At 38.0% G+C, this 72,089-nt stretch overlaps 1 protein-coding gene across 1 annotated transcript; it reads left to right on the forward strand.

Moving 5' to 3' along the window:
- The first annotated feature begins 14,445 nt into the window (after positions 1-14,445).
- Positions 14,446-43,577, forward strand: RAD21 (RAD21 cohesin complex component). The gene is made up of 14 exons (XM_080800948.1): positions 14,446-14,666; positions 21,997-22,171; positions 27,008-27,137; positions 29,176-29,275; positions 31,080-31,186; positions 32,049-32,255; positions 32,704-32,829; positions 33,167-33,289; positions 34,978-35,201; positions 36,200-36,359; positions 36,782-36,930; positions 39,294-39,443; positions 41,159-41,242; positions 41,887-43,577. The coding sequence occupies exons 2-14, from the start codon at positions 22,028-22,030 to the stop codon at positions 42,076-42,078; spliced, it is 1,896 nt and encodes a 631-aa protein (XP_080657074.1). The 5' UTR covers positions 14,446-14,666; positions 21,997-22,027; the 3' UTR covers positions 42,079-43,577.
- Positions 43,578-72,089: the final 28,512 nt, after the last annotated feature.

Genomic DNA, 72,089 nt, shown 5'->3' on the forward strand with positions numbered 1-72,089 from the left:
GGACACCTAGAAGTATTCATGCTCCAGCAAGTTTTGCCAGGACCACTACCAAGTCTCACTAGCACCTCAGAGGGGAGTTTCCCAATGAGTTTCCCCAATGTCCCAGAATACTGATTACCAGCTAGTTTCATTGGTGCCCCAGCTGGCTGTTTCCAGTCAGCCGTGACTGGTCACACTGCAGTAGACTTCTCTGCCATTAAGTAGGCCACAGCCACACCCTCTCCACCATGGTCTGGGTATCAGTGTTGGCCTCCTTTCTTTTCATTCCATGGCTACTGGCCCTCAGCTGTAGAGGTAGCAACTGTTCCCTGTATCTACTGTTCTTGTATTCTGAGTTCTCTTTATTGCTTAGTCGTTAATCCTCTGTTATTAGTTAACTATTAACTATTAAATCCCTTAGTAGTTAATTCCATGCTATAAATTCATTATTAGTTTATTATTAAATAGTAAGTAATTCTTTATATTAAAATGTACCACTCAAATTACTAAGTGATTTCTATCTCCTGGGTAGACCCTGATCGACAGGTCATCTCTAGGGCATTTGTAAGAATTCTGCATGTGGTATCTTTATTTTACACAAATGTCAAGAGTCTATTGACTTCCAAATATCGGTTGTAATGTCAGGACAAATTTCCAAGCCTGGTAATCTAGTACATTAAATTTAATCAATATATATATTATTTCACCAAGGTCCAGCAACAGGAAAGACTCAAAAACATTGAATTTCAGTTGTGGTGTTCTTCCTTAAACCCATTAACATTCATTTTAATTGTAGTCCAAGACAATATTTCCAGTATCAGTCTGAGAATTAAATTGCTTATCTAAATACTTCAATATTTGGGGAAGTGTTCAGGTATTAGAAATAGATTCTACTATGGCTTACCACTGAAGAATTTGAAATATTTTTTATTTCTGCTAATAATGAGCCTATAGGCAAACTACAGTTTTTAATCTATACTTTCAGCCCACGCTATTGAATATCAGAACATTTGAGATCCTTAGGCTCTGCACTTTGTAAGAATGACCAATTGTAGAGAAACTTTGCAAATCACGTATCTGATAAGGATCTATTATTCAGAATATGTTAAGAATTCATACAGCTCAACAAAAAGACAACCCAATTAAAAATGGACAAAGTATTAGAATAGACATCCTTCAAAGAAGATATATAAATGGCCAACAAGCACATGAAAAAAATGGCTAATGCCATTAGTTAGGAAACTACAAATTAAAATCATAATGAGATATCACTTCATATCCACTCAGATAAATTTTTTTAAATGAAACATAAAATAACTAGTGTTGGTAAAGATATAGAGATACTGGAACTCTGGTACATCGCTGGTAAGAATCTAAAATAGTACAGACTCTGGGAAAGAGATTCCCTATGCCTCAGTAATTATCATGTAACTTAGCAATTCTACTCCTCAGCATATATCCAAAAGAATTGAAAACAAGTATTCAAACAAATATTTGTACACAAATGTTCATAGCAACATTATTCACAAGAGACAGAAGGTGGTATCAATCCAAATGTTCATCAGCTTATGAATGGATAAACAAAATCTGGTATATCTGGAACATTGTTCAGTCATAGAAAGGAATGAAGTAAGTACACAACGACAATGTGGATGAATCTAGAAAACATTATGCTAAGTTAGAGAATAAGGCAAGAGGGGCGCCTGGGTGGCTCAGTGGGTTAAGCCTCTGCCTTCGGCTCAGGTCATGATCTCAGGGTCCTGGGATCAAGCCCCACATTGGGCTTTCTGCTTAGTGGGGAGCCTGCTTCCCCCTCTCTCTCTTCCTGCCAACATGTGATCTCTCTCTCTGCCAAATAAATAAATAAAATCTTTTAAAAAGAGAGAGAGAGAGAATAAGGCAAGAAATATGTCATATACTGTGTAATTCCTTTTATATGAAATATCCAGAATAAGAAAATCCTTGGATTAGTGTTTTCTAGGGGCTGGAGGGAAGAGAAAATAGGAAATGACTGCTGAATGGATGTGGGGTTCTCTTCTGGGGTGATGAAAATATTCTAGATAGTAGTGATGGTTGTACAACATTGTGAATGCACTAACGCCACTGAATTATACACCACAAAATGGCCAAAATGGTGAATTTTATATGTATTTTACCACAATAAAAAGATAAATTGTGGAAGGGAAGGAATTGGAGGTGGAAAACATAACCAATTCTTTCAAGATGTTTTGTTCTAAAGGGAAACTGAGTACAGTAGCTGGAAGGGGATATGAAGGGAAGAATTAAGTTTCTAAAATATGGGAAATCTTGCCATCACATAACATTTTATCAAAAAGATACTTGTTGAATGGATGATTAGATGTATGGTTACCAGACAGATACAGAGGCTGGCAGAGCTCACCTCAGGATGAAAAAATGAAGATCACCATTGACCTGCTAGATCCTTAACAGATGAAATCATGACCCACCTTTGCCTCTGGTATCCGTGGCCTCACTATGATTAAAAAAAAAGAAAAATGAATGATGACAGTAGGGAAGCAACATAAGACATGAAAGACCATCAGACTAACTAATGCATGCTTAAAATACCAGGTAGATTTCACCTCAGTTCTCCTTCCCATAGTGAGAGAATAGATAAAGGGTCTGTGCTAACAGCAAGGTGTGTGAATGAGAAATCCTATTTCCAATTGATTGTTGATGAATGAAAGAGATGAATAACTTGTCAGATTGGGTGGTTTTATATATATATATATATATATGTATATATATATATATATATATAAATGAATGTACTTTAATAAATTCCAAATGGCTGACAGTAAATGCTGTTTGAAAAATATTCTGTAAATCTTTGGAAATTTGCTTATTTAAGGTTAAAATTATTCATGTCTCAATCTCATATTTTTACTTTTTTAAAATTTTCAATATTTTAAGCATATGCAAAGGTAAAGAGATAAAGTGATCCTTTATATACACTTCACCCATATTCAACAACTATCAACTCACAGCCAATCCTGTTTTATTTATAATCCTATCCACTCCTCTTCCTACTTTTGGGGGATTATTCTGAATTACCTGCCAAACATCCTGTCATTTAACATGTAAATATTTTATTATGGATCTCTAAAGGATAATGGTGCTCTTTAAAAATATAGCCACAAGTGGAATAACAAGATGGCAGCAGAGTAGAAGGACCCTAGGCTCATCTTGTCCCATGAACACAACTAAATAACGATCAAATCATCCTAAATACCCCAGAAATTGGCCTGAAGACTGACAGAACAAACTCCACAAATAAAGGGAGAAAAGAGGCCACATCAAAGAAGGTAGGAAGTACAGAGATGTGGTTTATGGGAGAAACAGATGGGGAGTGCTGTGGAGGAGAGAGAGCCATGGTTACAGAAGAGGGCAAGAGAGAGGAGTACACAGGAGAATGCACAAGGAGGACGTTTTCTCAGTCATTGGCTTGGAAAGTGAGAGGGGCTGAATTTCATGAGTTCTTAAAACCAACAGGGCTTAAAGCTGGGAGTATTAAAGGTCAGTGAGCTTGGCTGGTATAGAGCCCGGAGGACACTGTCTTGTTCCTAGAGAGAAGGCAGGCAATCAATCCAGGGGCAGACGGCATGGACACCACAATCTGAAGAATGCCTGGGGCATACAGTGGGGAGATTATTCACTAGTCTAGGAGCACTTTCCTGAGAGGCATAATTCATGGAGATGCCTCTCTGGAAACAAAGGACCTGACTGGTGCCGTTTCCCTCATCCCTCTCTCAGCATAAACACAGAGCTACCTGCAGGAAGCAGTGCAGCTCTGACACTGGCTGCCTAACTTGCTTACACCAAGCCCCACCTCTCTGCACTGTGGAGGGACTGCCCTTTTCAGTCAAGCTTGCTTCAGTCTCAGCGTGGTGGTCTCCTACCCCAGAAGACCAGTACAAAGCCCTGCCCACATCGTATCTCCTGACCAGAGTTCTAGAGGGCCTCAGTACTGGTAGAGTTGGTGTCAAGTGTCATTTCACAAGCCCACCAGAGCACACCTAGTTAGAAATCACCACATTTAAGGCCAGGGACCAAACACTGCCCACAGCAGGCAAAGAGAACTTCTGCAAATGATTGTCTTAAAGGATAGAGCAGCCAAAATAGGGAGCACATACAGCACACACTGGAGACTCCCTGAAGTACCAGACCCTGGGCACTATATGACCTTGTCTTTTTCATAAGGCCATTACTTTCAGAAGCGGGAGACATAACTAGGTCTTCTAACACAGAGAAGAGGGCAGAGATTTAGACAAAATTCCAAGATGGAGGAATTCATCCCAAATGAGAGAACAACATAAGGCCATAGCCAGAGATCTAAGCAAAACAGGTAAAAGTTAACATGACTAATGGAGAATTTAAAGCAACAATCATAAGGCTATTCATTGGCTTGAGAAAAGAAGATATCAGTGAGACCCTTACAAGAGATAAAAGTTAAAAAAGAATCAATCATAGATGAGGAATGGAATAAGTGAGATTGGAAACAGGCTTCATGCAATGAATAGCAGGCTGGAAAAAGCAGAGGAATAAATTAGTGACCTAGAAGATAAAATAATGAAACTGAACAAAAGAGAGAAGAATTATGCAACACAAGAATAGATTTAGGGAACTCAGTGACTCCATCAAACATAATACTCATATTATTGGAGTCACAGAAGAAGAGAGAGAAGAGGGGGCAGAAAATTTATTTCAAGAAATAATAGCAGAAAACTTCCCTAATCCGGGGAAGGACACAGACATCCAGATCCAGGAGGCACAGAGAACTCACATCAAAATCAACAAAAGCGACCAACCCCAAGACATACTGTAATTAAATTTATAAGATATAGTGATAAAAAGTCTTAAAAGCAGCAAGACAAAAGAAATCCTTAACTTACAAAAGGAAATCCATACAGCTAGCTGGAGATTTCTCAACAGATACTTGGCAAGCTAGAAGGGAGTGGCATGATATATTGAGAGTGGTGAGTAGTGAAAATCTATAGCTAAGTAGTGAATAGTAGTGAAAATCTACAGCTAAGTATACTCTATCCAGCAAGGCTCTCATTCAGAACAGTAGAGATAAAGAGTTTCCCTGGCAAACAAAAACTAAAGGAGCTTGTGACCACTAAACCAGCCCTGCAAGAAATATTAAAAGGGACCTTTGAATGCAAAGGACACCAAAAACGACAAAGATAAGAAATGATCAGAGAAAATCTCCAGAAACAACAACAAAACAAGTAATAAAATGGCAATAAATAATTTCTATCAATAATTACTTTAAATGTAAATGGACTAAATGCTCCAATCAAAAGACTTTGAGTGTCAAAATGGATTTTAAAAAAAAGATGCATCTATGTGCTGCCTAAAAGAGACTCGTTTTAGACCACAAGACACCTGCAGATTGAAAGTGACAGGATGGAGAAACATTTATCACACAAATGGATGTCAAAAGAAACTCAAGGTAGCTATACTTATATTGGACAAACTAGACTTTTTTTGTTCTTGTATTGTTTTTATCCCGCTTTGGTATCAGTGTAATACTGTCCTGATGGAATGATTTGGAATGTGTCCCCTCTATTCCCTTATTTGTAAGATTTTTATAAAGCTTGTCATTTTTTTAAATGTTTGGTAGAATTCACCAGTGAAACCATGTGATTTGGGCTTTTCTGCACTGGGACTTTTTTTTTTTTTAATTTAAATTCAATTCACCAACTTTCAGTAATCAGTAGTTTCAGATGTAGTATTCAGTACTTTATCAGTTTTGTATAACACCCTGTGCCCAGTGCCCAGTGCTGAGAGATTTTTGATTCCCAATTCAACTTAAATTCTTATTACTGGTCTAAGAAGATTTCCTACTTCTTGGATTCAAGATGCATGATTCAGTCTTGGTAACTTGTGCATTTTTAGGAATTATCTGGGTTTTTCCTCTGAGTTATCTGACATGTCCATATATAATTGTTTATAGTAATATGTTATCACACTATGTATTCCTGTGGTTATCTGTTGTATTGTTTTCTCTTTCATTTCTCATTTTGGTTTTCGAGTCTTCCCTCTTTTTTCCTTAGTTAATGTAGTTAAATCATTGCCAATTTTATCTTTTTGGAAAAAACTGTCATTACTTTCAATGTTATGTTATTGTTTATTCTGGTCTCTATTTTATTTATTTCTGATTTTCCATCGTTATTTCCTTCCTCTACTAAATTTCAACTAAGTTTCTTATTTTTCTAATTCCTTGTAATGTTGTTTATTTGAACTTTTTTTTTCTTAATATGAGCATTTACAGCATAAATTTCACTGTAACATTTGCTTCTCCTGCGTCCCATAGGTTTGGGAATATTTGTGGGGTTTTTTTTTGAGACATATTTTGATTTGCCATTTGACTTCTGATTTGGTCCATTGTTTTTGCAGTAGTGTGTTATTTAATATTTATAAATTAAATATTTAATATTTACACTGTAGATTTTCCAGCTGGGTTTTATTGTTGATCTTTAGTTTTTACCATTGTGGTTGGAAAACATACTTGTTATATTTCAGTCTTCTTAAATTTGTAATATTTGCTATGTCTCTTTTTATGTGATTTAAGCAGGGGATTCTTCTGTGTGTATTTGAAGAAAACGTGCATTCTATTTTTCTTGGATAAGATGTTTTATATGTATCTTTGAGAAACATGTATTCCGAAGTATGCTTCAAGTAAAAAATGTTGGGAAAAAAAAAACTTTAACTGAGGGTACTCACTTAAAATAAATAAAGCATATCAGAGGGAGAGTGGGTGGGGGGATGGCTCATCATGATGAGCACTGAATAAAGATGTATAGAATTGTTGAATCATCATCTTGTACATCTGAAGCTAATATAACACTGCATGTTAACTATACTAGAATTAAAAGATTTAAAAACTTAATAAAAACTTTTTTCAGTTTTTTGAAAGATTTTATTTATTTATTTGACAGACAGAGATCACAAGTAGGCAGAGAGTCAGGCAGAGAGAGAGAGGAGGAAGCAGGCTCCCTGTGGAGCAGAGATCCCGATGTGGGGCTTGATCCCAAGACCCGGGGATCATGGCCTGAGCCGAAGGCAGAGTCTTTAACCCACTGAGCCACCCAGGTACCCCAAAACTTTTTTTAGTTTTTTAAAAAGTAAACGACAGGGGGCGTCTGGGTGGCTCAGTCAATAAGCGTCTGCCTTCGGCTCAGGTCATGATTCCAGGGTCCTGGGATTGAGCCAGGCATCAGCATTGGCATTGGGCTCCCTGCTCAGTGGGAAGCCTGCTTCTCCCTCTCCCACTCCCCCAGCTTGTGTTCACTCTCTTGCTGTCTCTGTCAATAAATAAAATCTTTAAAAAAGAAAAAGTAAACAGACAGAAAAATACATACCATGTGAATAGTAAAAATAAGAAGAGTGTGGTGAAATTAATAGCAGATAAAACAGAATTCAAGACAAAGATCATTATTAATGATAAAGACATTTTTATAATGATAAAAGGAATCTGTTTATTAGGAAGTGATAACAGTCATAAATGTATGTAAGCCTAATAACAGAGTTTTAAAATATATTAATTAAAAATTGATAGAAATAAAGGGATAGTCAATTCCATAATTATAATTTGAGATTTTAATGTCTTCCTTAGAAACTGCTAGAACTAGATAAGAACAATTAATAAAGATGTAAAGTATCAGAATATTAAAAAAATAAAAATATAACCATATACTATTTCACACGTAAAATAAGTAATTTTTTACTATCATCCTTTTTAAAAAGGATTTCATTTTAGAAAGAGAGTGAGCATGCCTGCATGAGCAGAGGGAGGAGCAGAGTGAGACGGAACAGGACAAGCAGACTCCGTGCTGAGTTTGGAACCTGAGGTGGGCCTCAATCTCATGACACTGAGATCATGACCTGAGCCAAAATCAAAAGCCAGATGCTTAACTGACTGAGCCACCCAGGCATCCCTACTATCATCATTTTGAACCTGACCTTCCATGAGCTAGTAGACAAAGAATTTGCCCTGTTTTAAAACTTTTATTCTGCAACTTAAGATCCTGTCAACAGTTGAAGTAAAACATTAACATAAATTGAATCCAACAGATTCCATAGAAAAAATAAAGTGCATAAGAAAAGAGATTTATACCAGATGTACCTTTGCTAACAAAGGATGATGGATTCTGAACCATCCTGAGAAGCAGCTATAGTTACCTATATTCAATATAATGCTAAGAAGGAAAAGATTCTAGTGAGAAAACTCTATCCCAGGAATAACCCACGACTGTTGCACCTTGATAATTGTACAACATTTACAGAGACTCTCTTATATGGACTTGACATGGCCAAAGAGAAATGCTGTTTGGTTTAGGAGACAGCATCTTGGAGAGAAATGTAATAAAAAGCTTTCTGGGCTCAACATATTCATCATCTCATAACAATTTCAGAGAACATGAAATGCTGCCTTCAAAGGAAACCTGTGAAGTATTGCCAGTGAACCTAAAATCTAGAATAGGGAACTGCCAAGTCTTGGGATTAAACATGTCAATTTATTTCTTTACCATGAAGCTAGTGACTGTGAAGGCTAAAGAAAAATGCTGGAGAAACTGGCCATGACTATTGATTTGCAGGTCCTGGTTTTCTCCTCTATGATTTAAAAGTGGTTTTAAAAGAAAAAATGGAATGTATGACAAAGACTTGAAAGAACACGTTTAGTGGGAGACTCATCTGCATCATCAAAATGAGTGCTTTTCAAGGGTGCTTGAAAGTGATGTTTATAGGTGACAAAATTCTTTCAATGAAATTATAAAATATAAATATAAATAAAATATATTATAAAATATATTAAAAAATATAAAATACTCTATGAAAGACCACTAAATGATATAACATAGAAGACTGAGGTACTTGAAGTTAGAGACTAGACATTCATTTTTATATCCCTTGTATCTTATAAAGCACTTGAACCAGGTAAGTGTTTGTATCAGTGGAGGACTGGATACAGCTGCAAATAATAGAAGAAACAAAAATATCAAAAAAGGCATGACTTTATTTCTCTTATTTTGGAAGAAAGAAGTCTGGAGGTGGGCACTTGAGAGGTCACATGAGAGCTCTACAAAGTTATCATGGATCCAAACATATCCATCTCACTGCTCTAATACCCTTAGCATAACCCTTGTGTTCATGGTTCTGACTTGCTGCTGGAGCACCAGCCATCACATCCACATTCCACATTCCTTCATTCAGCAAGATGAAGGAAAAAGAAGTCTGGGCTGCTCCTTCTTAAATCTTTTATGAACACTCACATATCACTGAATAGAACATATTTACTTCACCACATCTATATGCAAGAGAGGTTGGGAAATGTAATGTTTTACCTGGAGCCATATGCCAAACCAAAGGAAAAGAGGAAAATGTTGGGAAGCGAATCTCAGATTTTGTCATAGAACTCAATATAGATCTTTATTCTATGTGAATAGTGAAAGAGAAAATTATCAGATCCAACTACAATGATATTAGAATAGTAACTGTTATTTATTGGTTTTAAATAATGTGCCAACCACTATGCTAGATGCTTTAGATCATCTTGGGTAGTGAACACCACAACCAAGAGGGTATAGATATAATTAGCCTGATTTTACAGATGAGAAAACTGAGTGTCAGAGAAGTTGAGCAACTTGTTGAAGGTCACACAGCTACTAAATGGAAGAGCCATGATATAAACTCAGGTCTACTTAGTTCCAAAGTCTGTTGTGTAAAAAATCTTTGTTGCTTGATGTGGTCCATGTACTAGCAGCCTCAAAATACCTGGAAACTTGTCCCCCCCACCAAAAAAAAAGAATTTTGGACCCCACCCCAAACTGCCAAATACAAATTAGCAGTTTCACAAGTTCCCAAGTTATAAGCCTATTAAAGTTAGCCAAGCATCATTCTCTGCCATTCTACCATGAATATATCAGACCTCATTGATAATAAAGTTTGCCTTTAGTCTTAGGGAAATAATTTTGATCCATTATTTTTCATTGTGAGTTTATTTAATAGTGTTAATTCCTCACACAGGATTAGCAGATAGGGAAATAATTTCCAAATTACATGCAAGTTAACAATAGTTCAGGTATGATTCCTTTCCCCGGCTCATTAACTTTTTGTCCCATCAAGTTAAAGCAAAGCACATTAACACAGCTGAGGCCACGGAGGACAGGGGACTGTACATGATGCCCATTCACTTCAGGTCAGCTCTTGGCTCGGTTTAGCCACAAGCTGTGTCTCTGAAGTGCTTACTGCTAGAGTTTCATTTATCTCTGCCCCTGTCTCATAACTCGGCAGCTTTTACCTTCCTTTCCACCTCTTCCAACAAGCCACCATCACCTTCTTTTTAGGAAAAGTACTATATTTACTGCATTACTTCTTTATTAATGGTAATTTAACTTGTCTTTTTTAAGTAGGCAAGGACTTTTCATTAAGATGTTACCTTGTTAGTCATATAGGATTTAAGAGATCTACCCAACCTTATTTGCTTCCAAATTGTCCTACTATTTTTAGTAAGCAGTTTCGCAGAATGAAAGGAACAAAGTGAATCATGTTACAACAATAAAAATGTCTGCATTCTGCAATGGCTGGAAGGGTTCAGAGGAAACACTATCCATCTGCTTTTGAATAAACACCCAGTCTCGAAGGTACCGTAGGAGGCACAGAAGAGATGATGGGCTTGAAAACAGAAGGAATGAATCCAAACGGACACACACAAAAACTTCCAGCTTAAGAGTTAAAACTGCTCTCAGTATTGAAATGCAGTTAGCACGAGGACATTTTCTGAGAGAAGTCTAAGTAATTAGCGTAGCCCCTGACCCTGCTTCTGCGTCTGGAGCACTCCTTGGTCTCAACCTTAACTTTTGACAAACTCCCAGTCGCCCCTGCCCCACACACCTGCAGATCCCAGGGCCTGCTCTGGCCCTTTGCGATTCTTTGCTGAAACCTACTTGCCTGTGCAGACCTTTCGTACACCCGGACAGAGATACTTGCGGCCCCTCTAGAGAGCACAATACTGACTCAAATCCCTGTGCCCCACGCTGAGCATGTGGCTATGAATAGGATCTACCATTTCTGTGACTTACAAAACCCTCTCTCACACCCCATTACCAATCCTTTTCTTAATATCTGAGCATATTAAGAATTGATATTTCAATGTTTTGTCCTTAATCTGTCTGCTTCTTATATAACTTTTTTGTCTGATTATAATATTTTCAACTAGGATTGTTGTCCTTAAAATGCATTTCCTTTTTGACCAAAACAGTACAGTCTCTTTTACAGATAAAAAGGATATTGACAAGAAAAGCCAGAATCTACAATTGTTTTTTCAGTTACTTTCTATCCATTTCTCTGCCTAGCCCCAAATCTGAAAGAAATTATTCAGTCTTTCTGGATTTTCTTTAATGAGGTTTAAGAGTCTCATGCAAGAAATATTTTATACTCTGATTTTTCTTTGTTTAAGGAGATTTTTTAAAATTCTGGGGCAAAATGTTCACTACTTGCCCATTACTGTCATTGAAATACTCCTGAAAATCTATCCATTTTCCTTATTTCTCTCCTAATGCAATGCCTCCTACTTAATATATATACAAATAATATATAATTAATTCTGTTTTTGAAATTTGGCAATTCAGAGGAATAAGTCTACAGAATTGTGTTTAATTCTTAAATAATTCTGCTATCAGTTGGTTGTCTTTTTCTGTAACATTTTTTATTTCACATTAAGTCTCAGTTACGGGTGTGTATGTCATTGTGAAGTAAGACAGAAAGAGCACAGTTGCTTTCATAAACATAGGATGATGGCAGCATCCAGTTCTTCAGTGATTGTCCCAAATCAGACAAGTAATCAACTAAGTAATCAGAAAAGAAAAGCCATGGGGCACCCGGGTGGCTCAGTGGGTTAAATAAAGCCTCTGCCTTCGGCACGGGTCATGATCCCAGGGTCCTGGGATGGAGCCCCACATCGGGTTCTCTGCTCAGCGGGGAGCCTCCTTCCTCCTCTCTCTCTGCCTGCTTCTCTGTCTACTTGTGATCTCTGTCTGTCAAGTGAATAAATAAAATCTTAAAAAGAAAAGAAAAGAAAAGCCGACTGTGTTCAACTAAAGGAAAATTAAAGCTATAATTTAAATCAGCCCCGTCATGGTCTCAGTCAAACAAGTTCACAATTATTAAAATTAACTTATGCAGATTCATCAAATAAGTCTTTCCAGGTAAGTCCTTTCCAGATAAAGGAGATGCTGACTGCAGCTAACTTCTGTAACAAGAAAAGTTAACTTGACATTTTAATACACAGAAATGAATGAATATGTTGATAGGATGGGACTTTGAGACAAAACAGAACATATACCTTGTTCAAAAGAATTAAATCTAGCAGATTTAGGGGACTAGGGATGTATATGAAGAAATTATATAAAATCCACGAAAGGGAAGAAGGTGGGCTTGGGTGGAGATCTAATGGATAAGAATATAAAATAGTTCCAGAGAGAAGAAGTGATAGTACCTTGAGAATTCAGTACTGGAGGGAGAGAGGGAGGGGGAGGAGAAGCAGTGGGGAAGAGAGAAAGAGGGAGAAAGAGAGAAAAGGAGGGGAGAGTGGAGAGGGAGATATATTTTCAAATAAGGATTACAAAGTGGGCCTAGAGCAAGTATAGTTAAGAGGGACATTTAGAGTATCCAAGTATTTTCAATGTTCTTAAAAGTTGGGTATCTGATAAAGATTTACCCTACCTTGCTGGCTATTTCGTTGTTCAGAAAATAGAAGGAACAAGAATAATAGCCACAATTTACTGAGTAATTACTCAGTTTCCAGCATTATGTCATGTACTTTGTATATATGATCTCATTTCATTCTTTCAAAAATCATGAAAATTATTATCCCCATACAGGCAGTAAATGGCAGGGCCATCTTGTAAAGCCCTGAAATTTGGGGTAAGGAGGGGATCTATTTTATAGTAATAGCATTACCCTAAATAATACAGAGGATCAGGGAAGACTCTCTTGAGGAAGTAACTGTGGAATTAAGATGTGGATGATTAAGAATTAGACCGAGGGGAAGGGATGGAAATGCAAGACTGTTTTAAGCACAGCAAACGGCCCGTGCAAAAATCTTGAGGCAGAAGTGCTCAGAGTGCATTTGATTATTTAGCAAGTGGAGTGTCTGAGCACAGTGAGAAAGGGGGGAGCAAGCAGCAGAGGAACCTAGAGCAGGAGGCAGGGGCTTCATTAAGTATTCTGGGTAATAACCTGAAAGCTATGAAAGAGTTTTTAGAAGGGGAGGGGAGTGATTAGACATGTGTTTTGGAAAGGTTCTTTAGGCTGCAAAGGTTCTTTGCAGGGAAGGGAATAATTGAAGGAAGACAAGAATGGGAGTGGAGAGACAAGTTAAGGAGGCCACGGAGAGAATGGACACTTGATGGTGGATAGACAACAAACTGAACAACAAAAAAAGCTAATCTTCATATAACCTTCCTCCATCTGTTCTGTCTCAGTGTATGGCTTCCCAGTCCAGTCCATTTAACCCTTGCAAGTAAGTCCCAAACCAGAGGAATCATCTTTGCAACTCCCTCTACTACAACCTCATAAGGAATCTGTTGACCAAGTCCTGCTGGTTTTATTTCCTTTAAAAAAAAAAAACCCACAAACGACCAGAAATTACACCTAGACATTTACTCCAGTCCTCTCCAATATGCCTGAATGGTCTTTCTAAAATGAAGAAGCCTCCATTAGTGTCCAGACACATGACACTCTGCCATGAGACTTTTGCACATGATGACACGATGTTCTCTCTTCTTGGGAACTCAACCTCCACATCCCAGCTCCTCATCAATTGCTCAAGGAAGACCTTCTCTTCCACTCCCCAATTCCCCACTTTTGGGTCTCCTTGTACATTTGGCTTTTTTGTGGCAAAAGTATTTCTAAAAATTCCTCCCTAGCTATACCGGAAGCTTCATGAAGTCACGTACTATCTCCTTCAGTTTCATCATTACGCCCTAGACCCTATCTATCACAACACATGGTTCGGAGAACACCATCTATAAATATAGATTGACTCAATGAACCACCCACATTTTGTGGATCTTAAGGGTTTTATGTTATCTTCGTCACTATGGAACCATTAAAATTAATTTGTGTGTCCTGGCAAACAAATCTGCACAACAGATACTCCCTCTAAAACAAGCGTTGGAATAAAGGTAAACCCAGATAGTCACTCCACTGGCAAGCACTGCGCATGCGCTATCTGCCAGGTCCGCAACACTTGAAGACCCTCTGGCAAGAGAATCACTTTTACGCTTGCTCAGTTTGGGGCCGCACAACCAGAGGGCGGTGGAGGGGTGGGGGGGTTCCGAAGAAAAGGAAATGGTCACTGCGCCTGCGTCGCTCCTTCTAGGGCTCAGGCTGGCTGCGCAGGCGCATAGATACCATTTTGACCGTAAACATCCTGCCGATTTGAACCGAGGATTTGGGCGGCAGGAAGAGCCGCGGCGTAACGGCAGCCATCTTGTTTGTTTGAGTGAATCGGAAAGGAGGCGGTGGCTGTTGCCGCGGCGGGAGCTGCTCCAAAGCTACACCTCACAGGGGCTTCCCCCCCTTTCCCCGCCCCCTCCCCCGACCCTTTTCCCCTCCCCAGGCCACCCAGCCCGCCCAGCTCCCCGGCGGAGAGCAAGGTAAGATACTGGACCAGCCCCTCTTATTCTAGGGCTCCCTCCGCCTACCCCTTCCCTGCCGCCTGGCTGTCTAGGAGCTGGACTGGAGGGGCCGGGGGGGAAAACGAGGGAGAAGAGCACTCGCCGCGCCCCAGGACGTTGGCCGTGCTGCCACCCTCCGAGCTCCGGAACGGCAGCGCCTCCCGCCCAGGCCTCTTCCCCTGGGCCCGCCCTCGACCAGGACCCGCGCAGCCTGGGCCCGCATTATCGCTTGTTTGGTAACAAATGGTTCTGGTCCGTTCCAAGGCGGAAAAAGCCGTTACTCCGCCAGTCCCCCGGGAGCCGCATCTCCTGGAAGAGGTAGAGGAAACCCTGGGCCGCGGAGGGAGAGGCGGAGGTTTGAACGAGCCCGCTCTGGGGACTGGGCCGCCTACTCCGGTAAAAATGGCTGTCTAGGAAGACGCGGGGCGGGAGGCGGCGGCAGGTCGGTGCCCGCGTTGGCAGCTCCGAGGGGGCAGCAGCCGTGCGCCGAGCTTGGGTGCGGGGGTCGGAGATGTGCGGGCAGAGCCTTCGCGGGCGCTGTGGGGCCTCAACACCGCCGCGGGCCCCTCTCCAGGGACTGCTGCTGCTCCCCTCCCCCTTTTTAAAGGAAAATGTTGTTGGGAATATTACATATTGGACAGACCAATAGAAAGCCCGACCAAGGGAAGTTGCTTTTGATTCCGAGGGAATTAGCCTAATTGGTTCCCCCCCCCCGACTTTTTTAATGATTAGGATATTGAGTGTTTTGATGCTGATACAGGGATGCTTTGGGAAGGTGTGTGTTTCTGAGAAATACTTGACGTCTTTTTGCTCGCCGGGAAAGATTGATCTGCTGTGATAGAGTGGGGTGACACTGTCTAGTGCTGCCAGACCTAGCAGCCTCCTCCAAATTTGAAGGAAGAAAACGCTGGAGGTCTAGTCTGCCCATCCAATGATTTGTTAGGCTGTCTTAAGCGTTCAAAAACGCGCTTGTGTTTTTTTAAGGTTTTCCGGTAAAGGCTTGTGTTTATCGGCTCTCTTTGCAAGCGAAGATTAATATTTGCTCTCATAATGCTGTTTAGAATCATCACTGAATTCCAGAAAAAAAATTCTTATTTTCATAAAATGAATGCAAATGCCAGTGACTTGTGTGAGTCGGCAGAATTTTGGAGACGGGGACTGGAGAAGCTTTCCTAAATTGTAGTCATTAAATTTCCTTTTTTAATGTTGGAAGCAACTCATAATTATTTTTAAAAAGACACTGATGACATATACCATATCCAGTGATTAAATTATTAACAGTTCGTAAATGGTTGAGGTGACAGCAGTGCATAACTAATGGACATAGTGTGTTTTATACAAAGTTAGAATTACATTGGTGAAGTGTAACCTAATTTAATTTTTTTGTTGTTTATAAGGACAGTACATTAGTACACTCAGGAATTAAGTTTTCCTCTTTGAGTGGCATATGTTTAAAGTATTTTTAAAGTTGATTCTTTCCTGATGAATTTCTATTTACTGGAACACATATTCTGAGAAATTTTATCTTTTACAGTTTTGCACAGAAGGGAAATTTCTAATTTTTGAGAAATAAAGGTTTTGTGTTATTTGTTTAAATGTGATGTCAGGTTGTTAGGCATTATTGTGCTGATCTGTATATGATCTGCTGTGTGATTTTTTTTCAAAGTTACTGTTTACTTAAACCTAGTGGGATTGTGTTTGCTGTTCCGTTTCGTTCTCATAACCCTACTTGGTAAATATCCTCAATTTATAGACGTGTAAGCTAAGACTCAAATGTTAAGTAACTTTTAACCCTTACTGAAGAACTAAGGAGGGAGCCGAATTTGAATCTAGGACCTTCTGATTGTAAAACTCTTGTTCAAAGAATGTTAGTACCAGTGTTAGTGTGCAGGGTTGGAAATAACTTCTGTTCCTGAGACACTCCCCAATCCCTCAGAGATAATTACATTCTTACATGAGTTAGGTATAGTTCTCCAAAGTTAGTAAATCCCTGAATTTCAGTCTTCCAGGTGTTTATAGTTTGTGAAAATGAACCACACAGACTAAGCAGCTTAACTTTCCAGTTAATGGCAAAGCAGGATTGTGTCTTGACATCCAGTATTGGTATTTACTTTGAGTACGTAATATTTGTGTATGTTCCCAGTTAACAGTACAAAAAGGTAGGTCTCACTTTCCCAGCAGGCTCACCTTCCAAAGGTAACCAGTGTCATCAGTTTCATTTGTATGCCACAGATATTTTATGCAAGAGCATTAAATGTATATTAGAGCCCACCTTTTAAAAAAAAAATACACATATGTATGTCATAGTTTAAGGCCACACAAAATTCTGTTATATGGCTGTATTTTGTTAAAAGTCACTAATTAGCAGCTTGGTAAGTTATTTCTAATATTTTGCTGTTAAAATTCATGCTGGCAGGGCAACACAGTGTTGCAGTTAGAGATGTGGGCTCTGAAATTCAAGTTCCCACTTGCATTATATGCTAGTGACCTTTGGCACATTGTCCTCTCCTTTTCTCTCTTTTCCACTCTGTAAAATGGGCCAGTACTTAACTCATACAACGGTCATGGAGAAGATGGACACACAAAATTCTTAGATCTTAGTGAGATTTTTAAGATTTTTTTGTTATAAATATTTTACATCTCCAAGTATATCTTTGGCATTGTTACTGGAAGTGCATTTTCTGGTTTAAAAGTATCAGTGTTTGAGGTTTTCATAAGATGTTGGCAAATTGCCCTTCAAAGAGGTCATACCAATTTATACAACCATTGTCCTGCCCTGTTTTCTAACAGTGAAATACCATAATTCATATTGTAAAAACATGAAATTACTTTTTAGGATATATTGAGAAAAGTTTGCTGCTTTAGGGAAAAAAATGAGAAATCATGAAATTGCTAAACTATGCTCTGGGACCAAATTCAGGCTTTATGCTAAGATCTTTTGTAAAGGATTAACAGAGATATACAGAAATTCAAAATCTACAGAGATTAATCAACTTCTTTTTCTAAGATTGGTTAAAGGATAGTGATACTAAGGAAAAAGATTGTTTAGAGGCAATGATTACACTTTCTCCATATTTAGATATAAGCCAGTACTTGATCCACCACTGTTCTTCAGGCTTCCTTTAGTTATTAGGGTGATTTCCTCTTGCTAATTGTTTCCCAGAATAATTTTAGCACCACTCTGCTTTAGTTACCCCCATCCCATGCCAAGAAAGCATCTATTTAGGAATCTCTGCCTCTGCATAGCTGGGATATTTTAGGCATGGTACTCTGACTAGGAGCTTAAGTCCTGGCCATGAGCTACTGACACCTGTTGAAAAAAGCCAGTATTAATTTCTAAAATCTCTAGAATTTTTTACATGTGTCAATTATGAGATCACTTGGTGTATCTCATTTCCTTATTCATTAAGTACGTATTTAGTAGTTGACATGCAGTGGGCAATATTCTAAGAGCTAAATATTAAGGAGGTTTTTTTTTTTTCAAATACAGCTATCTTCTGCAGTGAAACTTGGGACATCTTGTGTATGACAGTGACCGTGTTTCTAAGAACAGACTGCCATATTGAATTTCTGCAAAATCCTGTAGACTTTATAGTGCTGTAGATGGAGCTTAATTTTCAAAATAACAAATGTTTAGGCTTAAAGTAAAAACACTGCTTTGCAACATAGATTCTTTGGTTATGGGAAGCATACTTTGAACTATAAAATACTGCTGAGCAGGATATAAGATATAATTGAGGTGTTATTTAGTTCTTCTACCTTAGAGTGTTTGATATGAATTTTTCCTAGTTTCATATTCCTTAGTTCTTTTCTTCATTTCACATTTGAGAGAAAGTGTTCACAACATTGAGCAATTGATGAAGTCTGGTTTTTTTCCCCTTTGGAGACAGTTTTTCTTGTGTAAATTAGAGATCCCCTGGGAGCATCTGGTTCAGCAAATGAGAATTTCAGGACACTTTGCCATTAAGTGAGAGGAGGCAAACCTGACTGAATTACTTTTGCACCACCATCCTCCACCCTTTCAGACATTTTTGACAGACAAGAAGTCTCTTGCCTATGATATGTTTAACTAGTAAATATTTTCTATACATCACTGGAAAGAATGGGCACAGTTCTTAATTCACAGTAAAGTAAGCAAAGTCTCATTTTAAAATTTATAGTCTCTCTATAAAAATATGAAAATTAGTGTTTATTTACTTTGGATTTTTTTAAAGCTAATTCAAAAAGGAATTTTTATTCTAACTAGCAGTGTATAAGGGTTGAAACTTCTGTATATCCTCACTGGACTTTGGTATTGCCATTACTTTTTATTTTAGGTCTTATAATAGATGTGCAGTGATTTCTCATGGGTCTGAATTTGCATTTTCTTAATGACTGGTGATGGTGAGTGTCTTTTCTTGTTCTTATTTGCCATTGTTATGTCCTTTGTGAAATTTCTTTTGCCTGTTTCCTAATGAGACTTTTTTACTTGAGTTTTTAGAATTCTTTGTTCTGGATCCAAGTCCCTGTCAGATAAGTCATTTTCAATTTTTTTCCCCCATTTTGTACCTTATCTTTACATTTTCAGCTCTTTCCTAGAACAAAATTTCCTTATTTGGGTTTTTTTTCCCTTTATGGGACATGTTTTTAGTGCTCATCTGAAAAAACTTACTGGGGTGCCTGGCTGACTCAGTCAGTTAAGCCTCTGCCTTCTGCTCAGGTTGTGATCCGGGGGGGGCCTACCCAGCAAGGAGTCTGCTTCTCCCTTTCCCCCTGGCTTGTGTGTTTGAGCACATGTGCTAGCTCTGGCACGCTCACTCTTATTCTCTCTCAAAAAAAAAAAGTGTGTGTGTGTTTATGTATATATATACACACCAAGCTTTAGGTGTACCAAAGGTTTTTCCATCTTTTTTTTTCTGAAAATTAACATTTTGAGTTACTTTTTATATAATGTGTGAGGTTTGGATCAGGATTCTTTTTTTTCCCACCTGTGGATGATGTCCAGTCACCCAAGCATTATTTGTTGAAAAAACTATCCTTTCCAGTTTGTCAAGCTTCTTCATCTTTGTGAAAAATCAGTTGGACTTACTTAAGTGGATTTCTGGATTCCCTATCCTATTGCATTGATCTGTGTCTTTTTCTGTCTGCCATACAGTGTTGGCTATTGTAGCTATGTAAATCTTTAAATTGGTTAGACAAATTCATCCCAATTCTTAAAAAAAAAAAAAAAAACACCTATTCTCATTCCTTTGCTTTTCCATATGAATATTAGAAACATCTTGTGAATAGCTATAAGAAAACTCACTAGGATTTTGATAGGTGTCAAAGTTTCTTTTAAAACTAAAACATACACTTATCATGCTACCCAGCAGTCATACGTCAGGACATTTGTCCCAGAGAAATGAAAACTCTTTTCACTAAAATTCTGTATACACAGATATTTATAGCAGCTTTATTTGAAATAGCCTCAAGCTGGAAGTAACCAAATATCTTTCAATAAATGATTGACAAAGCAAATAGTGGTATATCCATCTCATGGAATGCTACTCTGTGATAAAAAGGAACATACTACTGATACTTGCAATAATTTGGGTGGATCTCAAAGAGTGTTATGGTTGAATCCAAAAGGTCACATACTGTATGATTCCATTTATATAACATTTTCAAAATGACAAAATTAGAGATAAGAACAGAGTGTTGGTTGGTGGGGCTTAGGAATGGTAGAGAGGAAGGAATGGGTGTGACAATTTAAAAGGATGGGAGAGGAAGAGTTTTGTGTTGATGAATTAGTTTTGCATTTTATTTGCTTACGATGTTGGTTACACAAATCTGCACATGTGATAAAATGGCGTAGAATTATATATACGCATTGTACCAGTGTCACTGGCCTGGTTTTGATACTGTATGTATATAAGATGTCACCATGGCGGGGGAGGGGGGGGCGGAAAGTAGTTAAAGGATAAGTGGGACCTCTCTGTACTATTTCTGGGACTCCTGCTCTATAATTATTTCAAGGTCAAAAATGTTTTTAAAATGTTTAAGTACTTCTCATGTGGTATGGATGTGCTTGAGTTTATTTATGTAAAAACATGACATACATCTTCTAGTTCTGGGCGTTTTAGAAAAAAATTCATCTGGCAAAATGAATTTTTTTAATCTTCTGTGAAAGAGGGAAAATAAATAATATAAGGGAACTGTTGGGGCGCCTGGGTGGCTCAGTGGGTTAAAACCTCTGCCTTCGACTCGGGTCATGATCTCTGGGTCCTGGGATCAAGCCCCACATTGGGCTCTCTGCTCCGCGGGGAGCCTGCTTCCTTCTCTCTCTCTGCCTGCCTCTCTGCCTACTTGTGATCTCTGTCAAGTAAATAAATAAAATCTTAAAAAAAAAAAAAAATATATATATATATATATATATTTGGGAACTATCAACACAGAATATAGGAAACATGCACAGTTAATGTACTCTCCAAGCTGGAGTTTTTAAGGTGCTTTTTTTTTTCCCTTTATGTATTTATAACATAGCTTGCTGAAAGAAAAATAAAATGTGAATAACACTTATATTTCTACTAAGGCTATTTCAGTCATAAGATAAATATTATACTGTGTCATTGTCCTGAATATAGTATTTAAATTATTACTGGACAAGTGCTTTTCAAGTTCCTGAGTTGGGAAAACTATATATAAAATAGCTTTTAAGCGTCAGTTTTTCTAACTAGTCACCTGTAAAATGGAGCCGACCGCCTTTTTATCTTTATTTGATACAATATGAAATGTGTATTATCACAGTGCTTGTCAAGAGATAGTAGTTATTGTATAAAGCATCTAGGTGAGTATCAGTTGTTAATAGGGTTCTTAAAAAAATGGAAATTTACACATTAATTAGTATCTGTTCCTGAGTGTTTTTCTTCTTGGACATAGTTTTCTTGCCATGAACAACGTATTATATAGCTTTTGGCCACAGTCAGACTCCACAGTTGGTAATCAAGATAGGAATGGAATGAACACTTGATGGAACTTCAGAATGAACAAGAGTTGTTTGGTGACAATTTTTACTAAACAACTAAACAAAATCCTGGCACTTTTCTTTGGAGTATGGAAATGATTTGGCTCCTGTGTCCCTTTTCCCTTCAGCTCTTAATATTTTGAGGTTTTTTCCTTCCCCTCTCAAAACTAAGCAGTAGGTTCTTTTAAGTGTGTATTGTACTTTACTTAAACCTTTCATAGTTCTTATATTTAAAAGAATTGGAATCTTTTATTTTCAGATTTCTTACATGTCTTGATAAATCTTTGTTTTCATATGGTATTTATAGTAACTCTTTTTCCCTTTCAGGTTTTCTCCTGTTTCATAATCAGCCGGAACAATGTTCTACGCACATTTTGTCCTCAGTAAGAGAGGGCCTCTGGCCAAAATTTGGCTAGCGGCCCATTGGGATAAGAAGCTAACCAAAGCCCATGTGTTTGAGTGTAATTTAGAGAGCAGTGTGGAGAGTATCATCTCACCAAAGGTATGTTTGATATTGATACTTTTTATTCAGTTTGTTTATTGTTTACTGATATGTAAAATAGAATTTTGTAAAATTAGGTTAACATCTGTGTATATTGGAGGCAAAGAAAAATTTGTAGATTATCCATAGTTCCAGTGTGATATGCTGTTCCCTTTAAAAATTCTGTAGGTGCACTGATACTTTCATTTGCCAGTTTTCCTGGTAGATCAGTATGAGGTCAGGCAGTACCCAGATGTTTTATATTTGTCTTTCTAGATGTTTTTGTACTAAAATATGTATGTAAGTATTTCTAATTTGGGAATTTAAAAAATACTCAAAGAAAGGATCCATTAATGGGAAAGGTTGTAGGGATCAAGATCTAACTATCTTATCCACCTGGTAAATAGTGTCCATAATGCTTGTTCATCCTCAGCTCCATAGGCCTACTTGCTCAAAAATACCCAGATTTTTGCTGTTTCTTGAAGATAATCCAACTTTTTCCCTGTCTCAGAACTTTTATACTTGCTGTGCTCTTCTTCTGAATATTTAATTACTGTCTCCCACTAGAATGGAGGCCTCATGAAAGTCCTTACCTTATCTGCCTTGTTTACTGCTCTGTACCTAGAGGAGCTTTTACTGACATCGGCTGAAACAGTTCTGAAGCAGTGGTTTTTCACCCTTGAATTTCACAAATAGTGTAACTAACTAAACCAGGGCTTTTGTATTGCCAAGAAAGGACTTTAGAACACACACTTACATCTATTAACATCATTAGCACTTCATTGAAAAGCAGATACATTGACTTCAAAAATGTGTAAGGACTAATCTCAAAGGAAAAGTCCTTAAATACGATTTTATAGAAATATCTGTTTTAATGGTCCTTTCTTGGACTTTTTATTAACACACAAACACACCCATTGTCCTATTGAGAAAATGTTCCAGATCACAGCTGTCTGGACCAGCACTGTGAGCTACTCTTAGATTTGGCAGTTTGGATGCTGCCGGTTGCCATAGTGTGTTAAATAAGAGTAATTCTTGATTGCTGAAAGAGCAAGAGGATCTCAAAGGAATAAAGCTGGGATCTAGACGAGACTTGTTCAGAAAAGTCGTGTGGAAAAGGATATGTTTTAAATGAAAAAGTGAAAGTTTGTATTTTTAATTAGAGCTGAATTATAAAATTTCCATCTGTCTGGAATTTTGGCTGGTTTTAGAGTTAGAGTTGGTGGAATTTGTTACTAAAGACATTTCTATCATGTTAAAATTTCTAAGACAATATTAAAATAAAAACTTTACAAACCAGAAAATAGGTGATCTCTAGTCCTACAACTTAGAGAAACCTTTAGTGTTTTGGTATGCCTTCTAAAACATGTCCATGTTTTTTACACATAATTTTTCTCCTTATTCTATGTGTACACAACTCCATTATACGTTTTATAACAAGTCTCTGTTCAGGAAAACCTCTGCTCATAGCTTTATCATCATTTTTGATATTGCATTATACAGTGTCCTATTCTCTTATCCACAGAATTTAAGTACAAAAAACGGGAACAGACTTGACAAAAATTGAAGTGAGGTCACTTGTATATTCATATATTCAGTATAGAACTAATGGATATGATTATTAGAAACTGCTCTAAATAGATGCTACTGGGAGTATCTTAATATATATTATATGTGCTGCGTTATCTTTATGACCAAGAGGCTCTGAATTCCAAAACACCTAAGATGTAAGATAAAGGATTATGGACCTGTAATTCATTGTTCTGATTGTACATGATTTATTCTACCAGTCTCTTCTTTGGATAATGTAATTTTTTTTCATAATTTCTTGAATTTTAATTCCTCTGACCCTGTACAGTGTATTAAAATATACAAAAGATTTCTTTAGGTAGTAGGACTACAGGTTTATTTTCGTCTTCTTAAAAAATAACCATTGAATAAATACTGCTTGCAAATATTTTGTTCACATCTGTGTCTTTGACTTAATTTTTATGTGAGATTAGAATACATCAAAACCAGTATTGCATAGAGAAGCTTCATGTTCAGTGATCTTTTCTTCATATGTGTAAGTTTTCCCTTAATGTTGATGTTTAGGAAAATAATCAATGGGCCAGGTGATACACTTAAAAGACTTCTGATAGACATTCGTAGTTCGCTGCATAGGGAGATAGTACCAGTTTGCACTGCTCATCAAATTGTTTGAGAATATGAAGTTTTCTACCTTTTATAGGTATGCTTACTGAGGTAAGTGAATGGAAAAAGGAGAGGTTGAGCTGTTTTCTTGAATTAATATCTTTAACATCTATAAACTTTAACATCTTTATCATCTTTAACATCTATAAACATATCGAGGGTGATTTGGCTTAAAAGGATAACAAATTTTTTGTAGTGTGTGCAGAGTATTTTGTACCCTGTTAGGGAGGCTACAAAAGAGTATAAGACAATTTGATAATAAGGTATGTCTGAATAACCACAAAGCACGGCACGCGGTTCAGGAATAATGTAAAAGACTGGACTGTGTGTGAGAGAAAGAATAACTTATTTTTTTAAAACCATTTCTAAGTGGGTTATTTGATTGATCTTGTTTTCTTTTGGTAGACTATAAAGATACCTCCACAGAGTGAACTGACTTGAAAATTTCTAATGTTTGCTCTTGGTGTGCAGTTATTGTTGTGGGTGATTGTCGGTTTCCAGCAAGTGTCAGATATATAGCTCAGTTGCAGCTGCTTGCCTTCTGCCCCTTCACCCCCCACCCCTCTGTGGGAACAGCCACTGGTTACCTCTGTAGAGCTTTCTCTGCATATATAGCCTGTGTTCCTTATTACACCTACACTCTTAACATGAGCTAGCTCAACAGATATGGCATACTTCATTTTACCTACTCAACTCTGAACCAAACTAATATACAGGGAAAGTTTTTGCCCAAACTCCACCTTTCCTCATAGTTGCTAATCCTTTACAAGATAATTGAACGCAAAGGGTTTTGAACCCTCATCCTTTTTTTTTTTTTTTTAAAGATTTTATTTATTTGTTTGACAGAGATCACAAGTAGGCAGAAAGGCAGACAGAGAGAGGAGGAAGCAGGCTCCCTACTGAGCAGAGAGCCCGATGCAGGGCTCGATCCCAGGACCTTGGGATGGTGACCTGAGCCTAAGGCAGAGGCTTTAACCCACTGAGCCACCCAGGCGCCCCCCCCTCATCCTTTCTTAAGTGAAGGTGCAGTCAGTATTTTAAATTTCCTAAGACCACATCATAAAAGTAGATTCTCTTTTTCCATGAGGTGCAATATTTTAAGGGTATTTTCATATCAAGGATTTTTCATATGATAAGTCCTAGATTTGATCACAAGTTTATAATTTTAGATACCTAAGAATTTATAGCAGTAAATTTCATAATTTGTGCTTTAAGTCATGTAAATTTTTCCATAAATGTAGAACCTGAGAGTCATTACAAATAGAATCCTAGGCTGCTGTAGACAGTAGACATATAACTTAAAAATACAGTTTCATTTTTTAAGTAATATATTAATCATAACTTAAGCAAATGATTAACAACTTTATTTGCTACTTCAGAAATTGAGGACTTTATGGTATGATTTGGAAAATGATCTGGGGAAGTTTGGGTTCATGTTGTCTTGCTCTCAAAAAATTTTCTGTATTATATTTTGGATATATAATTTTGAATCATTCTGAACTTTGAATTCATTCTGTTAGATTGGGTATTTACTTTTCTTTCTTTTCCCAACTACTGTATCTCATTGCACACAGTGGATCTCACATAAGTGCTGAATGAGATCCACCTTAAAAAGAAAGAAAAAACAGGCTGAAGAGTTTATTTTCTTGTGAAAAAAGATGGGTTACCATTACCCCTTGTTAGTTTGCCTTCCAGTCAACTAATAAAACTCGGTGAAAAATGGCTTAAACAATAAGGAAATTAACAGTCTTACTTAACTAGAAGTGTAGAAATAGGGAGATTTAGGATTATTCGAGCAGTTCAATGATGTCATTCATCTAAGGACTCACCAGTTTTTTGTTTTTTTTTTTCCTTTTTAAAGATTCATTTATTTATTTTGCTCAGGAGGTGGGGGCAGAGGAAGAGGGAGAGAGTCCCAAGCAGACTCCACACTGAGCACAGAGCCCCATGCAGGACTCAATCTCACGACCCTGAGATCATGACTTGAGCTGAAACCAAGAGTTGGGTACCCAGCTGACTGAGCCACCCAGGCACCCCAGGACTCACTAATCATGTTGGTTTCTTGTCCTTGTACTTAGGGCCTCATGACTACAAGTGGCTCCAAACCCCACCTGCTCACAACACAGAAAGGGAGAAGAAAGAGGCAGGCATTCTTTTATTGGGAAAATCTTTCCCAGAAACTGACCTACTTCGCTATTCTTTCTTGTTGTTTGAACTGGGCTTTGTGCCCGCTCAAGAAGCATTAGCAAAGAGGAATGAGTCAGTTCTTCAGGGCTGGGGACATTCACTTCCCAACAAAATCAGAGTTCAGTTAGCCAGCAAGGAGCAACAATTATGGATATGGAGTAGCAACCAGAAGTGTTCCATGTTCATTAATGTGCTTATGACAGCAGTCTATGGAGTACCTTACAACCTATTTCATAGCTATGTTAACTGATGAATTACTACCAGTCTGTTCTTTGTGGATATTGAAGATTTACTGGTAAAGGCATAAATAAAATATAAGTGATTATAAGGAAATGTCAAATAAATGATTAAAAGTGTAAAGAGAGAAAGTAAAAGCTGCCTATAAATTGCTCAGAGTACAAGCTTTTGGAGTATGATACCTATAAAACCAAGAAACTAACTTTATAAATTAGATTAATATTAATGTTTTACTCACAGGTGAAGATGGCACTCCGAACATCAGGACATCTCTTACTGGGAGTAGTTCGAATCTATCACAGAAAAGCCAAATACCTCCTTGCAGACTGTAATGAAGCATTCATTAAGATAAAAATGGCTTTTCGGCCAGGTATTGTTGACTTTTTTTTTTTTTTTTTAAACCTTGGAGTTTTATGTAATGTGAAAACCTGCAAAGCATATGTTCTAGATCCATTCATTTTAATTGTAGGACAAGGAACCCTTCAAAAATAGGGCAAGGCTTGGAGAGTCAGTGGGTCAAGGGAAGAAGCCCACATTTTTCATGCATTTGGAATTATAACACTCTACTCTTTTTTAACCCCTTTTCATTAGTTTTTGTAGAACAGAGTTGAAATATTGAAAACTAATTGTTACATGATTTTTTAAAAATGAAAAAGAAATAAAGAAAAATCTTGGGGTTTAAATTTTTTTTCTGGATAATTTTAGCATATTCTTAAAATTCACTTTTAACCTGAGAGTTTTATTCAATGTTCTCTGTAGTTTTTTGCTGTTTTATCATAGGTCATGATTGATTCTAAAGTTGGACTCTAAGAACCAGATTTCCATAGATAATAACTACGGTTTTTATCTGAATTCATGTTTCACCTCATAATTTTTTAAAGCACTGATGAAATTTTATTATAATTAAAATAATCAGTGTATAGGAGAGATGTCTTTTACGGTAGTTCCTGCTGCGGTTGTATTTTAGTACTATAATATGTGAACAGTGAATCTTTTGAGATCTAAGATCTTATTTAAAATAATAGTTATACAGATGGCTAACAGACACATGAAAAGATGGTCAGTATCACTCATCAGGGAAATACAAATCAAAACTACAATGAGATATCACTTCACACATGTCAGAATGGCTAAAATTAACAACACGGGAAACAACAGATGTTGGTGAGGATGTGGAGAAAGGGGAACCCTCGTACATTGTTGGTGGGACTGCAAACTGGTGCAGCCACTCTGAAGAACAGTGTGGAGGTTCCTCAAAAAAATTAAAACTAGAACTACCTTATGATCCAGCAATTGCACTACTAGGAATTTACCAAAAGGATACAAAAACACTAATTCAGAAGGGCACATGCACCCCAGTGTTTATACGGCATCATCTATAATAGCCAAATTATGGAAAGAGCCCAAGTCCATTGACGGATGAATGGATGAAGATGATGTGAGGTGTGTGTGTGTGTATACATACACACATATACATATGTGTACATACACAATGAAGTATTACTCAGCTATCAAAAAGAATGAAATCTTGCCATTTGCAGTGACATGGATGGAGCTAGAGTGTTAGCTTATGCTCAGCAAAATAAGTCAGAGAAGGGCAAATACCATATGATGTTACTCATGTGAAATTTAAATAAAACAGATGAACAGAAGGGAAAGGAAAAAAAAGAGAGGGAGGCAAACCATAAGAGACTCTTAATTATAGAGAACGAAGTGAGGCTTCCTGGATGGGAGGTGGGGGTAGGCTAAATGGGTGATGGTTATTAAGGTAGGCACTTGTTTAGATGTAAGTGTTATATATTAAGTGATGAATCACTAAATTCTACTCCTAAAACTAATACTAAACTATATATTAACTAACCAGAATTTAAATAAAAACTTGAAATAAAACAAAAACCAAAGATGTTTAGGCAGAGGCTGTGATAACTTGAATGATTTCTGACCTGTGGATACTAACTGCATTTTGCTTAAATAACCATGCTTTTTGTCTGTCTTTTAAAGCAGTGCATTTTTAGTATAGACCACTTGAAGAATATAGAGAAATAAAACAATGCAGTCCCACTTAATCCTAAGATAAACAACTCCTCTTTAACATGGAGAGTGCTCCTTTGCAGTTGTTCCTCCTCTTACAAATTTCATGTCATTGAGAAAACGGTCATTAATATTTTTTTGTTGATACATCCTTTTAAAGACATCACTTTAATGCATAGGTAGTGCTTTGACTTTGTTGTTGGAAAGCAAATAGTTTGGCTTATGATTATAGAAAAACAAAAGTACTTGTCCTTCAGTGGTACGTTGCGTATATTATCAGTCTTTCTAGACTATAAATGTTGACTTTACCTTCCTTTGATCTCTGGATAATCTCTGCTCTAACCGTTAGACCTTCAAGCTTACTGTTTCTTTTCTAGGTGTTGTTGACCTGCCTGAGGAAAATCGAGAAGCTGCTTACAATGCTATTACCTTACCTGAAGAATTTCATGACTTTGATCAACCACTGCCCGACTTAGAGTATGTCCCTCCTCCCTCTTTTAATTGTTGACTTGGTCTACAAATAACATTACTTGCATCAAACATATACTTTTCTCTGGAATATTTTGGCATCAAGTTAACAGGTTAAAATGCATAAACTTTCAAATAGGATAGTATATACATATGGAACATATAACCTAGAATTGTTTTTTCTATAAGAAAGTTGTATAGATAGCAACTTTAACAAAGCTAAGATAGGAGAGTTCTGATATTCTTAGTCCAAAGTTTGTATAAACTAAACAGTTTTCCAGGTATGTGCTTTGCATAATGAAATCAGTGAACTTGAACTGTTGCTTCGTGATTTTTCTTTGGAGGTATATATTAAAGTCATCTACTGGTTATCATCTTTGCCAGGTTATACTCAGCCATAATTTCTTTTCTTCTTTCCTTTTTTTAAATAAACATAAGAGATAACTCTTTGAAGAGCAAGAAAAGGTCATTGTCACCACGTACATTTGAGAGGGGAAAGTTGTACAGAGAAGGCCATTATAGCAAAATACTGTAGTGTGTTTCCCTTTTCTTAAGTCCTCAAAACTTAGCTGTCTTTACCATGACAGGGAATGTGCCTGTAATTTCCTGTGATTTAGTAGCACAACTGACAGCCAAGAAACCCTCTATACCCCCATTTTTTGGGGGGGGGGGATTTCTCTGCCTTTTTTTTTTAATTAATTAATTTATTTTAATAAACACATAATGTATTTTTATCACCAGGGGTACAGGTCTGTGAATCGCCAGGTATACACATTTCACAGCACTCATCATAGCCCATACCCTCCCCAATGTCCATATCCCTACCACCCTCTCCCGTCCCCCCTACCCCCAGCAACCCTCAGTCTGTTTTTTGAGATTGAGTCTTTTATGGTTTGTCAATTTCTCTGCTTCTTAAAATGATTTATGACTCCTATTTATGATTTATTTTGATGTGTGTGTGTGTTAATGTAGGTGCTATCTAGCTGCTTTCCTTTTTTTTTTTTTTTTTCCCCCTCTTCTAATGTATGTTTTAAAAGTTTTCATCGTGGAAATTTAACAGCCAAAAAGTAGAAAGATTAGTGTTAGGAACCCCATGTACTGATCAACCAATTTCTTTAATTACCAATATGTTGCCAGTTTTATTTCGTACGTATTTCCACAACTCACCTTCCAACTCCCACTGGATTATTTTAAAGAATAGATATCTTACTTTCTTTGTAAATACTTCAGTATCTCTTTTGAAGGAATTTTCTAAATCTATCCATAATAACAGCTCACCTTTAAAATAAGTTACAATAATTCCTTAATGTAATATTCAGTCAGCATTCAGATATCCCCAGTTGACACACAAGGCTTTTTTTCTTCAGTTTGTTGAAGTTAGAATCTCTATAAATTCTCCAGACTCTGTCTGGTTGATAGGTCTCAGAAGTCTCTCATGCTTTTACTTGCCATTTATGTTCTAAATTTGGCCAATGATAATTCCACGTTGTTGCTTAATACACATGTCTTTTATTTAATATTTTTAAACAGTATGAGATTAATTTGTTAGAGGAAGAAGCAGTCTCAGAAAAGCTGTGTAACTTTAGCGTTCACATCACGACCCTGATGAAAACCCATACCTCCTTAGACTGTGCATTTTTAAGTTTTTCCTGTGTATAGTATATTACCTAGGTAGTGATTTCAAATATTAAGGCTTATAAACCATGGTGACTTTTGTATGTATGTTTCCCTGTAGAGAGAATTAGGATTTTTTTTTTCTATATACATTGCAGTGATATTTTGAGATGAAAATGTATTTGAAATTCTTTTAAAGTGACATCGATGTGGCCCAGCAGTTCAGCCTGAACCAGAGTAGAGTGGAAGAAATAACCATGAGAGAAGAAGTTGGGAACATCAGTATTCTACAAGAAAATGATTTTGGTAATAGAGAAATAAATTACTAGCCACTAGCTAGTAATGTTAGAATTTTGTTGCAGCACAACTAGTGATTTGAAAAAGAAAACCCAGACATATGTTACATTCATGATGACAGAAGGACAAAATTTCATCTCATGCTTTTTCATCAAGAAAAGAATTTGCCTTACTACCAGTATGTTAAGCATCAGTCATTTCCATTTATGCACCAAACTTTATTCTTTGCCTATTCCTGCTTCCCATACAGTGATAGATCCTATATATGGATCTGTTAAAAGTCCCACGTCTGAAGTAATGCCCATTTTTAAACTAATCGCTTGGCAACAATTTTAGTATGTATCTACTTTTTTTGTGTGTTTTTTTTTAAGATTTTATTTGTGAGAGTGGGCTAGGATGAGGTGGGGTGGGTTGGGGTGCAGAGGGAGAGGGAGAAGCAGAATCCCTGCTGATCACAGAGCCCCACACAGGGGATCACGACCTGAGCCGAAGGCAGATGCTTGACTGAGCTACCCAAGTGCCCCTTCTACTTTTTGAACAGTGTTTAAAACGGGTAGCCAAATTGTTTTCTTGATGAAAACACATAACAGAGTTTAAGTCTGAATGTTTATGCAGTGTAACCTATAGACATATTTAAATTTACTTAATATATTTAGGATAGCCTAAATTTTAGTCCTATGTTTGAATGTGCTAGTCATGCCCCAGAATCAGCTTATAAAATAGAGATGCTATGGGTTTAAAGTTTTGAACTGGATGTTTTAATACTCAAAGGTAAATAAGGTTTCAGTTAGCAGATGTGCCATTCCAATTATAATCATTAGCTGTTTTCTTTTATGACATGTTTTTTCACTAACAACTAAAATTTGTTCAGGTGACTTTGGAATGGATGATCGTGAGATCATGAGAGAAGGCAGTGCTTTTGAGGATGATGACATGTTAGTGAGCACTAGCGCTTCTAACCTCCTGTTAGAGCCTGAACAGAGCACCAGCAATCTGAACGAGAAAATTAATCACTTAGAATATGAAGACCAATATAAAGATGACAATTTTGGAGAAGGAAATGATGGTGGTATATTAGGTAGGTGACAACAAGGTGATTATTCTAACATTTCTTTGTTCATTTGTGGTGTTTAAGAGAAGTCGTGAATTCTGGGTTGTAAGCAGCTCTTCAGGTATATATGTGTGGATTGTGACTGGTTGATTTCATTCAAGTTCTCTGTGCAACTGTAGCCTAAAAATGTTACGGCATTACTGCATTTTGGTAAAGGTGCTTATCTCGGAGTTTTAGGTTTTTCTAGTTCTTAAACTCCTCCATTTGTGTTTGATACCATATATTAAATGTTTTAAATAGAGATGTGAGCTAGAAAATAGAATTTTTTCCTTATACTTTTGTATGCTACCTTGAAGAAAAACACAAGCTGGATACAAATTTTTAAATTTGGGTGATTTTAATGTAATTTTCCCAGCGATTGGCTCTTCTAGCATTTCTTTTTCAAGTTCTAACTAAATTTTATTCCCTATTTCAGATGACAAACTTATAAGTAATAATGATGGTGGTATCTTTGACGATCCCCCTGCCCTGTCTGAGGCAGGTGTGATGTTGCCAGAACAGCCGGCGCATGATGATATGGACGAGGATGATAACGTATCAAGTAAGCGCTTCCTTGTTCAGTGATGTGGGCATGGTTGTGTGCAGCTAAAAAGGTACTGAATGTAGAAGACCAAAACTGGAAGTTCTAGCTCTTAGTGAATTATAAATCTCCTTAAATACAGTGCTTAGGATCATTCTGATTCTCTTCAATGTTTAACCCTGCACCGCTCCCCGTTTTTTAGCCAATAGGTTCCCCTCTAGAGGGCCTCCTTCATAATCAGAAAATGTTTGTTACTGGTACCAGTGCGTTTCTTTATTTCTCAAAGGGATTCTTTTCCCCCATTTGTAGATGTATTACATATCCGTGCCTTTTTTTAACCAAATTTCTGTTTTTATAGTGGGTGGGCCTGATAGTCCTGATTCAGTGGATCCTGTTGAACCAATGCCAACTATGACTGATCAGACAACACTTGTTCCAAATGAGGAAGAAGCCTTTGCTCTGGAACCTATTGATATCACTGGTGAGCAAATAGATTTTTTGACTTATAAAATTCAGAACATAAGGTCTTAATTCTGGCTCTTCTCTATTCTGTTACTCTTGTTTTAGATAGATTGCTAAGCTTCTTTCTCCTTTGTCAGTCATCTGTTATAGAATCTTCAGTTACAATATAAGTATCTTAGAGAATACCTGTAGAAGTTGCTCTGCAATACAGAAGTATAGAATTAGGTTTTTTGCTGACCTTTTTCTTAGTCTTTTGGAGTTCCCAAAATAACAGGTCCCATGTGTAAAAATTAGAAAACATTACAAAACATTTTACAGTGAAGTACGAGATGGACTATTTGTTCCAAAGTTCTAGATTTTGTCTAATAGTTGGGCTACAATCTGGGAAAGCCTAAGAATATTTTTCTAACTGGGAATTTGATTTTAAAATCAGTGTTGTTATTTTTTTAGACATAGCAAAACATGCTGGGGTGCTGCTTCTCAGTGAAAGAAGCAAGATGCGTAATTTGGATGCGAAACTAAAGTTTCTAGATGGTTTATGGGTACAGAATACTTATATTTCAGTTATACTTGAAATTAGAGTGTAATTCAAGATATAGTTAATACTTTTAAGTAGAACAAGACTAACTTTTTAGGTTTTCTCCTAGAATTTGATTATTAGAAATTGTGACTTAGGCTTCTTGCTTATAAAGAGTGTTTGCTAGGCACCTACTCTATTTAGAAACGAAATAACAATGAACAAGTCTTTATCCTCCTGGAACTTAAGTACTAATTAGTGGAGCATGGGTAAGTAAATATGTACTATATTATGTGACAGATATTACAGAAAACGGTAAATGAGGCAGGATGGTGGATACATTGCACTGTTTAAAGTAGGATGATCAGACTTTGGTGGCCGTTTTAAGAACGTTGACTTTCAGAGAAGGGTGGGAACTCAGTAGCTGGAGGATAGGGGTTGGACAGAGGCTGTCACTGAATAACGTCTTTACCTGAATATTTTATGCAGAAAAATCTTTGGGTGTATAACATTTCTGACAGGATAAAATCTTGAGGAACGAACTTGTATCTTAAGAAATTGAGATAATGCTACCTACTTAGCAGTTTTAGTAAGGATTAGAAATGAATACACAGTAAGTAACTAGGATGGAGTTCCACGTCTATCTTAAGGGGGTGTGGACTTTTTTTCTTTTCACTTAATCTGCTTGTCCAACTGTCATATATGAATTGCAACTTTTCCACTAAAAATCATGGTAACTACAGCCATTTATGGAGAACTTAGTATTTTACAACTTCTTTGTAAAGAGGAAATAAAGAGATAAGCAAGATAAAGTTAATTTTTCTTAGTGGTCACTCAGGTGTAAGAAGTCATAAAACCCAGGACTTGAGCCCAAATCTGAATCAAGTATGACGTGTTTTGTATTTACAGTATAAACTTAACATGGGCAAACTTACTGGCTTTTACATTATTTTACTCATTTTTGCCCAAAGTCTGTATACATTCATTAATTCAGCAGATTTTTATTGAGTACCTATTATATGCCAGCCTGTCGTCTACATGGAACTGCAGAAACATCAGTTAAAACGGACTCTCCCCTCTTAAAGCTTTTCTACCAGGTATACAGAAAAGCAGGGATACAATGAGACCAGGTCTCTAGGTTTCATGATGGCCTCACGGGAAAATGACCTTATTTTCTTCTGTCATTCCAGTCAAAGAAACAAAAGCCAAGAGGAAGAGGAAGCTGATTGTTGACAGTGTCAAAGAGTTGGATAGTAAGACAATTAGAGCTCAACTTAGTGATTATTCTGATATTGTTACTACTTTGGATCTGGCACCACCCACCAAGAAATTGATGATGTGGAAAGAGACAGGGGGAGTGGAAAAACTCTTCTCCTTACCTGCTCAGCCTTTATGGAATAATAGACTACTGAAGGTAATACAGTTTGCAGAATTTTTTTTTTTATATATACATTTGGCCTTTTAAAACTAAACTCTTAAAACATACTTGACATTTTTGATCAGGTATTTTCAACTATGTGGCACGTTTTTTAAATTAAATCACAGTATAAGATCCTGCTGATACCTGTATTTTTAAATGATGTAGAAGGAATTTTTTTCTATACTAAAAAGCCATTGAGGTTTTTAATACTTACTCTCCCTTTTCAACCTCTCTATAATGCATTACTCTACCATTGCCTTAGTGTACACTGTGCTTCAAGTCTGCAGTCTTTAGATGTTGCTTTCTAGAAAGCTAAACCGTGAAGTGGTTCTCCTTTTTTCCACAATAAAGAATTCTCTGGCTTTATGAGAATCATTTTTCACCCATAAGCCCTTTTCTGCTCACTTTAAGTTCCAGACTATTTCAAAACAAGGTTCTGAAGTGAAGAACTGAGTGAAGCAGTCTATGAGACTGTTAATTCTGAAGTTAAAATATGCATAAAAATGAGATTCTACTGTAGACTTTATATGATTGTTCTTCCAATAAATAGTAATCATTTGGAAGAAAGTCCTTAAACTATTTCTTTGACTCACTGATCTCATTGGAAGTAAATCAAAATGTGGAAAAAAACCATTTCTGTGAAGATTTTCATTACATTTCTTGCAATTAAACTAAAAAAAAAATTGAAAAATGTTTCAGATGTGATATATGCACACATATAGATAAATGTATCTCCACCCTGGAATATTATGCAGTCATTAATTATTAAAAGTGATAGTTAACAAGATTTTCATACTATTAAGTGAAAAAACATGTAAAAGTACTTCATATGATTCCATTAGATGGAGTTTTAAGTGTGTGAATATGAAAATAAACTTCAAGAAAATTTAAAATTTTCGTGTTATCTTCAGGTTATAAGACAGTAGATAATTTCATTTATTTTTGACTTCAGTGTGGTTTATTTTTATAATTGAGATTTTTTTTTTTAATAGCTCTTTACACGCTGTCTTACACCACTAGTACCAGAAGATCTTAGAAAAAGGAGGAAAGGAGGAGAGGCTGATAATTTGGATGAATTTCTCAAAGAATTTGAAAATCCAGAGGTTCCCAGAGAGGACCAGCAGCAGCAGCACCAGCAGCGTGATGTTATCGGTGGGTTCTATTGGAAGAGTTCCCTGAGGAAGTTTAAATGAGCATTTGGCTTAAGATTTACCTGTATATTGCCAGAGTAAGAGAAATCAGGAACAAAGAAATATACTCAGATTTTCAGACAGGGAAATAATTTGACTGCTTTGTTAAATAGAAAGCTTTCTGGTTTTGGAAAGGTTTAAAGATTAGGACTGGCTGAGTAATCTGCTAAGAGGATTATCCTGCATTAGATTATAGGTGGTAGAATTTTGCCCTTTACCATCTTTTATGTGTTTTATTACAAATTGAGTAATCTTTGCAGAGGTAAAATTTTTATTTGGCCTCCTTCATTAGAGAAAGTACTTTTGTCTTAATGCATTAGTATTAAATTCTGAAATATTGTTAAAGACCATATAATTCACATCTCTTCATATGACTAATTGCAGATGAGCCCATTTTGGAAGAGCCAAGCCGCCTCCAGGAGTCAGTGATGGAGACCAGCAGGACCAACATGGATGAGTCAGCCATGCCTCCACCACCTCCTCAGGGAGTCAAGCGAAAAGCAGGACAAATTGATCCAGAGCCCGTGATCCCTGTAAGCACATCAGTCATCAAGAATTTTACATCCCTTGTAATAGTATTATCTTAAGGAGCCCTTTTGAAATATTTTGGTTGAGGAAAAAATTTACAAGGAATAGGTCCGGAGAGAAGGAATGGCAGCCAAGGATGTGAACACAGTTGTGCCCCGAGGGAGAAAAGATATTCCAGGAGTTTGAGCCTTCTTAGTCTTGTTTCAGGGTGGCCTAATGTGACCATCCTTGTCTAATGTGGAATCTTTGAGTCTAAACTTGGTTCCATTTTAGCTCAAGGTGTATCTGACAATCTTAGATAAAGATGAAAAACAATATAAGGATCCTATTAATTTCTTCAAGCATGTCATGAGTTCAATATGAACATAGACTATCAAACTTTTTAATTAACACCTAGTTCTTTTTTTTTTTATTTTTAAGATTTTATTTATTTGACAGATAAGGGACCACAAGTAGGCAGAGAGGAAGGGAAGCAGGCTCCCTGCCAGGAAGAGGGCCTGATGTGGGGCTCGATCCCAGGACGCTTGAGATCATGACCTGAGCCGAAGGCAGACTTAAACCACTGAGCTACCCAGGCACCCCCACCCAGTTCTTTTTTTTTTTTTTTTTTTTTTAAGATTTTATTTTTATTTATTTGACAGAGATCACAAATAGGCAGAGAGGCGGGGGGGGGGGGGGACAGGCTCCCTGCTGAGCAGAGAGCCCAATGTGGGGCTTGATCCCAGGGCCCTGGGATCATGACCTGAGCTGAAAGTAGAGGCTTTAACCCACTGAGCCACCCAGGTGCCCCCTACTAGTTCCTTTTTTAAAAAATACTGGTTTTCCTTGTCAGCAAGATTGAACATTTTTTCTCCAGTCTTAATGAGATAAAATTGAAACATAACATCGTACTAGTTTATGGTGTACAACATAATGATGTGATATTGTGGGATCATTTCACAACGTGTGTATGTGTATAACATCTATCACTTTACATATTACTTTTTTTTCTTGTGTTGAGAACTTTCAAGATCTATTCTTAGCAACTTTCAAGTATATGATATAGTATTAACTATAATCACCATACCATGTATTAGATCTCCAGAATTTAGAAATGGAAGTATCTTTCTAACCCCTAGTAACCACTTCTGCACTCTGCTTTTATGAATTTTGCTTTTTTCTTAGACTCTGCGTAAGTGGTACCATATATATTTGTCTATTTCACCTATACTGCCTTCTAAGTCTATGCATGTCGTCCCACTTGCTTATTATTTTTTACTCTTCTTGCCTTCGCTGTCAAATCCAAAAATCATTACCAATACCTATTTTGAGGAGCTTCCTGTCCTAGTTGTTTTATGGTTTCAGGTCTTACATTTAAGTTTTTAATCCATTTTGGGTTGATGTTCATGTATGGTGTAAAATAGTGGTCCAGTTTTCCCAGAACCATTATTGAAATAAGATTTCCCCATTGCATGGGTCGATTCCCCATCTCTCTATTCTGTTGCAGGTTCCTGCAACATGAGACAGTTTTAGGCTACCTTACTTATTAATCAGAATATACTTGTCAAATCGCTTAAAAAAAAAAAAAAAGTAAAGCAACATCTGGCTACTTCATGCAGACTTTCTACCATGAAGTTCATTTAGGGTCGGAAAACTAAACTACAAAGGAAGTAAGGTCTAGTGTAAGGCTTCCCGATCTTAAATTTCTAGAATAACCTTGGGCTCTTGGTTCAGCCTCCATCAAGAGGTGTAGGCTGAAGATTGCTTTGTAATTTTAAGAACTATTTTTTCTGTGCCCTCTGGTGGTAGAATTGTCCAAAAGAGCATCTTTTTGTATGAGCTCAGGAATGAGGGGTGGGGACAGGTAACAAGTAGGTTACTCTAGTATCACAATCCTGGAAGAACTTGTTTTTTAACATTCTCAGCTGTTTATATTAAGCCTGAGAGGAAGAATTCAAGAGATGAACTCAGAAAAATGGTCTCCTCGTTCCTATTATTTGCTGCTGTAAGAGCTCCTAGGCTGTGATTTAGAGCCCAAGCTTAGTTGTGATAGCCTCAAGACAGTTTCATGCAGTAATGGTTGACAGTACAAGCTATTTACTGTTAAAGCCTTTTTGCATTGTGTTAGTGGGTGGTTCTGTTCTGTGGTTTTTCCTAAAATGCTGCTACAGAAAGTTTGGGTGTTTTTTTCTGTTTGTACTTTTTCTTGTCATTTACAAATTTCTCACATACACTTTATAACCCTTCGGTTTCTTAAAGTATAAGAACAAAACACTTCTGTTAATTAAATTTTTCTGTTTAAGCTTTGTAAGAACAACAAGATATAATCATTTTTGATTGTGAGAAGGTACGGCAGCATGACCCCAGTATTTCTTCCCCTTGCTTCAAGCCCCAGCAGGTAGAGCAGGTGGAAATACCCCCTGTAGAGCTGCCCCCCGAGGAGCCTCCAAACATCTGTCAGTTAATTCCGGAGTTAGAACTTCTGCCAGAGAAAGAGAAGGAGAAAGAGAAGGAGAAAGAAGATGATGAAGAGGAGGAGGTAAGGACACACTATGCCATCCCAGATTTAATGCTGATCTTCAGCCCGTTGTCTTTTACGTTCATAGTGGAGCCAAGGTAATTGATGTTGAGCATCACAGTGATGAAAGATGTTCAAACAGAAACAAAATTTAGCCAAATTCTTAACGATCTAGATCATTATTAACAACAAATTTTATGCTGTGCTGTAACTCATTGGCTTCCTTCAGGGCTTTTGAAGGACATAGGACTGACTGCCCTTTCACTGCTTTCTTAGTTGACTTCTTGATTGTAGCTGACTTTATTATTTGGTGGCCAATTTTTACTGCTTTTTTAGCATCTGCCTCTGGTCTGACATCTCACTGTGTGCCTGGAAATCTGATCACCATTTTCCATTGGTAGGAGGTTTGTTTTCATTAGCCTGGGGTGAGATGTGATTTGGCTAAAATAGATTGAGTAAAGGTTTGAATGGCTTTTATTTTTTTTAAAATAAAGGCACTTTTGCAATGGATTTCCTTTTCAGGGCCTTTATTTCGCTGTTCAAGGTCTTCCCCGCCCTCCTTTTTTCAGGATCTTTATTTAAATGTAAAATAAAAACATTAAAATATTTTCTAGGAAGAATTGAATCTTTTTAAAATTCTTCTAAGACTAAAAAAAAAAAATTCTTCTAAGACTAAAGGTTGTGGACTGGGTACATATTTTCATTAGTATCCATTTGTATTTGTAATTTATTATGGCAGCCATAGATTTTACAGCCATTTAGTACTGGAATACTGTGGGGTTTTTTTAAAGTCAAAATTTAGCCCCAGAGCTACTCTAGTCTAAGGTATGCCATTATCTCAGACTTAGTGTTGAATCAGTATTTAAAATTGTTAAGCTTTCTATTATGTATGAATTCCTTAACTCCTGGCTCTTTGAAATATGGCATGTAGTTCCAGCACAGTATGGAAACATCTCAGCTCTTGCTGTATGCCAACTTCAGAGTTTAGAAAGTTATTTAGAAGGCAAGTCCTGTAGGGCACTGGGAGCTGGGCAGCTCAGTAAAATCAAGTATTATGGATTATGGCTCCCACCCCCCTTTTTTTAAAGATTTTATTTGACAGAGAAGGAGGTAGGGGGAACAACAGAGGGAGAGGGAGAAGACAACAGTCTGCTGAGCAGGGAGCCCGAGTGGGACTCGATCCCAGAACTCCGGGACCATGACCAGGGCCAAAGGCAGGTGCTTAACCAGCTGAGTTACCCAGGCACCCCTATATCCCATTTCTCTTAATACTCATCTGCTAATCTGTGCTCTGCAGTGATTGGGATCTGCCAGAATATAAATCATCTAGAAAATCATGCTGCTGGAAAAAATACAAATACATTCAGTGGAAATAAGCAGTGTGCTTAGTGGCATAAGTTGATTTATATCCAACATAATTGCCTTAACGGGGGCCAGTCAGTAACCAATAGCTCACCACCCAGCAGTAGTCCAGGGCCCACGTGGTATAGACCACACACATCCTTTATAGAACAGTATAGAATCATATATCCAGCCAAATGTTTGCTTGCCGATACAGAAGACTTTCTTCTGTAATTTAAGAAAGACAAGCTTCAGAGTTTGTACTGGGTGCTAAGAGATTTACAGTTTTCTGTTACTCACAGTACACAATTTAAAACTTTTAGGATGTAAGGCAGTAGTTCATTTTGCAATAGACCACTTTTGTCAGCTTTTTTGTGTGTTGGGGCCATTTTCAGGATGAAGATGCTTCCGGAGGTGATCAGGATCAAGAGGAAAGAAGATGGAACAAAAGGACTCAGCAGATGCTTCATGGGCTTCAGGTGGGTATACCAGTATACCAGTCCTGACTGAGACTTCAGCAAAGACTTAGCATTGCTCCCTTAAAAAAATAGCAACATGCTGAGACCAGAAAGCCTACTTTCCCAGCACTGTGTATTTTAATACATAAATTGGTAGGCCCAGAGTAAGCCCGGAGAGCATCCAGGTGAATGCTTTGCTGTGGTTATGCTGCAAAGGGAAGTGGTGGTAGTTTATAGAACACCTTTGTGTGTCTACATCTTGGTTTTTGTTGAATATATTTAATACGTTGAATCATTAAATTTGTCAAGTCAGATAAAGATGAAGTATTTTGAGGATCTGAAATACCAGGCAAGTTGTTCAAGGTTTCCCAAAATAGAGTCGAAGGATAGTTCGATTTTAAAAATAAGTTGAAATTTTAGGAACTGTATGTGTTCAGTTTTACTGTTATTATCACTTTTGTTGGAATGTTGTTCCTTGGATCTTTGATTTTTAGATAAGCCATAATATACTTTGCCCCCATTACCTTCAGACTGTTCAAAAAGTCCACTCCCAACAGAATATACAGCGTACTTTTTCTGGTATCCAAAATTGGCACCTTTTTAAAATTACCACTTTACTACTGTGAGATTACTTTGATTTAATTCTTCCTTTGATTTTATTTCAGCGAGCTCTTGCTAAAACTGGAGCTGAATCCATCAGTTTGCTTGAGTTATGTCGAAACACAAACAGAAAGCAAGCTGCAGCGAAGTTCTACAGCTTCTTGGTTCTTAAAAAGCAACAAGCTATTGAGCTGACGCAGGAAGAACCATACAGTGACATCATTGCAACACCTGGACCAAGGTTCCACATTATTTGAGCAGCTAGAAGCATTATAGCTAGTGTTCATTTCACTAGTGTATACGAATCGCCCCCATGTGTAGGGCACACAAAACCCTTTGAGGAAATTTAGATTTTTGTCTGTACAAAGTCTCTGCCCTTTTCTTCATTTTTTTCCAGTATTTTATCAATTTCATCTTTAAGGGAACCTGCTTATATGGATGTGTTTGTGTTCTGATGGAGAAAACAGGCACACCCAAGGACCCGGAAGATCATTTTAACAGTTGAGAACAGATGTGTGCAATATTGGTGCATGTAAATGTCGAGTAGCAGTTGAAAGTCAGGATTTTTATCGTAGTTCTCCATCACCACATTGGAAAGGAAAACATGTCAGGGGAAAAAAGTCTGACAATTAAGTGTGAGTCTTTGAGAGAAATAAGTCGTCTTTTCCCACTAGTAACACTGGCAGTCTTGTTAACAGCTGTTTGGGGGGATGGTGCCCAAAACAGACTGTCCTCTTGAGATACTATTTTAAAGTGTAATTCCGTAATGACCAAGAGGGTGTGTGAAACTGTGCTGTCAACTAAACCCCTTAAAATAGTCTTTGGTAAGTCATTCCATTTGAAACTTTTTAATGAACCTGACTGTCCTAAAATCTATTGTTTTAGGAGGCTCTAAAATGAGCAGATGTAGACTTTTTAGAGTAGAATATAAACACATTTATAACTTTCCAGAAGCTCTAAATCAAAGTTTTAAAAAGATGTTTGGATATATTTGAGTACTCAGATCATGAAAATGGAAATTGCTATGCCAGCTAAAAGGACAGACTGATGGGAAATGAGACACCTGGTTGACTTAACCCTTAAGCAGACAATGCTGTTAATAACTAATGGCTTCTCTGATATTTATTATAAGTTTTAGTACTGAACTTTTCCCAATGCTGCACACTCCTGTGTTTGAAACTTTATTTTAATGGCTTTGCAACAGAAATCCTATATCCAGTTTCCTATAATTTAAGGAAAGCATCCAAATAAAGGCTTTACTATTAACAGACCAGGTAGCACCAGAAATTATGTGACTGTTATGATTATCAGAACATGTCTTAACTTTTTAGGGCAAAATTACTCACACACTGAAAGTTCTAGCTTAAGTGTTGGCACTTTTGTGGGGAAAAAAAAATCACTTTTGAAACTCAGACTTCAGTGTATACCCAGTAATTTTAAATTATGTGAAATGTTTTAAATTAGTGAACTCGTAATTACTGTTTTGGTGATTCAGTTTCTTGAGAATGGTAAGTGTATAAAATTACTATTGCAGCTTTATTTTCAATATGTGCCTGTAAACCATGGATTTTTCTCCCTTTGTAAAAAGTTATTTGTAGATAATTGAATGTTTGATTATAGAAAGGTCATTAGTTTCTTGTTAACACATTTTGTTAGTCTGGTTTTGTTGCTTATCGGGTTTAATATTGTTCTTGAAAATAGTTGATGCTATGTTATGTATAACTTTTCTAATAAAAGTTGTGGTATAAGCTATAAATTTTGGACTCTTGAGTAGTCGGTTGATGGTGTTGCCCCAGGAAAATGTTAATTAGGCGTCATCTGCTGTTTGCCATATCTAGAGTAATTGTCCGTACAGATAGTAAGTGAATTTTTCAAGAAGTCTTAGGTTAAAAAAAGAAAGACTGGTATGTCTTTTAAAGAAGAGCCACATGATCTGAAACTTTGATAGTATGTTCTAATACACATCATCAAAGTTACATATCTAAGATTAAAATGGAAGTAACAAATGGCTGGTCCTGAGGAATCTTGGGGGTACAGATCTATCCCTGTAACTGCCAAGTACCCACAAATTATGACATGCCTGTCAGTGTAGCCAGTGAGCATGTAGTGGAAATTTCTGGGTCTGAGAAGCTTACTGCAAGCTGGGGCATTCAGCAGCTGGGAATGTACCTTCCTGGGCCTTTAAGCCTTATCCTGCTCCAAACTGTGAGCCTTAAGACACTAAGACTTTATGCTTACAATATAGTAAAGCTTATGGGATACCTGGGTCACTCCTTCGGTTAAGCCTCTGCCTTCAGCTCAGGTCGTGATCCTGGTGTCCTGGGGTCAAGTCCCGCATCTGGCTCCCTGCTCAGCAGGGAGTCTGCGTCTCCTGTTTACTCTCTCAAATAAATCAATCTTAAAAACAAAACAAAACAAAAAACAGCTCTAGAACTCCATTGAACAGCAGGGGAGCTGCTGTAACTGAAGTCAGGTTGGCAAGCACCATGGTGCCTACACTTTGATAGGGTGGTCAGGAGGTAGGGTCTGGGTGCCCTAGCCAGCTTAGGCACCTCAGTGAGCGGAGCCCCCGGTCTGTACCAACCCCAGCCATCTCACCGACACACCCAGGGATGGCACACATGAGGATACTCCTGGTCATGACTTTGGCTTCAGGCAACTTCTCAGGAAGCCCCAGCAAAGAGTACTCTGGGACCTCCCAGTCACTCCAGCTGCCTTACCAGGTTACCCTCTGTGCAGAGCACCTCAGGAACCCCCAGCCCATGCCCACCTTGATTCCAGCCACCCTGCCAGGGTGCCCCCTGTGCAGAACATCCCGGGAAACCTGGGCCCATAACAGCCTCAGCTCCAGGGGCCCCACCATGGCACTCCTTGCACTGAGGATCCCAGGAGGATCCCAGGACATGCCAGCATGCACCCACTTCAGCTTCAGCTGTCCTTCCAAGACATCCTCTGCACAGAGTCCCATGATCACCATGACTCATGCCCATTTTAGCTACTTCATGCCAGGGTGCCCCCTGTACAGATGACCCCAAAGCTCCCTCCAGCCACACTGCAAAGGCACCCTCTGCACAGAGAGCCCCAGAACACTCTGGCTTACACCCACTTTGGTTACAGCTAGCCTCCAATGTGCCCTCCACACGTAGAGCCTTGGGCCCCTCAGCTAGTACCCACTTTTCAGCTTTACCTGTCCTGACCGGGGAACTTTTGTGCAGAGAGCCGTAGAACTCCCTGGCTTAAACACATTTAAGCTTCACCTGTCCTGCCAGACAATTCACTAAGCAGAGAGTGTCAAGACCAGTTCATCCCATGCCCACTTCAGCTCTAGCCATCTACCTAGGGAAACCCCAGCACAGAGTGCTCGAAGGCTCAGTCCACACCAGCCACAGCTCTAGCCAGCCAGTAAAAGCCATCGGGCACACACAATCTACGGATGACCATATACAAGATCATTCTTTGAAGTTTAAGGGAACTGTTCACTTAATTCACAGAAACGAACACAGAAAGCTCAAATTGGAGAAACAGAGAAATATGCTCCAAACAAAAGAAAAACCTCACAAAAAGAACTAAATGAAACAGATAAGCAATATGCCTGATAAAGAGTTAAGTGATCATAAAGATGCTTGCTGGACTGGAGAAAAGAGTGGTAGAATTCAGTAGGAGCTTCAACAAAGAGAAAATATAGAAAAGAATCAGAGCTGAAGAATACAAAAACTGAATGACAAGTACACTGCAGGGAATCAACAGTAGATTAACAGATGCATAACAGATACATTAAGTGATTTCTTGGACAACACTGAGAGAACAAACATTCACATGTTTGTGATCCCAGAAACAGAAGAAAGACATCCCAGAAACAGAAGAAAAAGGAGAAAACTAACTTAAAAAATTATAGCTGAAAATTTCACTAACTTTAGGTAAGAAAAGATATCTTGTTCAGGAAGCATAGAGTTCCAAACAAGATGAATCCAAGGAGATCCACACTACAACACATGATAATTAAAATGTCAATGATTAAAGAAAAAAAGAAATTTTAAAGCAGTAAGAAGGAAAATGTTACATGCAAAGGAAACCCCATGAAACTATCTGCTAATCTTTCAGCAGAAACTTTTCAGGCCAAAAGGGAGTAGAATGATATATTCAAAGTGCTGGGAGGAAAAAACCTATAACCAAGAATATTTGAGCTGGCAAGATTCAGAACGGAAGGATTGAGATAGAGTTTCCCAGGCAAACAAAAGTCTAAAGAGTTCATCACCACTAAATTGGCCTTATAAGAAAAGTCAAAGGGACTCTCCATACTTACACATAATAAAAATATGAATAAAAAGATAGAAAATATGATAACATATATAAAATGTAGAGAGGTGAGTAAAAAAAAATTTTAGAATATGTTTGAATTTAAATAGCTATGAACTTAATGGAGACTACTATGTACTTACAATGTTATATATGAACCTTATGGTAACCAAAAACCCAAAACCAATAATAGACAAAAGTTATACATGCACACACACATATGAAAAAAAGCCAGGCATGACACTGCAGAAAGCCAACAATTACAAAAGGTGGGGGGTGGGGGTGGGGAGCAAGGGAAGAAAGAAGAGAGAGAACTATAAAAACAACCAGAAGATAGTCAACAAAATACAAATAAGTACATATCTATTAATAATTACTTTAAATGTAATTGGTCTAAATGTTTCATTCAAAAGACAGAGTGGAGAATGGATTTTAAAAAGCAGGACCCATCTATATGCTACCTAAAAAAGACTCACTTTAGACCCAAAGACACAAACACATGGAAAGTGAAGGGATGAAAAAAGATACTCCATACAGGTGAAAGCAGGAAAAAAAAAAAAAAAAGGCCAAGGTAGCAATATTTCTACCAGACAAAATACATTACATAATGCATTACATAATGATAAAAGGACCAAAGGCATTACATACTGATAAAGGGACAATCCAACAAGAAGACATAACAAAAAATATCTACCCACCCATCACAGGAGAACCTAAATACATAAAGCAAAAGTTAACAGACGTAAAGAGAGAAATTGACAGTAATACAAGAGTAGTACAGGATTTTGACACTCCACAAAATAAATGGAGAGATTTGCCAGGCAGAAAATCAATAAGGAAATGGTCTTTGAGTGACACATTAGACCAAATGGACCTAACATATGTATATAGAACATTCCATCTCAAAACAACACAATATACATTCTTTTCAAGAACATATGGACATTCTCCTGTATAGATCATGTTAGGCCACAAAATAAGTCTCAAAAAATTTATATGTGAACCACACTAATGCCACCTGAGACAAATCTACCATAGGGAACTTTCTGTGACCAGAAATCTCAAATACAGCTCCCTCCACCCTGATTCTTTTTGTTTCACCACCACCGATATTTTTGTTTCACCACACCCAGATCAAGGCATAATGTCCTTGATCTGCTCTAGAGATAAGACTATGATATACATTTATTCTTAAACATTCTCTGGTGCAGTGTTTCCCTAGCATGTACTCCCAGACTCTAGGGCTGTTAAGGGAGGTGAGGTTACAGAGATCTACTTGTCTTACAGCCATTGAAGACATGCTTCTGTCCATAAGTCCCTTTAATAAGCCATATTTCATCACTCTGGATTTGTCAGACTTCTTCAGTCTCCATCAGTCTTCATCTCCTTTAGCCTTTAGAGGTCATTTTACATATACCTCCCTTTCATGGAACACTTTAAGAAGACTGAAATCCTATCATTCATCTTTTCCAATGACAACAGTATGAAACTAGAAATCAACTATAAGAAAAAACCTGGAAAAAACACAAACACATGTCATCTAAGCAAGGTGCTACTAAACAATAAATTGATCAACCAAGAAATCAAAGGGGAGACCAAAAAACACATGGAGACAAATGAGAATGAAAATACAACAGTCCAAAAGTTTGAGGGTGCAGTTCTAAGAGGAATATTTATAGTAATACAGGTCTACCTCAAGAAACAAAAATCTCAAAGCAATTTAACCTTACTCCTAAAAAAAACTAGAAAAAGAAAACAAAGCCCAAGGGGAGTATAAGAAAGGAAGTGATAGGGGGGCACCTGGGTGGCTCAGTGGGTTAAAGCCTCTGCCTTCAGCTCCGGTCGTGATCCCAGTGTCCTGGGATCGAGCCCCGCATCGGGCTCTCTGCTCTATGGGGAGCCTGCTTCCTCCTCTCTCTTTGCCTGCCTCTCTGCCTAGTTGTGATTTCTGTCTGTCAAATAAATAAAATATTAAAAAAAAAAAAAAGAAAGGAAGTGATACAGATCAAAACAGAAATAAATGAAATAGAGACTAAAAAAAATCAGAAAATATCAGTGAAACCAAGAGCTAATTTGAAAAGATAAAATTAACAAACATAGAGATAGGTACACTGAGGAAAAAAAGAACACAAATAACTAAAATCAGAAATGAAGGAGAAGTAACAATCAATACCACAAAGAATTGTAAAAGATTTTTAAGAAAAAGATTTTTATGAAATATTCTTATGAAAAATTATATGCCAACAAACTGGACAACCTAGAAGAAATTAATAAATTCCTAGAAACATACAGTCGTCCATCTGAATGAGGAAGAAACAGAAAATCTGAACAGAATGATTCCTAGTAACAAATTGAATCAGTAATCAAACTACTAACAAACAAAAGTCCAGGGCAGATGAATTCACAGGTGAATTCTACCAAACATTTAAAGAAGAGTTAGGGGTGCCTGAGAGGCTCAGGTCATGATCCCAGGGTCCTGGGATCGAGCCCTGCCTGCCTTGAGCCCCCTGCTCAGCAAGTCTCCTTCTCCCTCTCCCTCTGTCTGCTGCACTCTCTCCATCAAATAAATAAACAGAATCTTTTAAAAATAAATAGAGTTAATAGCTATAAACTATAAACTCAAACTATTCTAGAAAATAGAAGAGGAAGGAAACCTTCCAAATACATTCTATGAGGCTAACATTACCCCGATACCAAAACCAAAGACAGTACATAAATAGAAAAGTACAATATCCCTGATGAACAGAAATGCAAAAATCCTCAACAGAATATTAACAAACCAAATTCAACAATACCTTCAAAGGATCATTTATTCCAAAGATGCAAGGATGGTTCAATATTCACAAATCAAACAACTTAACATACCACATTAACAAAATGAAGGATAAAAAGCATAGGATCATCTCAACAGATGCAAAAAAACATCTGACAAAATTAAAAATCTGTTCATGATAAAAATTCTCAACAAAGTGGGTTTGGAGAGAACATACCTAAACATAATAAAGGTCATATATGAAAAACTTACAGCTAACATCATACTCAATGGTGAAAAACAGAGCTTTCTAAGATCAGGAATAAGATAGGGATGTTCACTCTCACCACTTTTATTCAGCATTGTACTGGAAGTCCTAGCTGCAGTAATCAGAAAAAGAAAAAGAAAAAGAAATAAAAGGCATCTAAATTGGTAAGGAAGAAGTAAAACTTGCACTATTTGCCAATGACATGATATTATATATAGAATATCCCAGGGGTGCCTGGGTGGCTCAGTCAGTTAAGCATCTGCCTTCCACTCAGGTCATGATCCTGGAGTCCTGGGATCGAGCCCCATATTGGGCTTCCTTGTCAGGAGTAGAGTCTGCTTCACCTTCCCCTTTGCTACTCCCTCCTACTCATGCTTCCTCTCTCTCTCAAAATCTTTCAAAAAAAGAAAAAGAGGGGCACCTGGGTGGCTCAGTGGGTTAAAGCCTCTGCCTTCGGCTTGGGTCATGATCCCAGGGTCCTGGGATCGAGCCCCACATGAGGCTCTCTGCTCGGCGGGGAGCCTGCTTCCCTTCCTCTCTCTCTACTTGTGATCTCTGTCAAATAAATAAATAAAATATTTAAAAGAAAAAAGAAAGAAAGAAAAGAAAAGAGAAAAGAAAATCCTAACACATCCACCAGAAATCATTAGGATGAACAGATGACTTTCCATAAAGCTGCAGGAAACAAAATAGAGAAATCTATTGCATTTCTATACACTAGTAATGATGTCACAGAAAGAGAAATTAAGAAAACTAGCCCATTTGCAATAGCACGTGCGCACACACACACACACACACACACACACAAAAACCCACCCAGGAATAAATTCAACCAAGGAGGAGAAAAAGCCCTGTACTCTAAAAACCTGTAGAACATTGATGAGGGAAATTGAGAATGACACAAACAAAAGGAAAAATATTCTATTCTAATGGACTGGAAAAATAGTTACAATGGGTTAGATGAATCAATATCATTACAATGTCTCTACTATCCAATCAATCTACAGATTCAATGCATGCTCTATCAAAATACCAAAATTTTTTCACAGAACTGAATCCTCAGATTTGTGTGGAAGCATAAAAGACCTCAAACAGTCAAAGCAATTTTGAGAAAGAAGAACAGAACTAGAGATATCACAATTCCAGATTTCAAGATATAAAACAAAGCTGAAGTAATCAAAATAGTATGGTACTGATACAAAAACATACACGTAGATCAACAATACAGAATAGTGAGCCAAGAAATAACCTTGCCATTATATGGCCAATTAATTAATCTGTGGCAAAAGAGTTAAGAATATGCAATGGGAAAAGCATAATCTCTTCAATAAATGGTGCCAGGAAAACTGGACAGCTATATGCAAAAAATTGAAGCTGGACCACTTTCTTCACTGTACACAAAAATAAACTCAAAATGGATAAAGACCTAAATGTGAAACCTGAAACTATTAAACTCCTAGAAAAAAACATAGGTGGTAATCTCTTTGACATCAGCTTTAGCAACATTTTTCTAAATATGCCTACTCAAGCTAGGGAAACAAAATTAAACTATTGGCACTCCATCAAAATAAAAGACTTTTGCACAGCCAAGGGAACCATCAACAAAACAAAAAGTCAGCCTGCTAAATGGGAGAAGATACTTATAAATGACATACCCAATAAAGGATTACTAACCAAACTCTATAAAGAACCTACACAACTCAACACCAAAAACCCAAATAATCCAATTTAAAAATGGGCAGAGGACCTGAATGTATATTTTCCAAAAAAGACATACAGATTAAAAAAAAAAAAAAAAGACATTCAGATGGCCAACAGACAAATCACTCAGATGCTCAACATCACTAATCATTAGGGAAATGCAAATCCCAACCACCATGAGATATCACCTCACACCTGTCAGAATGGCTTGAATCAAAAAGACAAGAAATAACAAACGTTGGCAAGGATCTGGAAGAAAAGCAACCCTTATGCACTACTGGTGGGGATGTAAATTGGTACCACCACTGTGAAAAACAATATGGAATTTCCTCAAAAAATTAAAAATCGAAATGCCATATGAACCAGTAATTCCACTACTGGGTATTTACCCACAGAAAATGAAAGGATTTATTCAGAAAGATATATGCACTCCTATGCTTATTGAGCATTATGTACAATAGCTGAGATACGGAGGCAACCCAAGTGTTCAACAATAAAAGGAATGGATAAAGAAGATGTGTTCTATACATACAATAGAATATTACTCAGCCATAAAAAATAATGAGATCTTGCTATTTGTGACAATATAGATGGGACTAGAGGGTGTTATGTTGAGTGAAATAAGTCAGAGAGAAACAAATACCGTATGATTTTACTTATATGTGGAATCTAAAAAACACACGAATAAGCAAACAACCAGAAAGTAGAAATAGGCCTCTAAATACAGAGAACTGGTGGTTGCCAGAGGTGAGTGAGTAGGGATGTGGGCAAAAATGGGTGAAGGTGAGTGGGAGATGCATGCTTCCAGTTATAGATGGAATAACTCATGGGGATAAAAGCTACAGCATAGGGAATATGGTCAATGGTATTGTAAGAACATTACATGGTGACACATGGTAGCTACATTTGCGGTGAGCATAAGATAACATGTAAGCTTGTAAGCTTGTCAAATCATTATGTGGTACACCTGAAATTAATGTAACATGTGTTAACTACAGTTCAGTAAGAAATAAAAATGTAAAAGTAATAATAAAATAAAATAAACATTTAAAAGTTGGCTCAACCATAGTTGGTAAAATGAAGTGGTTTGTTTTAGGTATAGCAGAACCATGGGTATTTGAAGTGGTACTAAAATGCCTAGGTGAGGACTTTGAGGTACAATCTTGTCTTGGCTTCTGTCCTCAAGCTTAGAGCTACCACAGGGGTACAGTTGAAATACCAATGCTCAGGGGTCTTGAAACCCAGCTTCTAAAATTATTTTGATTATGGAGCCTAAAACTCTATGAAGAAACATATCCCACTGTTTCCAAAAGTTGTAAAAATCCTATGGGATAATTAAAAGCAATCTGAGGAAATTCAGAGGCAAGGTGGGGTGGTCATGGGGGGTAGGGAGGGGGAAAATGAGACAAGAAGTGACCGGGGAGAGAGATAAACCGTAAGAGACTCTTAATCTCAGGAAACAAACTGAGGGCTATTAGGGGGTGGGGGAGGAGGGAGAGGGTGGCTGGGTGATGGACATTGGGGAGGGTATGTGCTATGGTGAGTGCTGTGAAATGTGTAAGAATGGTGATTCACAGACCTGTACCCCTTGGGCAAATAATATATATTAATAAAAATTTTTTTAAAAAACCTACATACTAATATGTTGACAAAATATAAATAAATAAATAAATAAATAAATTAAAAGAAATAAAAGAAATCTGAAAAGCTCCTAACCTTTATTGTGAAGGGGATACCCTGACTTTAATTCAGTCCATGCATTTGTGCAAAGTTCTTAATCTTTCTGATCACAGGGCAACTTGTGAGAGGAACATCTTCACTTGGAGAGATCACAAGAATCTCAATTTAGAGGGGAGACAAGATGGCGGGGAAGTAGGAGGAGGCGCCGTTTCAACCTGTACCCTAAAGTGAGATGATTACCTACTGAAGAACTCCGATCACCCATGAAAACAGCCTGAGATCAGAATTATACACGTCTGGATCTCTACGGGGGCAGAAGACGCCAGTGGGCAGGTAAAGCAGAGGGGGAATGTCGGACTGATAGCGGAAAATAAACAAAAGGGGGAGGGAGCCACCAGAGGTGACCCATTGGAAAGTAATACCCCAATATGAGAGTGCCCTGCATCTGGGGACCAGCATTAACTTGGGGTCTGTTTGAAAGTACTCAAAAAGAGCAAAGGAGGGGCGCCTGGGTGGCTCAGTGGGTTAAAGCCTCTGCCTTTGGCTCAGGTCATGATCCCAGGGTCCGGGGATCGAGCCCCACATCGGGCTCTCTGCTCAGTGGGGAGCCTGCTTCCCTTCCTCTCTCTCTGCCTGCCTCTCTTCCTACTTGTGCTGTCTGTCAAATGAATAAATAAAATCTTAAAAAAAAAAAAAAAAGAGCAAAGGATCTTGGGGGAAAATTGTGGGAATCGGGGCGGTTAGGGACAGGGGCTTAAGTCCCCGGACCCAGGACAGCCTCCCCTGGCACTGAGCCAGAGCGAGTGCGGCGGAGAAACCAGGTCTTGGTCCCTGAGCCACCAGCGCACCCGAGAACGCGTGGGGTCTGGCTCCCATGAGGGGCTGGGAGCCTTGCCAGCCAGCAGAACCCCACGCCGTGCTATCAGAGCCTGAGATGCGCACACCCCACACCCTCCCCACGCCAGCCAGGTGCTCTCGAACCCAGAAAGAGCAGGCACCCCCACCCGGGCCAGCAGGAAAATCTCAGTGTGCGACCGCTGCTTGGAACCTCTCTGGCAGTCTGGAGCTGCCCAGACAGCCACCGCTGACGTGGTTTTCGGTACAAGCGGGAGATCCTGCATCCCCAGGGACCGCGACTCGGAACCTGCTCTGCCAGCGGCCAAGGGGGAACTTAATGTGCTCTGCAGGACCCACAGGGGAGCAGACTAAGGCTTCTGAGAGGGAGGTTGGGGTACAGTTTGTTTTCCTCTAAACCTCCAAAAACCATCAAAAGCTGTCAAGAAATGAGAAAACAAATGAACAAACATAAAAACCTCCAGAGAACAAAAGCCTGAAAAACCGGTTTCCGCAGAGCCCACCCCCTTGAGGGGGCGGGAGGACTTAACTCAGGGGACATCATTGACTGAAAACCCATGCGGCAGGCCCCTCCCCCAGAAAACCAACCAGGAAAAAAGAAAAAAAAAAAAAAAGACAACAAGAGAACCACCACCACTACTTCATAGATACAATTTTTATTTTTAACTCATTCCCACTATTCTGGTTCATTTTTTTTTAATATAGATAATTTTTTAACCTATTTACCATCACAGTGAGATGTCCAGTACATCAAATTCCATAATAACCTTTTAACCTGAAATTTTTGATACATACACCCGTGTTTTTCTTTTGCTTTTCTATTTTATTAATTTTTTAAAAATTTTAGTTTAGTTTAGTCTAGTTTATTCTTTTTTTATTTTTATTTTCTAATATTCATATAGAGTTAAACTTCAAGGTAATCCCCTTTCCCCAATCAATGCTACCCCTATAGTTAAACCAATTTTTAATCCCCCTTTATCTTAAGAAAGTTGAGTCCTTTAACAAAGATATCAAGATACATTCAGGAAGAATCAAAATAACCTTCCTTGCCCACACTGAGAATTTAGAACCACTCTCCCATCTTTTTCTTCTGCCAGTGATTCTGTGTATTTGTGTTTGTCCTGATAGTATATAAATCTTATACTTGGGGTTCTTTTTGACGAGGTTCTTACTTTTTTTGGCTTATATATATATATATATATTTTTTTTTTCTCTTGTCATATACTTTTATCAGTTTTTTTTTGTCTGTTTTTGTTTGTATACTTCATAAATCTTACCTTGAGGCCAATTTGGGCTGAGCTTTCTCTTTTATCTTCCCTTTTTTTCCTGTCTCTCTCTCTTTTTTTCTTTTTCTGTTCTTTTTTCTCTCGTTTGGGTGGGGAATCCTGATTGCTCAGAAGCATTCCAGGGTGCACCTTGACTGCACCACGGTCGATACATCCAGCTACATCCATTGAGTCATCTCTCACCAAAATGACTAGGAGGAGGAATCCCCAACAGAAGAAAAATAGAGGATGGGCCTCCTGCAACAGAGGTAACGGCTATCGACATAGACAATATGTCGGAAAGGGAATTCAGGCTAACAATTATCCAGGCAATAGCTAGGTTGGAGAAAGCCATGGATGATTAAATGGAATTGATTAGGACAGAATTGAAAGCCACCAGGGATGATGTTCACAATGTTAGGGCAGAACTGAAAACCACCAAGGATGATGTTCACAATGCTCTCAATGAGTTCCAATCTAATCTAAATTCTCTAAAAGCTAGGGTAACTGAGACAGAAGATAGAATTAGTGATCTGGAGGACAAACAGATAGAAAGAGAGGATCAGGAGGAAGCCTGGAACAAACAGCTTAGAAGCCATGAGAACAGAATCAGGGAAATAAATGATGCCATGAAACGTTCCAACATCAGAATTATTGGAATCCCTGAAGGGGAGGAGAAAGAAAGAAGTCTAGAAGATATAGTGGAACAAGTTCTCCATGAAAATTTCCCCAATCTTATGAATGGAACCAGCATTCATGTACTAGAGGCAGAACGGTTTTCCCCCAAGACAATAGATTCTCAAAAGTCCTCCAGACACCTAATATAAGAACGAAGAATTATAATTGTAGGCAAACCCTCTTGAAAGCAGCTAGGACAAAGAAGCTCCTTACGTACAGAGGAAAGCCCATTAGAATAACGTCAGACCTGTCCACAGAGACCTGGCAAGCCAGAAAGGGCTGGCAAGATATATTCAGGGCACTAAATGAGAAGAACATGCAGCCAAGAATACTTTTTCTAGCAAAGTTGACATTCAAAATGGATGGAGAGAAAAAGAGCTTCCGACACCGGCAAGGTTTAAAAGAGTATGTGACCACCAAGCCGGCACTACAAGAAATATTAAGGGAAGTTCTATAAAAGATGAAAGAACCCAGGAGTAACACAGAACAGAAATTTATAGAGAAAATCTATAGAAACAAGGACTTCACAGACAACATGATGTCAATAAAAACATATCTTTCAATAATCACTTTCAATGTGAATGGCCTAAATACACCCATAAAACGACACAAGGTTGCAGATTGGATAAAACGACAGGACCCATCCATATGTTGTCTACAAGAGACCCATTTCGGGGGCACCTGGGTGGCTCAGTGGGTTAAGGCCACTGCCTTCGGCTCAGGTTATGATCCTGGGGTCCTGGGATCGAGCCCCGCATCGGGCTCTCTGCTCAGCAGGGAGCCTGCTTCCTCCCTTCTCTCTCTGCCTGCCACTCTGCCTACTTGTGATCTGTCAAATAAATAAATAAAATCTTAAAAAAAAAAAGACCCATTTTGAACCTAAAGATACACCCAGACTGAAAGTGAAGGGATGGAGAAGCATCTTTCATGCCAATGGGCCTCAAAAGAAGGCCAGGGTAGCGATTCTCATATCAGATAAATTAGATTTTAAACTAAAGACTGTAGTCAGAGATACAGAAGGACACTACATAATTCTTAAAGGGACTATCCACCAAGATGATCTAACAATTGTAAATATCTATGCCCCCAATATGGGAGCAGCCAATTACATAAGAAAACTATTAATCAAGATAAAGAGTCATATTGATATGAATACATTAATAGTAGGAGATCTTAACATGCCTCTCTCAGTAATAGACAGATCATTGAAGCAGAAAATCAATAAAGAAACAAGAGCATTGAATGACGCATTGGACCAGATGGACGTCATAGATATATACAGAACATTCCACCCTAAAACAATAGAATACTCATTCTTCTCAAGTGCACATGGAACCTTCTCCAGAATAGACCACATACTGGGTCACAAATCAGGACTCAACCGATACCAAAAGACAGAGATTATTCCCTACATATTCTCAGATCACAATGCTTTGAAACTGGAGCTCAATCACAAGGAAAAGTTCAGAAGGAGCTCAAACACCTGGAAGCTAAAGACCACCTTGCTTAAGAATGCTTGGATCAACTAGGAGATCAAAGAAGAACTTACCAATTCATGGAAACCAATGAGAATGAAGACACTTTGACCCAAAACCTATGGAATACAGCAAAGGTGGTCCTAAGGGGGAAATACATAGCTATCCAAGCCTCCCTCAAAAAAACTGAAAAATCCAGTGGTGCCTGGGTGGCTCAGTGGGTTAAGCTGCTGCCTTTGGCTCAGGTCATGATCTCAGGGTCCTGGGATCGAGTCCCACATCAGGCTCTCTGCTCAACGGGGAGCCTGCTTCCCTCTCTCTCTCTCTCTGCCAGCCCCTCTGTCTACTTGTAATCTCTGTCTGTCAAATAAATAAATAAAATCTTAAAAAAATTTTTGAAAAATCAAGAATACACCAGCTGTCTCTACACCTTAAAGAACTGGAGAATCAACAACAAATCAAACCAACTCCACACGTAAGAAGGGAAATAATCAAGATTAGAGCAGAGATCAATAAGGTAGAAACCAGAGATACAGTAGAACATATCAATGAAACTAGAAGCTGGTTTTTTGAAAGAATCAATAAGATTGATAAACCATTGGCCACACTAATCCAAAAGAAAAGAGAGAAAGCCCAAATTAATAAAATTATGAATGAAAAGGGAGAGATCACAACTAACACCAAGGAAGTAGAAACAATCAGCAGAAGTTATTATCAACAGTTATATGCCAATAAGCCTAGCAACCTAGATGAAATGGATGCATTCCTGGAAAACTATAAACTCCCAAAATTGAACCAGGAAGAAACTGACAACCTGAATAGACCGATATCTAGTAACGAGATTGAAGCAGTGATCAAAAACCTCCCAAAAAACAAGAGCCCAGGACCAGACAGATTCCCTGGGGAATTCTACCAAACTTTCAAAGAAGAAATAACACCTATTCTCCTGAAGCTGTGTCAAAAAATTGAAACAGAAGGAAAACTTCCAGACTCTTTATGAAGCCAGCATTACCCTGATCCCCAAACCAGGCAAAGACCCTACTAAAAAGGAGAATTTCAGACCAATATCCCTGATGAATATGGATGCTAAGATTCTCAACAAGATCCTAGCAAACAGGATCCAACAGCACATTAAAAAGATTATCCACCATGACCAGGTGGGATTCATCCCTGGGTTACAAGGATGGTTCAACATTCGCAAATCAATCAATGTGATAGAACAAATCAATAAGAGAAGAGAGAAGAGCCACATGGTCCTCTCAATTGATGCAGAAAAAGCATTTGACAAAATCCAGCATCCGTTCCTGATTAAAACGCTTCAAAGTATAGGGATAGAGGGAACATAACTGAACTTCATAAAATCTATCTATGAAAGACCCACAGCCAATATCATCCTCAATGGGAAAAAGCTCGCAACCTTCCCGTTAAGATCAGGAACACGACAAGGATGCCCACTCCCACCACTCTTGTTCAACATAGTATTAGAAGTCCTAGCAACAGCAATCAGACAACAAAGAGAAATAAAAGGTATCCAAATTGGCAATGAAGAAGTCGAACTCTCTCTCTTTGAAGATGACATGATTCTTTATATGGAAAACCCCAAAGACTCCACCCCCAAACTACTAGAACTCATACAGCAATTCAGTAACGTGGCAGGATACAAAGTCAATGTACAGAAATCAGTGCCTTTCCTATACACTAACAATGAAAATACAGAAAGGGAAATTAGAGAATCGATTCCATTTACTATAGCACCAAGAACCATAAGATACCTGGGAATAAACCTAACCAAAGAGGTGAAGGATCTGTACTTGAGGAACTACAGAACACTCATGAAAGAAATTGAAGAAGACACAAAAAGATGGAAGACCATTCCATGCTCTTGGATCAGAAGAATAAACATTGTCAAAATGTCTATACTGCCTAGAGCAATCTCTACTTTTAATGCCATTCTGATCAAAATTCCACTGGTATTCTTCGAAGAGCTGGAGAAAATAATCCTAAAATTTGTATGGAATCAGAAGAGACCCCGAATTGCTAAGGAAATGTTGAAAAACAAAAATAAAACTGGCAGCATCAGGTTACCTGATTTCAAGCTTTACTACAAAGCTGTGATCACCAAGACAGCATGGTACTGGCATAAAAACAGACACACAGACCAGTGGAACAGAGTAGGGAGCCCAGATAAGGACCCTCAACTCTATGGTCAAATAATCTTCGACAAAACAGGAAAAAATATCCAGTGGAAAAAAGACAGTCTCTTCAATAAATGGTGCTGGAAAAACTGGACAGCTGTATGTAGAAGAAAGAAACTTGACCATTCTCTTATACCGTACACAAAGATAAACTCGAAATGGATAAAAGACCTCAACGTGAGACAGGAATCCATCAGAATCCTCGAGGAGAACATAGGCAGTAACCTCTTCGATATCAGCCAGCAACTTCTTTCAAGATATGTCCTCAAAGGCAAAGGAAACAAAAGCGAAAATGAACTTTGGGACTTCATCAAGATCAAAAGCTTCTGCACAACAAAGGAAACAGTCAACAAAACAAAGAAGCAACCCACGGAATGGGAGAAGATATTTGCAAATGACAGTACAGACAAAAGGTTGATATCCAAGATCTATAAAGAACTCCTCAAACTCAACACACAGAAAACAGATAATCATATCAAAAAACAGGCAGAAGGTATGAACAGACACTTCTCCAATGAAGACATACAAATGGCTGTCAGAGACATGAAAAAATGTTCACCATCACTAGCCATCAGGGAGATTCAAATTAAAACCACATTGAGATACCACCTTACACCAGTTAGAATGGCCAAAATTAACAAGACAGGAAACAACATGTATTGGAGAGGATGTGGAGAAAGGGGAACCCTCTTACACTGTTGGTGGGAATGCAAGTTGGTGCAGCCACTTTGGAGAACAGTGTGGAGATTCCTCAAGAAATTAAAAATAGAGATTCCCTATGACCCTGCAATTGCATTACTGGGTATTTACCCCAAAGATACAGATGTAGTGAAAAGAAGGGTCATCTGTACCCCAATGTTTATAGCAGCAATGGCCACAGTCACCAAACTGTGGAAAGAACCAAGATGCCCTTCAATGGACGAATGGATAAGGAAGATGTGGTCTACATACACTATGGAGTATTATGCCTCCATCAGAAAGGATGAATACCCAACTTTTGTAGCAACATGGATGGGACTGGAAGAGATTATGCTGAGTGAAATAAGTCAAGCAGAGAGAGTCAATTATCATATGGTTTCACTTATTTGTGGAGCATAACAAATAACATGGAGGACATGGGGAGATGGAGAGGAGAAGGGAGTTGAGGGAAATTGGAAGGGGAGGTGAACCATGAGACTGTGGACTCTGAAAAACAACCTGAGGGTTTTGAAGGGGTGGGGGGTGGGAGGTTGGGGGAACCAGGTGGTGGGTATTAGGGAGGGCACATATTGCATGGAGCACTGGGTGTGGTGCAAAAACAATGAATACTGTTATGCAGAAAAGAAATTAAAAAAAAAAAAGAATCTCAATTCACCTTTGGCATCTCTAATTCCTGCTGATTCTTTTTTTCCTTCTTTCTTTCTTTCTTTCTTTTTTTTTTTAAGTAGCCTCCACACCCAGCATAGAGCCCAGCACAGGGCTTGAACTCAATACCCCAAGATCAAGACCCGAGCAGAAATCAAGAGTTGGACACTTAACCGACTGAGCTACCCAAGCGCCCCTATCTGGTGATTTTTTTATTTCAATACATTCTTCTGTTATCCCTACTTTAAGACTTGCAGAGATTAATGCAATGGCCTCATTCACTCAAGAGGTATGTAATGAATTCTATCAACAATTCTCAAAATGTTAAAATGCTCATATAACTAGCACATATAAAACCTCTAGTTAGCTCATTAATAAGATAACCAGCAGAATAATAATTAAAATAAAATTTTTTTAAATGAGATTTTTTTATGTTGTCAATGAAAAGGAGACTGCTGAGATAAGATAGTTGATTTGAATACAAAGCTAAAGGTGAAGCAAAAAAAAGTTGTAAGATATCTGAACCCTAATCAATTATGAATTAGTGCTGTCAAATATAAGCCCCCTTATGTAATTTTAATTTTCTAGCAGTCACAGTGAAAAGGTGAAGTTAATAACATATTCAATCTAATATATCCAAAATACTTCAAAATGTAATCAGTCTTTAAATTTTTTTTTTTTTTTACTAAATCTTAAAAATCTATTATGTGTTATAGAACTCATCTCAATTTATACTAACCACAATTCAAATGTTCAATAGCCATATATGACTAATGGCTGTCATTTTGACACAGCTCAACATAACATTAAAAGTTTGAAAAGTCTAGGGGTGCCTGATTAACTTAGTTATGTGTCTGACTTCGGCTCAGGTCATGATCTCAGGGTCCTGGGATGGAGCCATGTTGGGCTCCATGCTAGTGGGGAATCTGCTTATCCCTCTCCCTCTGCCCCTACCCCTGCTTGTGCTTGCTCGCTCTCAAATAAATAAAATCTATGAAAAAAGAAAAAGTTTGCACAGACTTAAGATAATTCTCCCAAATTGATTCTAGATGCTTACAGTCCAAAAATGCACAAAATAGAGCTTACATTCCAGCATGGAGACAAATAATCAATGATAAACTTCAATTTAAAATCTAATATGCTGGGGCACCTGGATGGCTCAGTAGGTTAAAGCATCTGCCTTCGGCTCAGGTCATGACTTCTGGGTCCTACGATCAAGCCCCACATTCGGTTCCCTCTTCAGTGGGGAATCTGCCTCTTCCTCTCCCTCTGCCCCCCACTCATGCTTGCTCGCTCTCTCTCTCTCAAATAAATAAAAAGTAAACCTTTAAAAAAAAAATCTAACATTCTAGGGAAAATACAGGTTGCAAACCAATAGTCAGAGTCAGCCTCATTTAAAAGGTGAAGTTCTGAGCAAAGACTTGAAGGAGGTAAGAAAGATAAGGGGTTGTAGAGGGGAAGAATGTTTCAGAAAGAATGAACAGCTACAGCAAAGACTCTGAGGCATAAGTATGCCTGATATGTTCAAGATGAAGCAAGACTGGACAATGACTGGAACAGAGTGAGTGGGAGGAAAGTAATAGGAGTGAAGGTGGGAGACATAAGAGGGGCCAAATCATGTCCAGCTGAGGTTCTCAATCTTGCTGCCCTTGGCAATCAACCAGGGAACTTTAAAAAGTACAGATGTCTGGGTCTCAGTCCCTACAGAATGCTTCTCCAGACTCCTATTTCCCACTGGACACAAAATAGTTGAATGGATTTATAGATGGAAAGATTTATTAAGTAATGGATCTCCCACATAGTCTTTGAGTAAATTGATGTTCCTGGAAGGTATACCTTCTTTACTACATGAATGAGAGTAACCCATGACATTTTGCCACCAGTACGCAAGTTTGAGAATGACAGGTCAAGTGAGACATAATCTGGTATTTGCAGTTAAATGCAGCAGGGTTGCCATGAGACTGCACTTATTCAACTACAAATTTGGACCATCAGTGCAGAACTTGAAAAATCTTGTGAAGATTACATGAAGTAAAGAATACCTATAATAGTGAACCCTCAATAAGTAGTGGCTACTGTAAACATGTTTAAAACAAAAGATCCATATTAGAAAATGGAGTTTTCAGAATATGAATTTAACAGAGTGAAATGCAAAATAAGAGAATGAGGCGACTAAAGGTCACTGTCAGTGCTAGGGGATCTGCGTGAGATGTCAGAGGAACCTGGAGGCTGGGTGCTCTCTGAACACTCCCTCCTTTTCAGCATATTATCCTCTTTCTGTATGCAATGCCCTTGGAGATGAGCAATCCTCAAACAGCTGCAAAGATGGTGACACAGGAGGCTCCTGAACTCCCTTCCTCCCAAAACACACCAAATGTACTGCTAGACACAGAGCAATTTCCTTTCAAAGAAATCCAGAAAGTAGCCAAGCAACTCCTACATGTTGGGTGAACTAAAAATCCTACATCAAAATAGGTAAGAAAGGGAATCAAACCTCACCATAAACCTCACTCCTAGTAGGAGATACATAAAATCATGAGGGAACTCAACTCTGACCTTCTTTCTGAGGAGAAATGGGCAACCAAATCTATCTACAACCAAAATTTTTAGGACTCCCTCTTGAGTGTCATGCCCCAAAATGCCTAACTCTGAGAGCCAGTGGGGGCTCACAGCCATGAGACCCATAAGACTTCTTCAAACAAAGAAGAAATTTTTTTTTTTAAGATTTTGTTTATTTATTTGAGAGAGAGAGTGAGAGGAGAGAGGTCAGCAGGAGAAGCAACTCCCTGCTGAGTAGGGAGCCTGATGTGGAACTTGAACCCAGAACTCCAGGATCATGACCTGAGCCAAAGGCAGTTGCTTAATCCAACTGAGCCACCCGGGCACCCAAACAAAAAAGAGATTCTTAACAGGTACATGAGTACTCACCGTAGCTATCCCCCAGGCCTTAGCACAAAGGGAACAGGAAAAATCACCTATCACCCAGTCTTTCTCTGAAAGGGGTCTATTTGCATACTTTAGAAGCTGCTACAGGGGCACCTGGGAGGCTCAGTGGATTAAAGCCTTTGCCTTCAGCTCAGGTCATGATCCTGGGGTCCTGGGATCAAGCCCCAAGTTGGGCTCTCTCTCTGCCTGCTTCTCTGCCTACCTGTGATATCTCTCTCTCTCTCTCTCTCTCTCTCTCTCTCTGTCAAATAAATAAAATCTTAAAAAAAATAAAAAACTGCTACTAAGGGTCAGGCATTTTTCCCCCCTCCTCCTTCAGGCTTTTAATTTAGCATATATATAGGAGTTACTATGATCTTCCTCAAAGGCTAGGGAAATCAGCAGACACCTCCTTTTCCCCTCTCCCTGTAGCTCACTATAAGCCAGTATCTTCCCGAAATGAGCTTGTCAGTTAGGTCCAGTACCTCCCCAAATGGTTCTGGTAGTGTCACAGCCAGTAACCAATCTGGCTGGGTCTTGTGCCCCCAAAAAGCAGCACCATTGCTGCCATACCTAGTGGGCAGCCTTGGCTGGGACAGGCACCCCAATATTTCCCCCAAAGAGGCTCTCACCTGGGGGGTTAGGCGAGGCAAACCACATATCACTAGTGTCTCCATAACAGTCATGGCTAAGTCTTGCAGTTAGCCACCTAGCAATCGTGGCCCAGAGGCAACAGGAGGCCACATGCAGCCCACACGAGGGACACCCCTGGAGCTCCTGGCCTTGGCGAGTAGGCGAGATTATGTTTCTGGGCCCCAAAAGATGCCATCTATCTAAGCCCACAACTTCAAGACCAGGAGACATGGTTGATCTACCCTCTAGGGTAAAACAAACACAGAAAGTCAGGCAAAATGAGGAAACAGAGGAATGTGTTCAAAATGAAGAACAGGACAAAACCACAGAAAAAGAAGTAAATGAAGTGGAAATAAGCAGTCTATATGACAGATTTCCAATTGATAGTCACATATATGCTCAAACACTTGGGAGAAGAATGAAAGAACACAGTGAGAACTTCAACAAAGGGATAGAAAGTAGAAAAAAGCAGCAATCAGAGCTGAAGAGTACAACGACTGAAATGAAGAACGTAAGAGACGGTAATAAAACAGAGTGATAGAAATCAAACAAGCTGAACAGCAAAAAGAAGAAAAAAAAACACAAAAGACACTTAATAAGGTAGCAGCTGGTTTTTCAGCAGAAACTTGGCAGGCCAGAAGAGAGAGACAGGATATATTCAAAGAACTAACAGGAAAAAACCTCTACAAACAAAAATATTCTACCTGGCAAGGTTGTCTTCAGAACTGGAGAAGACATAAAGAATTTTTCAGGCAAACAGAAGTTAAAGTTCATGACCACTAAATTGGCCATACAAGAAAAGTTATAGAGATGATCCTTTCAAGAGGAAAGGAAAGGCTGTAACTTAGAAGAAAATTATGAAAGGAAAAAATTTCATGGATAAAAATAAACATATAAAAGGGAAGCCTAGTTGGCTCAGTGGGAAGAACACATGACTCTCGATCTCAAGGTCACGAGTTCAAGCCTTACTTTGGGTGTAGAGATTACAAAATTAATAAAACTAAATACATAAACACATAGCAAAGGTAGTAGATCAGTCACTTACAAAGCTAGTACAAGGTCAAAAGACAAAAGTAGTAAATTTGATTATACCTAAAAATATTAGTTAAGGCATTCATGAAATAAATAGATGTAAAAATATAACATTATATATGTAACAAAACATGGAAGGGGGAGTAAAAACATACTGCTTTTAGAATTTTTTAATGTAAGAGGTCATTAACTTATTATAGACAGCTATATTATTTATGAACCTCATATAGTAACCACAAACCAAAAAGTTATAATAGATATGCAAAAAAAAAAAAAAAAAAAGGAAAAGGAAAAGGAAAAGAAAAAGAAAAAAGTCTAAGAACACCAAAGGAGTCATTAATCATAAGGGAAGAGAGCAAGAGAATAGGAAAGGAAAAGACAAGAACTGCATAAGCAATCAATACAATTAACAAAAAGGCAAAAAGTACATACCTACTAATAATTACTTTAAATGGAAATAGTCTAAATCCTCCCATCAAAAACATAGGGGAATGGAGTGATTAAAAAAAACAAGACTCGGGGCGCCTGGGTGGCTCAGTGGGTTAAAGCCTCTGCCTTCGGCTTAGGTCAAAATCCCAGGGTCCTGGGATCAAGCCCCACGTTGGGATCTCTGCTCGGCAGGGAGCCTGCTTCCCCCTCTTTCTCTCTGCCTGCCTCTCTGCCTACTTGTGATCTCTGTCAAATAAATAAATAAAATCTTTAAAAAAAAAACAACAAACCAAGATTCATCTATATGTTACCTACAAAAGACTCAGTTCAGACTTAAAGATACATACACACTGAAAATGAAGGGATAGAAAAAGATATTCCATGCAAATAGAAGGAAAAGACTGATAGCAATATTAATATCAGATATAATAGACTTCAAAACCAAGACTGTAACAAGAGACAAAGAAGGGCATTATATAATGATAAAGGAATCAACCCAGCAAGAGGATATAACAATTATAAATTTCTATGTACCACATATAGGACCACCTAAATATATAAAGCAAATATTAACAGTCATAAAAGGAAAGACTGATAGTAATACAATAATGGTACTTTAACACCATACTTACATCAATGGATAGGTCATCCAGACAGGAAATAAGGAAACAGTAGCCTTGAACAACACACTAGACCAGATGTACTTGAGACTAGACCAGATGGACTCAAAACATTTCAGCCAAAAATAGCAGACTACACATTCTTTTCAAGTGCACCTGGAACATTCTCCAAGATAGATCACATGTTATGTTCCAAGCTCAGTAGGGAGTCTGCTTTTCCCTCTCCCTCTGCCTCTTACCCCCGCCCACCCCCTGCTCATGCTTGCATGTGCTCTCTCAAATAAATAAAATTAAAAAAAAAAAAAGAGGGAATGTTATAGTTATAAACACCTACATTAGGAAAAAAAAGTCAAAACCTAACTTTGCCTCTCATGGAACTAGAAAAAGAGAAAAAAAAATAAGTCCACAGTTAGTAGAAGAAAGGAAATATCAACTATGAATGGAAATCAATGAAATGTAGATTCAAAAAACAATAAAGAAGGACAATGAAACTAAGAGATATCTTTTTCAAAAAAGTTTTTATTTAAATTCCAGTAAGGTTTTATTTAAATTCCAGTAAGTTAACATATAGTGCAATACTAGTTTCAGGTGTACAATATACTGATTCAACACTTTCATACAACACCTAGTGCTCATCACAAAAACTACACTCCTTAACCCCATCACTCATTTAACCCATCCCCATACTGACCTCTCTTCTGATAGCCATCAGTTTGTTCTCTATAGTTAGGAGTCCATTTCTTGGTTTGCCTCCCTCTCTTTCTCTTTTCTTCCCCCCTTTGCTCATTTGTTTTGCTTCTTATAGTCCACATTTGAGTGAAATCATGTGGTATCTTTCTTTGACTGACTTATAAGTTCACTTAAGAGCTGTTTTTTAAAAAAATATAAGACTTGGGGTGCCTGGGTGGCTCAGTGGGTTAAGCCTCTGCCTTAGGCTCAGGTCATGATCCCAGGGTCCTGGGATTGAGCCCCACATTGGGCTCTCTGCTCAACAGGGAGCCTGCTTCCCTTCCTCTCTCTCTGCGTGCCTCTCTGCCTACTTGTGATCTCTGTCTGTCAAATAAAAAAAATCTTTAAAAAAATTTTTAAAAAGATAGACTTTAGTCTTTCTTTAGATTAAATAATGAAGAAGAGAAAACTAAGAAAAATATATTAGAAATGAAAGAAGACACATTACAATTGATAATGCAGAAATACAAAGGATCATTAGAGACTACTATGATCCACTAGGAGTGGATAAATTCCTACAACCTACCAAGATTGAATCATGAAGAAATAAAAAATATAAACTGATAAAGGGTTTGAATCAGTAATCAAAAACCACCCAGGAAAGAAAGAAAAGCCCAGGGCCAGTTGGATTCACAGGTGAATTTCACCAAACATTTAAAGAAGAACTGGTATCAATCTTTCTCAACCTTTCCAAGTGTAGAAGAGGAGAGCACTTTTAAATTCAGTTTATGAGGCCAGAATTACCTTGATACCAAAAACAGACAAAGACATTACAAGGAAAAGAATTTATAGGACAATATCTATGATGAATTTAGATGCAAAAATCCCCAACAAAATATTAGCAAACCAAATACAATGACACATTAAGAGGATCATACATCATGACCAAGTGAGGTTTATTCCAAAGGATTATTCCAAAGGATGGTTCAAACTCTGCAAATCAATCAATGTGATATATTGCATTCACAAAAGGATAAAAATCATATAATCATCTCAGTGGATACAGAAACATCATTTAACAAAATTCAATATCCTTTCATGGTAAAAACTCCCAATTAAATGGGTATCTTAAGGAATATACCTCAACATAATATAGGCCATATATGACAAGCCCATAGTTAACAAACTCAGTGGTGAAAAGGTTAAAGCATTGCCTCTAAAATCAGGAAGCATACACAATATTCATTACTGACAATTTTATAGAAAATAGAATTGGAAGTCCTAGCCAGAGCAATCAGGAAAAAAATAAAAGGCATCCAAATCAGAAAGGAAGACATAAAACTGTCTCCATTTGCAAATGAGATTATATAGGAAACCTTAAAGACTCCACCAAAAACTGTTAGAATAAATTCAGTAAAGTTGAAGGATATAAAATCAATATGCAAAAATCAGTTTCTATACACTATTGGGCTATCACAAAGAGAAATTAATAAAACAATCCCATGTGCAATAGCATCCAAAAGAATAAAATGCTTAGCACTAAATTTAGTGGAGAAGGGATGTCTGGCTGGCTCAGTTAGTATAGCATGCAACTCTTTGCCTTAGGGTTGTGAGTTTGAGCCCCATGTTGGGTATAGAGATTACTTAAAAAATAAAATAAGATCTTAATAAAAATAAATCTAACCAAGGAAGTGAAAGACATGTACACTGAAAATTATAAGACGCTGATGAAAGAAATTGAAGACAAATACATGGAAAGCTATTCAATGCTCATAAATTAGAAGAATTAGTATTGTTAAAATGTCTATAATACCCAAAGCCATCCATAGATTCAACATAGTCCTTATTGAAATTTCCATGGAGGGTGTCTGTGTGGCTCAGTCAGTTAAGTGTCTGACTTCGGCTCAGGTCATGACCTCAGGGTCCTGGGACAGATCCCGAGTTGGACTCTGGGTTCATGGGGAGCCTTCTCCCTCTGCTCCTCCCCTAGTTTGTGCTTGCATGCTCTCTCTCTAATAAATACATATATAATCTTAAAAACAATAAAGTTCCCATGGCATTTTTCACAGAAATAGAGCAAATAACCTTAAAAAGTATAGCATGAAGACCCAAATAGCCAAAGCAATCTTGAGGAAAAAGAACAAAGTTGGTGGAATCATGCTTCCTGATATGAAACTATATTAAAAATCTATAGTAATTAAAACGGTATGGTACTGGCATATAAAAAAACACATAGGTTAATGAAACAGAATAGAGCCCAGAAATAAATCTACATATATATGGTCAATTAACTTATAACCAAGGAGCCAAGAACATACAATGGGAAAAGAATGGTCTCTTCAAAAAATGGTTTTGGTTAAGTGGGTAGCCACATGCAAAAGAACAAAAATAAACCCCTATCTTGTGCCGTACACAAAAATGAACTCAAACTGGATCAACTCAAAAGACATGAAGAAAAACTTCTAGAAGAAAACACAGGGGATAATTTCCTTGACAACTGTCTTGGCTATGACTTTTTTAGTTTTTATTTTTATTTGAGAGAGAGAAAGAGAGAGAGAGCATGAGAAGGGGAAGGGTCAGAGGGAGAAGCAGACTCTCTGCTGAGCAGGGAGCCCCATGCAGAACTCGACCCCGGGACTTCAGGATCATGACCTGAGCCGAAGGCAGTCGCTTAACCGACTGAGCCACCCAGGTGCCCCAATGCCGGACTTTTTAAATTTGATACCAAAAACAAAGGTAGTAAAGGGAAAACAAACAAGTATACTACAACAAACTAAAAAGCTTTTGCACAACAAAGGAAACCATCAATAAAATAAAAAGTCCATATAAAGAATGGGAGAAAATATTTGGAAATCCATATATCTGATAAAGGATTAATATCCAAAATATACAAATAAGTTCTACAACTCAATACCAAAACAAATAATCCAGTTAAAAAAATGAACAGAGAAACTGAATAGACGTTTTCTCAAAGACAACATCCAAAGGCCAACAGGTACATAAATAGGTACTCAACATCTTTACTTACCAGAGAAATGAAAATCAGAACCACAGTGAGATATCACCTCACACCTGTTACAATGGCTGTCATCAAAAAGACAACAGATAACAAGCATGATGAGGATGCGGAGGCAAGAGAATTCCTGTGCACAGCTGGTAGGATTGTAAATTGGTATAACCATTATGGAAAACATTACAGAGGATCCTCAAGAAATTAAAAATAGAATTACAATATGACCTAGTAATCCCACTTCTGGGTATATATCCAAAGGAAATGCAAACGAAGGAAGAGATAGCTGTACCCTTACGTTTATTGCAGTAGTCACAATAGGCAAGATACGGAAACAACCTCCACATCCATCAATGAGTGAATAAAGAAAATATGGTCTCTTTCTCTCTTCCCCCTTCTCCCTCTCCACCTCTACCCCACACATACACTGAAATATTATTTCATCATGAGAAAGAAGGAAATCCTGCCTCTTGTGACAATATGGATGGAACTTGAGAATAATGCTGAGATAAATCAGACAGAGAAAGACAAATACTGTATGGTAACACTTATATGTAGAATCTAAAAAGCTAAACTCATCAAAATATAGAAAAAAAAATAGAGTAAAATGTTGGTTACCAGTGGCTGGGGGATGGTGGGAATGGGGAGAAGTTTGTCAGAGTATTAACTTCCAGTTACAGTGAATAAGTTCTGGGGATCTAATGTATAGCATGATTATTATAGTTAATAATACCAAATTATACATTTGGAAATTGTTAAGAGTTTAAATGTATTCACTACAAAAAAGAAATGGTAATTATGTGATGAGATGGAGTTGTTAGCTTATCCTATTGTGGTAATCATTTTGCAACACATAAGTGTAACAAATTAACAAATGTACAACTTAAACTTATATAATGTTTTATGTCAATTATATCTCAAACCTTGTGGGGGGGAGATAAAGGAAATGAAATGGATGAATATTATAATTGTATCACTTTTCCACCATCTTAGAAAGGAATTCCAGTTTTAAGAGATCTATTAAGGATCTTCTTCCAAACAAACCATATAGTGCCAAATAACTGGAAATAATCACAAACCCTTAGAAATCAAAAGGGCTCCTCAATAGTCATCAGTGAGGGTCCTAACTGAAAAGCAGATGAACACCTGAACCATTTAGAAACGTTCCACCTGTTAAAATTCTAAGGTGGTATGACCTATTGGTTATTATAATACAATTAACTAAGCAGCCTTTTACAAGTCTCTTATCACAACACTATGTCTTATGAAACCACATAAAATTAGACCCACTGCTCTAAAGACCCCTGACTTCACAATCAGGCACACCTGGGTTTAAAGCCCAGTTCTGTCACTCATGTCCTGGGCAAACCTTTTCTCTTTTCTGAATCTCAATTTCTTAATCTATAAAGTTGGGTAGCAATACCTACATTTCATGAGTTTGTGAGAATATGCTATGAAAGCAACAGGCATCAAGCCAGGCCAACAGCTGGTACCTAGAAAGTATTAGTAAGTATGTAATTATATCCTTCTATACATTTCTCCTTTTTTCATTATTTTTATATTATCAGAACAAGCAATCAAATTTTTAGAACTCTTTTAAGTCTCTCCTATAAAAACAATTTTTTTAAAGATTTTTATTTATTTATTTGACAGACAGAGATCACAAGTAGACAGAGAGAGAGAGGAGGAAGCAGGCTCCCTGCTGAGCAGAGAGCCCAATGTGGGGCTCCATCCCAGGACCCTGAGATCATGACCTGAGCTGAAGGCAGAGGCTTTAACCCACTGAGCCACCCAGGCGCCCCTATAAAAACAATTTTAAAAATTTCGCTCTTGGATACCTGGGTGGTTCATTCATTAAGCATCTGCCTTTGGCTTGGGTCATGATCCCAGGGTTCTGGAATCGAGCCCCGCATCAGGCTCTCTGCTCAGCAGGGAGCCTGCTTCTCCCACTCCTACTCCCCCTGCTTATGTTCCCTCTCTCTCTGTCAAATAAATATTTTTTAAAATTTTCACTCTTGTAAAATTTGGAAGCCAAGAGGCAAACACAGACAAGCAGCCACATTCCATAAACATGGGAAGCAAGCCCTGTACATGACCCCCCCCCACCACCCCCAGGGCAGTAGTGTATGAATGGTCCATTTTGAAAATAAGGAACCACTTTTGACTATTTTTCTTGCCCTATAGTCTTATTTTGATGCTGTTTCCTCTAGATATTCTTACATTATGGTCAACCAACAATTCAACATAGGAACTTTTAAAGTTGTTGGGGGGACAGGGTGGTTTGTGTTTCAAGAACATACTCCCAGGAGCATCTGTTTCCTGTTCTGCATTCCACCTGCTTTTCTCCCAGTTGTGCTTCTGCCCCCATGCAGATGTTCAGGCCAGCTAGGCAGCTAATGGAAAGGAGTGAAATGGCCAGGCATATAGCAATACAGGGTGAG

The sequence above is a fragment of the Martes martes genome, assembly GCF_963455335.1.
Source record: "Martes martes genome assembly, chromosome: 4".
NCBI classification, from domain to species: Eukaryota; Metazoa; Chordata; class Mammalia; order Carnivora; family Mustelidae; genus Martes; species Martes martes.

Bases quoted from the DNA above. Each gene is read 5' to 3' on its own strand.
- RAD21 (XM_080800948.1), top strand. From the start codon at position 22,028: ATGTTCTACGCACATTTTGTCCTCAGTAAGAGAGGGCCTCTGGCCAAA. The intron at 27,138-29,175 runs GTATTGTTGACT...TTTCTTTTCTAG, and splicing joins AAAAATGGCTTTTCGGCCAG to GTGTTGTTGACCTGCCTGAG. The intron at 41,243-41,886 runs GTGGGTATACCA...ATTTTATTTCAG, and splicing joins AGATGCTTCATGGGCTTCAG to CGAGCTCTTGCTAAAACTGG.